Source organism: Zea mays, chromosome 1 (assembly GCF_902167145.1).
Source record: "Zea mays cultivar B73 chromosome 1, Zm-B73-REFERENCE-NAM-5.0, whole genome shotgun sequence".
NCBI classification, from domain to species: domain Eukaryota; kingdom Viridiplantae; phylum Streptophyta; class Magnoliopsida; order Poales; family Poaceae; genus Zea; species Zea mays.
In genome coordinates this window covers 139,230,273-139,302,361 of record NC_050096.1, presented here as the reverse complement: position 1 = coordinate 139,302,361, position 72,089 = coordinate 139,230,273, and the positions used below count along the sequence as shown (strand labels likewise).

At 46.8% G+C, this 72,089-nt stretch overlaps 1 protein-coding gene across 2 annotated transcripts; it reads right to left on the bottom strand.

Moving 5' to 3' along the window:
* Positions 1-40,451: 40,451 nt before the first annotated feature.
* Positions 40,452-42,415, bottom strand: LOC100274114 (Omega-hydroxypalmitate O-feruloyl transferase). 2 transcript variants are annotated; one of them, XM_008670010.2, is made up of 2 exons: positions 42,341-42,412; positions 40,978-42,241 (listed from the first exon to the last, which is right to left on the bottom strand). In XM_008670010.2, the coding sequence occupies exons 1-2, from the start codon at positions 42,400-42,402 to the stop codon at positions 41,128-41,130; spliced, it is 1,176 nt and encodes a 391-aa protein (XP_008668232.1). In that variant the 5' UTR covers positions 42,403-42,412; the 3' UTR covers positions 40,978-41,127. The 2 variants fall into 2 exon arrangements, with proteins under 2 accessions (NP_001141965.1, XP_008668232.1); NM_001148493.1 differs by having other exon boundaries at positions 40,452-42,415.
* Between the last annotated feature and the right edge of the window lie 29,674 nt (positions 42,416-72,089).

Sequence of the window (72,089 nt, the reverse complement as noted above, 5' to 3'; positions counted from 1 at the left end):
TGTTATTTGCGCTACACTAAAAACTATTGTTACTGCTTTTGAACTCCGATAATGTAATTACTACTAATACTTCTTAAATTTGTGGTATTATGCTTTATTATATTTCTTTGTGCCTCACCTTCGAGTGAGCTAGTGGTATTCGGTCCTATGTAAGTGGCTTTAGCGGACTAGATCCGAGGGACTGACGGGTTATTCCGATTTAAGTGTGTTGCTACCTCCAAGGCGTGAGTCAGGCGCTTAAGCTGGAATAATCTGGGTGGTTCCGCCACACTGAGGCTGGACAGTCTGCGGTCCAGACGGTCCGCGTCAGTAGCGCGGACGGTCCGCGCACATAGAGCCAATTAGGGTTCCGAGTTTCTTGCGACGGTTGTTAGCTAAATTCGTGGAATTAACTCGGGAGATTGGTATGTAAGGGTCCAGACCCCCTCCTCTATAAATATAGAGGAATACGGCCGATTGGAAGGATAAACAACCGAACCTACAATCAATACAATTCACATTTTATCTTGTACATGTAGGAGTAGCTCTATTTTAGTTCTAGTTTAGCCTCTCAATCCCCAAATTCTCCACTTCTCTTCGGCTCTACGTCGATTAGAGGTGTCTAGGTCGGCCTACCGACCATAGACAAAGCCTAGGACCTTTCCTCCCCGACGGGGTCCCTCTCGGGAGTGAGATCCAGGCGCTGCCGGTGAACTCCACCGCCCCTGCACACGCGTGGACCGTCCGACTTATAGCGCGGACCGTCTGGCTTGTCAGGCAGGAACACTAGCCTCTGTGCTAAGTCATGGACCGTCCGACCCCTGGCCTCGGACCGTCCACGCCTACGCAAAGCGCACAGCCGCTGGTTCTCAACATAGTGATTGGCGCTCGGATCAGTGCCAACACACTATGCCTCCTGCCTTTTGGTGGAGGTTGACGAACCAAAAGCATATGAACTAAGCCTGATGCAAGTCACCAGCTTTTCCAATCCAATATGGTGATCATTAAATAGTGCCCCAATGCATAAAGGCCATTCAGGATTGCATCTTTCTCGGCCATGACCATTTGATCAATGGATCAAAAGGAATAAAATGGAGGTGACCCCAGCTTGGATAGACAAAGGGAGTACGCATATACCATGGGTTCATCGTCGTACCATTCCATATTTGAACAGGACAACACATCAACGATGAGTAGGTGGGTGGAAAGCATCCTTGCATGACACGACGAATAGGCGATGCTTGTTGCATCGTCTTTTGGGCCGTTTTACTCGGTCGTTTTGTTTTAGTGGGTGACCGAGGTTTCTTTGTTGGCCGATTGTGTAGGACGGCCTTCTTGCCAGCATATTTGGCTAGCAACTAATCGAAAGTAGGGCCAACTTTACCAGCCGACCATGTGTGCCATGTTGACTTTGCCCTTGTGTCTCTTTCCTTGCTTTGTGTGGAGGCTGACGCTTATGGCCATGGGCGGACTACCTGGGTGAGTCAGCTGGACCGTCCGCATGAGCACCGGATCGTCCGCACCTAGGTGCCGGACAGTCTACGATGCTCGAGTCCAGGAGTTTTGCTCGGCTGCTTGGTTTAGCCTGCCCCCTGGTGCCTTCGGACTTGTTAGTCTTTCTGTCCGGAGCTTTCCGAGCAATCCCTTCTTGTGATATATTTGACGTGCGAAGATCGGTAATGATGGTGTTTTCGTCTTTGCCTTTATCGGCCACTTCGGGCTGAACCAAGACCCTTTTGCATGTGGGTTCTATTGTATTGACAGGAAATTGTTGTGTGTCCACTTGCATCTCATGAAAAGTCAATCGGCCCTCATTTATGACCGATTGTATCTGTTGACGAAAAACGTTACAATCATTGGTGGCATGGGAAAAAGAATTATGTCACTTATAATAAGCATGTCTCTTTAATTCCTCCATAGGAGGAATAGTATGAGTTAATTTAATGTTGCCATTTTTTAATAACTCGTCAAATACTTTATCGCATTTGACAACATTAGAAGTAAACTTAACTTCTTCTTGTCGATTCTTTCGAATCAACTGTAAAGCAAAACATGCAGACGATTTAGCCTATGCTGGCCAAACAAGTTCGGCGGCATATACATCCGTGGATTCATCATCTGAATTATCGCACCCCACTAGATGCATCTTATGGCTAGCCGATTTGATGCTTCTTTATTTCGTCTTTCATAGGTCAAAGCCCGCTGGTGCAAGTGTACTAGCAAAAAGAATTGGGTGACATCTAATTTCTATTTTAAGTAAGGTCGCAACCCATTGAAGGCCAGCCCTGTTAGTTGTTTTTTTGCGACATGGATCTAAAAGCATAGGTTTCTAGTGTCTCGGAACCTCCGGATATAGTCATTAACTGATTCTTCAGGCCCCTGTCGGATTGAAGCTAAATCAGCTAATTCTAACTCATGTTCTCCTGAGAAGAAGTGTACATGAAATTTCCGCTCTAATTCTTCCCAAGATTTAATACGAGTCAACTTCGTTTGTCTACCAGCAGATGATGGTTGATTGGGTGCTTGTAGATTAAACAACTAATCCTAATTTATTTTTTCTATTTGGGTATAGAAAGGAAGGAGGGGATAAAAAAGATTGAGCAAAGATAAGGTACGGAGATTAGAGAAGAGCCAACTATCTAAGGTTTTACCTAGTAAAATGATGTCATTGTGGACAGAAGTCACACAATACACCAACAATCATTACAAAGAAGCAAATCAAACACGTACACAAAGACAACAAACATGAACTTAAGCACACCAACACAACACAACTTGATGCTACTTGATCAACCAAAAGAGGAACTTTTTTCTAAGGATAATGGTTTTATCACAATTTTTTTGAAAGGTGAGACAAGGTTAGGAGTAAAAAGAAAGAAAGATTATAAAATCAAGGAATCATAGTAGAATAGCAAGGTGTTAGATAAGAGCAAGACATTATTGTTGATGGTCAAGAGCGAAATAAGATAACCATGAACTGGTGAAGTGAGAATAGATGATACATCCAAGGATATGGAGTGAGTTAGGGGGAAATCTTTATCAAAGAGAAAAAATAGAGGCATTTCCAGTGAAGCTCGGGGCACAGGCAAGGGAGTCACAGCGCAACGACGGGGATCTCCAGTGAAGCTCGGTGGTGTGGAAGACGTTGAACAGAACGCCATCGATGGACAAATAGATACGGCAAGTCACTGGCGCATGGCACCAGGAGAGGACGAGCGGTGGCTGCGATGTCGTAGTCATACGGGAAGCACTGGAGGCATGCTCGGAATGACGATGATAAGCGACATCATTCAAGCAGCAACAAGGACGATGTAGACAACGATTGGGGGTACATATGTCAGGGCTCTGGCGTGGCAGAGACAATGACGTAGCTGTTGGCGCGACGATGGCACGACCACGAGCAGCGAGACAATGGTGGAGCGATACAACACGGAGCAGAACACCGACGACGTCGAGCAGCGTAGCAGCTCCGACGATGGCGTGCAGAGACGAGTAGTGGCGTAGTGCAGGTAACGGGCGAGGCACGAAGGTTGAGCAGCAAAGGCATCCACAAACTCAGACGACACGACAATAGCAATGGCATGATGACGTGCACCACGCAGCGACCAGCAACAAGCAGAGCAGACGCGGCGCGACACAATAAGTAGCAAGTACGGAGGAGAAATGAGCAAGGGAAGGGAAGAGGAAATCCGAACTGGCTCCATGACGATGTGGGGTGCATTTTATAGGGCGAGGGGGAGAGGAAGAGGCGCTAGGAGGGGAAAAAAGAGCTAAGAGGCCGCCAACTGGTTATGCGTGATAACTGATGGTGGATGTTACCACCTCGTCACCTGAGCAAGCGCAGAATCCTGATCAAACACAAACGGTCGTGCGTGGTGTTTGGAAGCGGCGCGCCAATGTCCGGGTCAGTGGTCCTGAGTGGGCGCTTGAGGGAGTCCGTCATGTGGGCGATCTGTCAGGTGGGCCTCGTGGCGGAGGTCGGTATTAAATAAGTCTCCCAGTTTGGTGTAAGGACTATGCATGTATTGAACATTATTCCAATTATCTAAGAACGCCTGGTTCCTCTGCCTATCTTCTTCTTCCCCAAGCTACTCTCTCTCGCCCTGTCTTCCTAGTAGCTAACAATCTGGTATCAGCTTCCTTCGATCCTCAGCAATCTATGGCGTCCCCTTCACCGATCGATTCTACCCTAACTCTTGCACTCGAATCCCAAACTCGCGCACTCCTGTCGGAGCTGGACAAACGGCTTCAGGTGCTCGACGCCAAATGAGAGTCTCGAGTAGGCACCTAGGAGTCGCGTGCGTCCGATGCAGCATGCTCCTTATCTGACTTCTCAACATCCTTCCACGCGGATGTGGAGGATCATCTCACCGCCGCGGACGCCGCAACCGACGCCAAGCTCGGTCAGATCGAGGCCGAATCGGGTAACCGGTTGGCGGCCCTCGAATCCAACATGAACCACTTCGAGATCTAGCGCCCCTGGGTTGATTCGTCCCTCGATGATCTCCACTCTTCCATGGTGTGGGTCCGATCTAAATTGGCGAAGATGGTTATCCGATGGTTGCAGAATGCGCGCGTCGACGGCTCCCACATGCCGGGTGTGCTGGGTTCCCGCGAGTCGGCACTGGTACGCCCATTGTCACCAGAGATGGCGCCGACGGCCCCAGATTTGGGCACTACGACGACTTCTATCACCGGGATAGCGGGCCTTGGCATCCTGGTGCCAATGTCCGCTACCCAGTCAAGGGTATGTACAACCCCCACTCGTCCCAGCCATTCTCCTTTCATCATCCAGGTAGTGGGGGTTTCCATGAAGTATCTCGCCAGATGGGGAATTTGCCTAAACTTAATTTTCCATCGTTTGATGGTACCAATCCCAAATTATGGCAGTCCAAATCTGAAAAGTACTTCAATATGTATGCTACTGAGGTCAATATGTGGGTTCAAGTTGCCACAATGCACTTCGAGGGAGTCGCTGATCGTTGGTTACAATCTGTAGAACCACAAATTGCTTCCATGTCTTGGTGCCAATTTTGCCAGTCTATCCAGGATAGGTTTGGTCGTGACCAACATGAGCTAGTTATACGCTAACTTTTTCACATCACGCAAATCTCCACTATCCAAGATTATGTAGATCGTTTTTGTGAACTAGTCGATCTACTGGTCACATATGAACACACCACTAATCCCCTCTATTATATGATGAAGTTCATTGATGGTCTCCATGATAATATTAAATCTGTTGTCCTTGTTCAATGCCCTGGCAACCTCGATACTGCCTGTGCTTTGGCATTGCTGCAGGAAGAGGTGGAATCCTCTCGCCACCGAGAGTCTGGTCGTGGTGATCCTCACTATCCTGCCTGGGGACCTTCTAAATAAGCAGCTGTTGTTAATCAACGTTTGGGGAAGGCACCGATTGACAGTTCCAAGTGGATAGCTCCTACTCCTACATCATCCATCGACAGTAAGGTTGCTTCTCTAAGAGCATATCTTCGTGCCAGGGGCCTTTGTCAGTTTTGTGCCGAGAAGTGGAGCAAGGGACACAAATGTGTTGAAACCGTGTAGTTGCATGTTGTTCAAGAGCTATGGGAAATGTTGTCGTCGGATCAACCTAAATCTGAGGCAGAATTTGTAGATTTTGCTGAACAATTCATGATATTGCTATCAATTGAAGCAGCTTCTACCAAGACTACCTCTAAATCATTTTGACTTCGCGGTCAACTTCAAGGCATTGATGTGCTAATTTTATTAGACTCTAGTAGCTCTCATTGCTTCCTGAGTGCTAATCATACTTCTGTCTTGTCCGGGTTGGTGCGTCTGGATACTCCCCTATCTGTTACTGTGGCTAATGGTGAAGTTGTGCAATGTACAGTGGAGCTACCACAAGCTAGATGGTCTGTCCATGGTCTCGAATTCTGCTGCTCCTTTAAAGTTATCCCTGTTCCATATTATGATGTTATATTGGGCATGGATTGGCTGGAGATGTTTAGCCCAATGATAGTTGACTGGAAACATAAATGGCTCTCCTTACCACATTCAGGTTCCACAGTGGTGTTACAAGGTTGTCAACCATTGGTTCCTGTCGGCACTATACTGGAGCTCTGGCCGGTGATGGTAACGGAACCTGCATCAGCCAAACTGCGTTCTATTGAGGAGTTGTTTTTGCCTGCTCCAGTTGTGCAGCTGCTCCGCAATTATGTGAGCCTGTTCCAGCAACCCGCTACATTGTCGCCCAGTCGATTTTGTGACCATTCTATCCCCTTATTGAAGGTGCCAGACTAGTCAGCATCTAACCCTATCGGTTCTCTCTGACAATGGAGGATGAAATTGAATCTCAAGTGGCTGAAATGTTGCAGACCAGGCTAATTCAGCATAGCACCAGTGCCTTTTCCTCGCATGTGCTTCTGGTCAAGAAGAAAGACAACTCATGGCGTTTTTGTGTTGATTACAGACACCTTAACGCTCTAACTGTTAAATCCAAGTATTCGGTGACAATCATCGATGAGTTGTCGGATGAGTTGTTTGGCACTTCTTGGTTTTCCATCCTAGACCTCCAAGCCGGTTTTCCACCAAATTCTGTTGAAAAAAGGAGAGGCTCACAAAACTGCATTTCAAACCCACATGGGCCACTACGAGTTTCGGGTAATGGCATTTGGCCTGACTGGGGGCCCAGGTACATTCAAGAAAGCCATGAACCATACCTTGTCACCATTAATGAGGAAGTGTGCCTTGGTGTTCTTTGACGACATCCTGGTGTACAGTGGATCCCTGGATGGCCATATCAATCATTTACAACAAGTATTTCAATTACTAGCTCAAGATATGTGGAAAGTCAAACTCTCCAAGTGCAAGTTTGCCCAACAGCAAGTGTCTTATTTGGGGCATGTGGTTAGTGCTCAAGGAGTATGCACCGACCCAAAGAAAATCTAGGTATTGCAACTTGGCCAGAGCCCTCCTTTCTCAAAGAGTTACGTAGTTTTTTGGGCCTAGCAGGTTATTATCGCAAATTATCATGCATTTTGGAGTAATCTGCCAGCCACTCAAAGCGCTCCTGAAAAAGCGGCTCTATTTGTTTGGACCAGTGACCATGTTATCGCATTCCGTACGTTGCAAAATGCACTTTCTCAGGCACCAGTGTTAGCGCTGCCAGATTTTACTCCCACCTTTTTCATTGAAACTGATGCTAGTGTTTTTGGTGTGGGCGTCGTACTCTTGCAGAAAGGCCATCCCCTCGCATTTCTTAGTAAAGCCTTGGCCCCTAAATCGTGTGGAGTGTCAACCTATGAAAAAGAATACCTTATTGTTATCTTGGTTGTCTAGCAATGGAGATCCTATTTACAGCACCATGAATTTGTTATCCTGACCAACCATAAAAGCCTCACACAGTTGAATGAACAACGTCTTCATACACCTTGACAGCATAAGGTGTTCACCAAATTGCTGGGATTACAATACCGGATTCAATACCGCCCAGGTACCAAAAATCGTGTTGCTAATGCTCTGTCTCGCCGTATGGATCCTGAATGTCACGCTGTTTCAGTGGTGGTTCCTCAGTGGTTGTCGGATGTCCAGAGCAGTTATAGTCAAGACACCGAGGCTCCTAGTGTTGTGCCTCATTTCACTCTGGTAGATGGACTCCTGAAGTACAAAGGACGCATCTGGGTTGGTGCTGATGACCAACTTAAAACTCAGATCCTGACAGCCTTACATTGCTCTTCAGTTGATGGTCACTCTGGGGCACCTATTACATATCGTCGAGTTAAGAGTATGTTTGCTTGGGCCAAACTGCGACAAACAGTCCATGAATTTGTGAAACGGTGCCAGATTTATTTGCAAGCGAAACCAGAGAGGTTTGCATATCTGAGCAAGCTCCAACCCTTGCCGGTCCCACACACAGCTTGGCACAAGTTTCATTGGACTTCGTAGAAGGCCTCCCTCGTTCCGGCACTTCTGATTGCATCCTAGTGGTGGTCGACAAATTTACTATGTTTGCCCATTTCCTTCCATTATCCCATCCCTACACTGTTGCTTCTGTCGCACAGTTGTTCCTGTCTCAGGTGTACCGTCTTTATGGGTTCCCTATGGCTGTTATATCAGATCGCGACCCAGTCTTTACTAACCAGTTTTTGCAGTCCCTGTTCAAGTTAGCAGGTGCTGAACATCGCATGAGTTCATCTTATCACCCCCAATCTAATGGTCAAACTGAAAGAGTCAATCAGTGCCTCGAAACATTCCTACACATAGAAATATGAGAGAGGAAAGAAGAGAGTGACGTGGGAGACATACGCCATACAAGGAGATGGGTCGAACGACCATGTGTTTTGTTTTTCTTTTTTCTTTTCTTCTTTTTCTTCTGTTTTTAATTAAGAAGATATATACAATTATATATTTAAATATTTCAAAAACTATAATAAATATAAAAATAATATTAACATAAATAAAACACTCAATCTAAAAAATAATTTATTTCAGGATTAATCCACTAATCAAATAAAATGGACTTCAATTAAATCAATAAAAAGGAAACTTTTGCAAATACTTAAACAAATGATTAATTTTGTAAAAATACATATTTTATTAATTATATATTTTGATAATTCATTATTATTTTATAAAATGAACATTTCTCATAAAATTAAATCTAAAATTTGGATTTGCGAAATCAAGTCAAATAAAATTTGTGCTTCAACATGACTGCATCAAACACTTGGTAAAATTTTATCTATCGAAAAAACTGTTCAATTCATTTATATCAATGTTTCCTTATTTAAAAACATAAATATGTTAATTTCTAATGAAAATTAATAATGTAAATTGGTTACTTTTAGGTGATGGATTTAGGGTGTTCATATGTTCGTGCGTTCTTTTCCCACCTTCACCGAAAAATTTAAAGAAGTCTGGTATCCTAATCTCCTGTGGATATGGCACAGTGTCGAATCGGTGGCTATAAGGCTTCTGATACGATTGCCCTCTACCTGACACACTAACACAGAGTTTGTCCCTGAACATCCCGGTTACCTTGTCTCTGATCCTCTCCGCCATGTCTTGCGACCATCCATTAAGTTTGTGGGTGGAAATCTCAGGTTGCCTGACATCACTCTATCGCTTTCCTCCTAGGGACGTCTGAGGTGTGTGTTAGTTGTCCTATTAATGTCACCAGCTCCTGCCCTATACCTCTCAGGCCCTCTAGTGGTCGAACAGTATTCAGCCATGTGTCCATGAGGTGGTATGGCATGGTTATAATGTGTTGCTGGTGGGGCACCATAATGTTGCTGCGATGAGTGTGGGAACTGTGTGTATTGTGTAGCTCTCGGTTCAGCATACGCATACCCGGACGGTCCGCGACCGGGCCAAACAGTCCGAAGGTATATCCGGACTGTCCATCGTATATGGTGCTGCCTAGGTAGTCTCGTACTCGGACCGTCCGTCGTAAAGGGCTGGATGGTCCGCGATCGGGCCGAAGGGTCCAGGGCTATACCCGGACGGTTTAGTCATATATGGCGCGACTTGGGCGGTCTACGCGTGGATTCGTGTAGATTCGGACGGTCCGGTATAATACACCAGTCGGTTCATGCCATATCCGGACAGTCCGGCGTAAGGTATCGGATGGTCCGCGACATATATGGATGGTCCGGTATAAGGTCATGGAAGGTCCGCGACATATCCAGATGGTCCGACATAAGGTACCTGTAACACCCCTTGTGTTAAGAGAACTAAAACTTTGGCATGACATCATATGCATTGGCATTTCATTATGTATGATACACATAGGATGCATCCACTAGGAAAAAATTTCAATACAAACATGTGATGTGATGCTCTGACTCGGTAAATGGGATTCATGACCCTAGGTTAGAGTATCTCTCTTTAAGGATTAGAGACCTATGGCCTTGGAAAATGGGCACTAAGGAATGATCTCAACAAGTTAGTCGAAATGTTCAAGGAAGGTTAAGTTTAGAGAGCTTAAGTGTCACATGTACCTTAGAACCCTCAAAACCCCAATTTGGAACCGTAAAACCCTAATTAGTGCCCTATTGGGTGATTTCAAATTCCATGCACTTTTAGTCAAAAGGGTATGTATCAAAGTGATGAAGTAACAAAAGTTAAGCAACTTTCATGTTTGGGGATTTCCATGTTTTGTGGTGCAAACTGGGGTAAATTGCAAAAGAGCCAAGGGCACCCATATGCTTAACTCTAAAAAACAGTGTTAACAGGCCAACTTCAAGCCTCTGTATCTCTTGATCTATGAGGATTTTTTCATGAGTCACCACAACAAAGTTGTAGAGATATTATAGTAGTTTAAGTTTGATTAAGTGACCTTGCCCAAGAATGGTACAGAAATTGGAGTAAAATGCCCTAGATGTCAGGCTGTCAGTCGAGTTCTAATCTGAAATCAGATTGTCAGTTGTATTGGATCCACTTTGAAGCCAGATTATGATCAATTTAGTGAGCAACTGACTCGGATCCTTATGACCGAATTGAAGCTGGTATATAGGGGAACAATTTTGATATAGTTGACTTGATGGTTTGCTGAATAAAAATCGAAGTAAAAGTGACCCAAACTTGCTCTATCAGATAGTTTCGAAGGGAAATTCAGAATGAACAGTATCTGAAGAAGATCTCAAGTGTAGTGCACCCATCACCGGTGAACCCGTGCGGTGATCCACGCTCTCCGGTAAGATTTGTGCGCGGGGTGAAGTGGATAACACCAGAGGGTAAAAGATCTCGGCATAGAGATGAGCTCGAGCCCTGTCAACGGTCGGTTCATCGTACCCACTTGCCTAAGTAGATGTCATCGCAGAGCTCTCCGTCGTTCTCTGTAAATGCCACGTAGTTGCTTGATTCACCATAGTATCGTGACCGTGGCACTCTCTGGGTCGTGCTTGTAGACTAGTGAATGCATGAGCTCCACGGTAAGTCTCTGTAAGGGCCCCTTTGGCAGGGCTCTGGCTTCTCCAAAAACGACTTTAGCTCTGGCTCACGAGGTGAAACCACTTCTTTAGATGAGCCAAAGCTATTCTAAAAATCATTTGGCAAAACGGCTTATAGGTTGTTTTCAGAAAGACCCTTGTATATGTATATCTCTCTTGTACGTGGCTAGAGATTGAGGGGAGGACCAAAAAATAATGATTTGGACTGGTGGGAGGGCTATTATGCAAAAATGACGTGAGCTGAAGCCGGGTGAGCCACTTTTTTTGGCTCATGCCCTCTAGTTCATTTTGGAAAAGCACTTCACTGGTGAAGCCATTTGAAAAAGAGGTGTTTGGCACAACTTTTGTATGAGCCAGAGCCGAAGCTGAAAAATAAGTCCTACCAAAGGGGCCCTAAGTCTTTCCGTCGTGGCGATAGGATTCGCTCTCATCCAAAGTTGGATCAAGTCACGCCCCATCTCTTTAAATTGAGTACTTCCCTTGCTCCGCCTCTCTGTTGTGCATCTAGTCCACCTGCAAACACCTCCCCTCGTTCACCATAGCTCATAGTCATCGAATTTCCCCGAGAGCCATCACCGGTGTCGCCGTGAAGAGCCCAACTGTGGCCAGCCTTCCTTGGGTCAGTTCATACCCATCTAATCCTTGTTTCGGCATGCCTTTAGTCTCTGGTTGCTCACTGTGGCGGCCGATTGAACGCTACCACCGCAGAGCTCCATGAACACTGCATCGTCGCCCGGGAACGCCGTCGTGGACACCTTGCATGCCAACCCACTCTCCCACGCCTACTCTATCCAAATCCGCGCGCGTACCACACCTGTGTTGAGTTAGTGTTACTCATCCTACCCTCAATTTAAATGCTAACGAGTTCTGTTGCTTGGAACAGACTCTCCAGAGCTCTGGCTCTGCCATCGTTGCGGGCAGATAAGGTCTGAGGGCGGGATCGTCGAGTTAGTCTTGGTAACCTACTTAGGGAGCCTCTGGGGTGATGCCAGTGCGCTTGCTACCAATGATGGGGGTTGCCGGCGGTGAACCTCAAGACCGGAGCCAAGTGTTCGACCGGAGTCGAGCGTGGGGGCGTGACATTGTAAAAGAGATAGAAGGGAGGGGTCTAAGTGAAGATATCGTTGACACATTAGAACAGTACTAGAGGGCGCTTCGCAATTGTTTAAAACCCTAGGGACCCCAACGCAAACTGAACAACGTGGGCGCGGGCACGCTCGGTTTCAGCGCGGGTTTGGGTCGCACGGACTGAACTGAACCCGATACTATTCATGCTTTTATCCTTTTCTTTTTTACTATCAACTTGGGAAATTTGTAGAAAATAGTAGAAAAATGATAAAATTATGAGACCAATTTTGTTAGACTTCTAAAATCAGGTAGTATTTAATAAAAATAATTCTAAGATTTTTAGTTCAATCCTGGAATTATGTAGCATTTAAGGATACTTAAATAAAGTCTTTTAAAACTTTAGAAATAGTTTAGTAATTCCAAAAACCATAAAACTTTTGTGGTAGACTTAATATGATGATCAAAAAGCTTGAGTGAAGTTTGAAATAGTTTGAACACTGTTTGACCAGAAACCCAATAACTAGCTTCATAGGATTAATTACTTAATACTCATCCTAAAGGAATACCAAATTAGAAAACCTTAGTGATTAATTTGTATCGTGAAGGAAAGTTGTATTCAAGATGCAACTTACTATATTTATATTGTGTAACTGCATATTCATGACATAACATAAGCATTCATGTACATGTGTTATCATGTATAGAACACGAGGAAGAAACCGTAGTAGAGGAAGAAGTTGTCTCCCAGACTAAGAATCCTCCAGCGAAGAACAACTTTTACTTCGACATCTGCGGTGTGGAAACAGAAACTCCTGCAACACAAGGCAAGCCCTAGTGCATTATCCCTTTTCCTTGTTGTTTTGAAATCTTTATCACCTTATATGATGCATTAGGTCATAGGAATCGTGTGATAAACATTTGATGCGTTTCCTCCCTTGGAAAAAATTGGTTACCCATCCTTGTTTACCTATTTTATTTAAACAAGTTTTCTAATGCTTAGTCTTGCTATAGAAAACAAAAATGTTTTGTTTTGAAGAAGGTAATGCTTCACATGGGATGGGAATTTTAACAAAGAATAGACTGATGATGGTGGATCCATCACAACCGTGATGGGTTCAACATCTGAAAAGAAGTACCTCTGTCAGGTACCAAACTTTGGGGTTTATGTAATAAAGATGAGACCGGGCGGGTGACTTGCACGGGAAGGAAGTCTCGGTGTAGTGTCTCCATCTAAGTCGGTTAAGGACCCAACCAATGTAGGCTTGATGATCGAGGACCTTTTTAACTGGCCACATGCCTCGTCATGAGTAAGCTTTGCCTTGGTCGGATCAATACCAGAAAGGCCACCACACAATTGGAGTGGAGAGATGGCGAGAGTAGCATGTACCCTCCGTGGCAAGAGGCTGGACAGTGGAGTATCTGTGCTCTCGGTTGGCGTGAACCCATTCTTGTCTTGAGAAACTCGGGTGCGAGTTGACATATGCCAGGGTTAAGTGCTACATATGTCGTGTGGCAAGAGATCCCCAGCTAGGTATTAATCGATTCGGATCGCTGTTACTTCTCAGACATGAAGACTTGGTCACTGACCTACACATAGCAATAAGTGAACTCAAGGGTGATAAAAAGATGGCTAGTATATGCCAAGTGCTTGATCTAGAATAGAAAGAGATCTAAATGCAGGTAACTACTTAACCTGATAAGTAAAAATGAATTCTTAAGGATCCACTCATAGTAAGCTTTTCTGCAAAAGAGTCTTTGAATCTTGATAAGCTTTACCTTGATTCCTAAAGGCCAGCATATCCTTCAGAATCTTTTTCCTTTGACGGGTAAGACTTGCGAAAGTACACACCGTACTTAGGGTTTTCAACCCATGTTGTTGTAAGTGATGAAACTACTGAGTTCTGTTGTTTCTGTTCCAAGGTGGCTCCAAAGCAGGAGGAAGAAAACTAAGACCTACCTGGGGAAGGTGTTTTGCCTTCCTATGATGTAATAATAAGTTTAAGCACTCAGTACCCGTTATGTAATAATCAACTCTTTCTATATTATACTTATAAATGTAAATTATGTTATTGTAATCCTTTCCGCTTATTCCAATGATGTGTATTGTCTGCGTTATGGGATAAGCGCTCTTGGGCGATGTGATGGAGATACAGATAACCGGACCTGTCGAGCTATTGTGCGCACCTGCATGACTGTCTGAGGTCCTCAGGACAAGGACATCTGTAGGTGGGCCTAATACCTTAGGAGGTTCTGTGACAGTACCGGACGGTCCGCGACATATCCGGACCGTCCGATGTAATGTACCGGACGGTCCGCGATAGGACCGAATTGTCCGGCGTTGTACCCGGATGATCCGGCCATGCATGGTGCGACCTGAGAGATCTGTGTGCAGGCCTATGTCAGGTCGGACGATCCAGCGAAATACACCGAACAGTCCACAAAATAGCCGGACTGTCTGAGATGATGCTCAGATGGTCCGGCCGTGTCCAGAACCTGTCGCGTGCCTAGTGGCGGCGGCTGTGATGGTGACACGAACACATGCATCGGCATACCATATGATGGCTGGGCCAAGGGTGACCCATTTGTAGCCGATGTGCTTGGTGTAGGTGGCTCTATATTAGACTCACACGAAGGAAAACTAGGAGCAGTTGATTTCTCATATGAACGTTATGCATTTTAATAGATTCATCTACATATTGCTTTAACTGATCTCCTCGTTGATCCATGAAAGTCGTAAGAGATAGATCTGGAGCACTTACAGCAGGACCCTGAAGCGGAGGTAGGAGAGATTTTCCCATTGACGGATGATCTTCTGGTGGCGATCCACCGTGAAGTGTGACAAGTACTTTTCCGCTGCCTCTTTGCGTCGTTCGGAGAGTTTATGCAGCAGTTCCACCTCCTCCTTGTTGCATTGTTCGTTCCATTGCCACGTCACCTCCTTCTCATCGCGCATCATGAGGTCCTCAAAGAGTCTTGGGTCATGGCCGGGAGTGCCTCCATGGCCGGCTTTATGATGTTGGTGGTGGAGATCTTGGTGTGATCCTTAGAACCGGCCATCTATGGGTCAATTTTTAGCAGATCTAGACACCTAGTCCCCAGTGGACTCGCCAAAAAGTGTGTTGGCACCGATCGGGTCGCCAAACACGGGAACTGACCGTCTGGCGGGGCTCTCTGCGGAGGCGCGGACGGTCCACGGCAAAGGGCCGAACGGTCCGTGACCTGGTGCAGGAGCGGCTCCTCCTCTGCACACTTCCGGATGGTCCGTGCCTGAGGCCGGATGGTCCGCGATAGCGCAGAGGGTCTTCTTCTCCACGAAGAACCCTAGAACTCGCCTCAGGAGAGATCCCGTCGAGGGGGAGAGTTCCAAGGGGTTGCTCCAGGTCGGCAGGCCGCTCGGTGCTCCTCTAATTGGCGTAGAACCGAGTAGAGATTGTTGTGGAAGACTAAACTAGATCTAATCCTAAGGCTAAGTTACTCCTACTCCTAGCAATTGGAAGAACGAAAAGGTAAAACTGATAGATAGATTTGATTTGATCGATTGTGGGGGGTTCAATCGGCCATAGCCCCTCATCTATATAAAGGGGAGGTCTAGATCCACTACAAGTCGTTTCCTGTGCTAATCTCGTGGTTTTAGACAACAAATCCCACGAGAAACTCGGAACCCTAATTGATTCTGCGCACGCGCGGACCGTCCGCGCCACCACAGCGGATCGTCCGCGAGGACATTTTGTGTGCTCAAGAAGGATGAACTAAATTTCATCAATTTTATTAAAATCTACTTATTTAGAGAGAATGATCAAATAAGATGTTGGGGACTTGTTCTCAAATGCTATGAATCAAGAACAAGGCAACACAGAGTATTAAATGTTAATGTCCTTCGTCCTTCGAAGCATTATTTCCCTTAGGATATAACGATCTTCGGACGAAGGTCATGAAGGACGTATCTTCATCATCATGGCATAAGAAAATGAACGGCAAAACATATGGAACATGAAAGATAAAATAAACATATAATATCATTCACATGTCTTCATTATATAAACTTGGATATTTAAATATGATATTTAATTATATTTATACCTTCGGCTTGACAGAAGGCAAAAATCCAAGTGTTGCGCACGAGCGAATACAAGATAGTGTGAACAGTACAGGGGTATTGTTCATCTATTTATAGGCACAGGACGCAGCCTGCGAGAAATTACATTCTGCCCTTTACAAAGGTTTACAATCATAATACAAGTTATCATGGGTCGATTGGTCATTTCATCTTTAACTCGGTGCATTTGGAAATGTACTCCGAAGCTCTCTGATTGATAGCTTCGGCTTTCTGTCAATCTTCCGAAGGTGTTTCTTCTTATGGGACCTTCGGCGACGAAGCAGACCCCCAACAGTAGCCCATTCACGGTGCTAGATCGTTTTTCGTAACGAGCTCGACCCGTGAAAAACTCTCTCAGGCTTTGGAATGCCGAAGGTCCGAAAAACACCTTCCCTTAGCTCGTTGCCGAGAAACGATTTAAATATTCTGAGTGAAGGGTGGTCCCCCCATACAACGGGTACACGCGATCTGGTGATTCAGCTTCTTGGGCACTATGGTCCACCGTTCAGCGAGTGCGGGTGACTGTACAGTGGGTGATATCATTCACATGTCTTCATTATATAAACTTGGATATTTAAATACGATATTTAATTACATTTATACCTTTAGCTTGACAGAAGGCAAAAATCCAAGTGTTGCGCACGAGCGAATACAGGATAGTGTGAACAGTACAGGGGTACTGTTCATCTATTTATAGGCACAGGACACAGCCTGCGAGAAATTACATTCATACCCTTTACAAAGGTTTACAATCATAATACAAGTTATCATGGGTCGATTGGTCATTTCATCTTTAAGTCGGTGCATTTGGAAATGTACTCCGAAGCTCTCTGATTGATAGCTTCGGCTTTGTGTCAATCTTCCAAAGGTGTTTCTTCTTATGGGACCTTCGGCGACGAAGCAGACCCCCAACAGTAGCCCCTTCACGGTGCCAGATCGTTTTTCGTAACGAGCTAGACCCGTGAAAAACTCTCTCAGGCTTCGGAATGTCGAAGGTCCGAAAAACACCTTCCCTTAGCTCGTTGCTGAGAAACGATTTAAATATTCCGATTGAAGGGTGGTCCCACCATACAACGGGTATGCGCGATCTGGTGATTCAGCTTCTTGGGCACTATGGTCCACCGTTCAGCGAGTGCGGGTGACTGTTCAGTGGGTGCGAGCGACTTGACGATTCACCTTCCCACCTGCAGCACTATATAAACAGACGGGTAGTTGTGAAGTTACCACAACATTTACTGCTATTGTACTGTTGTGTTGCCGAAAAATTTGACCACCGCCGAAGCTTGTTCACCGTATTCTCAGTCAAAGGATCACTTTGCTCTAGCTTCGTGAGAAGAGGGAGCTTCGTAAAAAATAATTAACTTCGTCAAAATGCAAGAAATTCAACATCAAATGGCCAGGCTGCGCTCAATAGCTAGGGTTACACACGACGGAGAGGAAACCGAAGCTACTGAAACCGCTTCGATCTCCGAAGTTATGAGGCGGTCGGGACTAGTTGTGACAGAGGGCGCTCCTCACGAAGGTGCCCCTGCTACTGAAGCCGAGCAGGCAAATATTGAAGAGGGCGATACTGGTGAAGAAGAGATTGATTATAACACCACTATGCCATCGAAGCCCAGCCATTTGGATTTTGGGAAGTCGACTGTGTCTGAAGCTGATATGGCTATGATGACGAAGCTAGGCTACTTCAGAGAAACCAATGAGGGGTTGATTCGCTTTGGAAGGAAAGAGACTATCCCGAAACCAGAAAATGAAGTGGTGGTTTTTAAGAGCTTCTTCAAAGCAGGGTTGAGATTTCCTCTGCACGGGATGGTTGTAGATGTCTTGGAAAATTTTGAGATTTACCTTCATCAGCTCACCCCTAACGCCATTGTTAGGCTCAACGTGTACATTTGGGCTCTCCGAAGTCAAGGGGTGGAGCCGCTCGCGAAAGCCTTCTACCGAGTACATGAACTTCACTATCAAACGAAGGCTAGAGAAGACGGACTGCATGAGAACTTCGACTGCTATAATTTTGCTTATCGCAAGGACATGAAGACACCGGTGGTTAGCTATCACTCTAAATGGCTGACTGGTTGGAAATCTAAATGGTTTTATGTTAAGATTGATGAGAAAAAGGAGAAGCTAGTACAGAGCCCGCTGGAGTTAACCTTCAGGCTGACTAGGCCTCAGCGCAACATGACGCCAGGGGGCACCATGCCCAGATGTTGTGTATGAGTTTAGAGTTGTGTCTGAAAATATTGGAACTAGGGATTTAGTCTAGGAATACATAGCCAACAGAGTATTCCCAACGCTAAGGGAATGGAGTATGCCGAAGCTTGAAGGAGAGAAGAAGAAGAAGAATGAACTCGTTCGGCTGCCCTATCATTTCAAATTCAAGAAACACTTCAAAGAACCCTACCAAGAATGGTTGGATATAATTGAAGTTATGTGCAATGAGATTCTAGGCAATTATACGAAAAAAGAAGATCAGTTGCTTACTGCAGCCTTCGGCGCCCGGCCGAAGCGAAGATTGAACCGGGTAATGGATGCACTGAATTTTGAATATCCTGACTATGAGCGATTGAAGAAAGGTGCCGAAGGGCAAAAAAGAAAAAGAATTGTTAATGTTGTGGGCACACAGGCTGCTAGAATGGTGAAAGAAGATGAAGAAATCCTGAAGAAAAGAAGATTGAGCCCTGAGTCGAAGGCAGTTGCTCCAAAGAAAAGGAAAGCTACGGCTCCGAAACAGAAGGCGACTGATATGGAAGAAGAGACTCCTTCAACACCTTCTGCTACAGATGTGGAAGAAATTCTAAAGGTAATGACTGAATCCTTGCCTATCGAGCTAAGCCCACTGGGGCCACATCTAGCGAAGCTTTTACAGAAGAAGAAGGAGCCCTCGGCAGCGAAGAAGTCTGCTCGCCGAAAAAACGAAGGATTATTACTGTGACAGAAGCTATTGAAGAAACACCACCACCAGCTTCGGCGTCAAAGGCACCAGCTGTCGAGAGCGCTACAGCTACCGAAGCTGCACCTGTTGAAGATGCAACTGCCGAAGATGGAAATCTAGAAAGCACACTCTCTGATATTGATAAAGTACTTCTGGACATGGTCGCAGAAGAAGCTGCTACAGCCATCGAAGAAACAATGGCCACAATGCCTAGGAGAGAGAAGGAAATAGCCGAAAATACTTCAGAAGAAGAAAATTTCAACTTTCAAAACTTAATTGGACAAGAATTGTCAAAGGCTGAGAAAGAAGAATTGAGAGACTATGCCATATCCTGCGGGTACCAACCAGGGGCGCTACTCTTCGGCAGTATTGACGATGAAAGCTTAGGTTGTCTCCGAGACCGAACTGGAGCGAAGGTCGTCGGTACTCTGTTAAAGAGTATTGGTTTCCCAAAGCTTGAGACCGATATCCGCCGCTACCGACGACAGCATATCGTCGGTAGTTTATTCTATTCTAACTTCAAGGTAAAAACTTTTATTCGACTTTTCATTGTTTTTAACAACGAAGGTGTTTTCTAACGAAGGTTGCTTCTGGACAGAGTATGTTATTGTGTAAAACTTTGAGGATGCAACAGGACCTTGAAGATAAAAAGCATGAAGTTATAATTGAAGGTTTAGAAAGCAAAATAAAAGATCAAGCAGCTGCTCTTGAAAAGAAAGATTTTGAACTTCAGACAATGGAAGGTTTACTCGTAGAAGCTGAAGCCAAAATTGCAAAGTTGGATAAGGAGCTTCTCTCAAAATCAGAAAGCTTTGAACAAGAAAAGCAGAAATTTGATACGAAGTTTGAGGCTGAGGTCGAAAAAAGTTCAAATTTGCAAAAATCATTGAAAGAGCTTCAAGATAAATGTCTAGAGTTCAGCAACCGATGCGTGCAGTGGCTAAAGCAGGTCTTCAATCAGTTGGAGCCAGCTCTAAGAAATTCAGTCCTTCAGTTGAAGACCTGCCAGGGACCTTCGAATACATTGAGGGCGAAGTTGATGCTCTTGATGAAGTTATAGCCGGACACGGTGATTTCTCAGCCCTGCTAGCTTCTCGGGGCACAGCTGTTGCCTTCATGAAGTCTGGTTGCACGCATGGAAAGATTGTTAATAGACCAAACTTTAGCTTATCACCAGTAGATCTGATTGATATCCCCAGCCTATCTCGAAGCATAGGAAACAGATTTATAAAGAAAATATGGACGAAGGGTGGGCGAAGCCTAGCTGGTGACGAAGCTCGAAGTCACCTCAAGCCGGTAATAAAATCATACCTCATGCTTACCTTTTCCTTGAAACTTGAATTTTCCTTATAATGCTTTGATATGTACAGGATGACGAAGTTGAAGAACACAGTGTAACACCCCAGGTGTTACCCAAGGCCTCACTCCCTACTTACACTTATGAGTTATTATCACATGTGTTTAAGTAAAGGGGGAAGAGCACCAAAACCTTGGAGATCATGGGTTAGCTAAGGAATGTTAATGACAAAAGCATTTCCCAAACATTTTGAGCAAATATCACCTTGGGCAAAAGAGGTTCAAACCCTAGACCCTTCTTGAGCCCTTAGCTCCCAAAATCCTGGATTAAGGGAAAGGTTAAGCAAATGCACAAGTAATGAGTTAACCCTTAATCAAAGTTTAAGTAGACATTAAAATCTACAAAATGCAGAAGGGAAACATTACAAAAAGGCCCCTTAAAGACCCCAAATACATTCATTAAGTGGAGAGCACACTAGAGCTCTCCAATTTTCTCTAAGTAAAAAATGAACCCTAACCTAAAGATCAGAGGTGTTCACCTAGTTAATGGCGCCAAAACCACTTGGTCTGAATATCAAAAAGGAGCCAAGCAACCTAAGGAACCCACTAGAAAAATTTGAACCCGAGCCAAAACCATTTGACATGATTTGACATCACTTTTGTCTCGGGGTGAACAGTGTGACAACCCCGATTTGGCGTCCACATATCTCCTGATCTAGGGCGTATCTTCCATTGGAACTCACATATAAGAGATAGCCATAGGTGCCAGGAAGAGGTCTGCGCTGGATTCATGGCAAGATTCGCACGCTTGCGATCTCTGTAGACGTTTGAACAAGGGCAGAAATAAACCTCCACGTGTTCGACGCGCCCTGGCATCGCCAGAGCACGCCCCGGCGCTCGACCCCGCGCGCACCGCGCTGCGCCAAGCCAAGCTCGTGCCCCTACTTGCGCCCGCGCCTATAAAGCCAGCCAAGGCTTCAACCGTATGCCCCCGCTCGCTCTCAACCTCACTGGAGCGCCAGATCACCGGCGTTTGCTCTGTGCACGGCGTGCCAGCGGCCATCCGAGAACCCACCGTCGTAAACCGGCCAACCTAGCCATTCCCCGCCCCGTCCGACCCTCGAGGGAGTCTCCACGTGTCTCGGTGAAGCTCCCAGAGCCGGGAATCAAACTCTACCTCGCTGGAGACACCGGATCAGCGTCGCCGGACTTCACCAGATCGCCGGCGTACATAGACCGAGCTCCATGGTGAGTTTTTCTTCAATTCCTTGCACGGGTAGAATCCTTAGCACCCCATGAAGCTTCCCATGCCCTTGGATTGAACCCTACCGCCGTGAGCAGACCGGAGCACACGCCGCCGACGAGCCCGACCGCCTGCGCACGTGGCCCGACCGATTCCGGCCATCACAGCCGACGAGCCATACCTTGGCGTGGCCGCAGGGACTTCCCGGAGCTAACCCCGCCCTTCGCCGGACCTCCCTCGCCGCCGGTAAGCCGAGCCGCCCTGTTTACTTCCGCGGGTACTGTTTGAAAGGGGGGAGGGACCTCGGGGAGGAAGGAAAAGAAGTCAGGGGTGTTTTTGAATGGTCAGAGACTCAGGTGAATAGTTGTGCAGGGGTATAAGTTAAAGGATTGTTTTAGAAAAAGCCGAGGGTCCTCGGTGTAAACTGGTTTTTCAGAAAACCTTTAAAACATTATTCTTTTAAATACAAACAGAGCTTGTAAAATCCATACCTTCAGTTTTATTCAACCAAATTTAGTCAAACCAATTTTGCTAAGTTCTAAATAATGTAAACTACTTAGGAAAAATACAAAACCCTCTAAGTATTGCAGGAGATTTTAAAGTTTTGAATTAAATAGTATTCTGGCCAAAGGCTAAATAAAAGAGGGAAAAATAGCTACACTGTTAGACTGGGTTAAGAAAAATTAGAGAAGTACTTAACCACTCCCTAATCTGTTTAAAAATAGTACACCACTCAGTACACCAAATTAAGGAAGGGTTTACCATTTAAGCTCTTTTTAGCCCAAAGTTAAAAAAATAGAAAAGGTAGTTTAAAATGAGAACCAGGGAGCAACAACATTTTTGCTAGCTCACTTATTCAACATAGCACACTAGAAAATTTTGTTAAACCCTTTGTTAGTACAAAAGAAATGCATTACCTTTTATTTTATGGAAACAATGAAAACTTAGAAAAACCTTAGAAAAATAATCCTGAGGGGAAACCACCCCAAACCTTGGGATAACTCATAATATGTTATTAAGAATCTAGGAAAAATGTAAGTTCTGTTGTTTGACATTTTTCAAATAGCAAGTTAGTTATAAGTACCTTTTTGGCATTAAACTTTAGAAATTTCAACTCAATATCCAGTAGGCCTTTTTCTGTGATATTTAACACAAAGACCTATTATTCCCTAGGAATCTTGGCAAAAATAAATGTTGAACCAGAAACCCCACAAAAACTAGAGCTATAGTGTAAAGTGCCCTTTTCCCCTTACTTTTGTTAATTTTGCAAAAGTATTATGTGAATTAATTTCAACCTAAAACTTCTAGAATAACCCATAGAGGTAAATGTTTACTCCCTATAATTTTTATAACATGTTTGTAAAATATTAACTGACCATAATAGTTCAAAAATGCTTAATAAGAGGCACAATAGCAAGAAAAGGGAAATTTTGGGAGAATTCGATAATGTACAACCAAAACTTTCCAAGGATCTCATGAAACACAAAAATATAATCAAAGGGTGCAAGTTCATTCAAAGTCCCCAAAGGTGAAGGTATAAACCCTTAAGTATACCCAAAAAAACCCTCGAGTCCCACTAAACTTAATACTATTTTACTGTGCATAGTCTTTACAAATTACCATGTCATTAATATGCATCTATCTCATTCATTGCATTCGACAGACTGTAATCTCGCTGATGGGGGGTACATCCTCGTTCCGGAGCAAGGAGTTGCTCAGGAGGTAGCCCAGGAGCCAGCCCCAGAGCCTGCCATCGAGGATCTGCCTGCCCCAGCTTTGGAAGGCAAGCCCCGGTTTTATGCATAACCAATTCTATATGCTATTTTAATGCACTTAATGGTTGTAGGCTTGCATTATGCACTTAAGTGTAGGAGTTGACTGAAACCTTAGTTGCATGAACTCAGGCTTTTCCCTTGTGATGGATACTAGTATGCTAGGTCGAGTAGCTTCTTGCTAACTAGGGATCTCGGTAGAAGTCGAGTGATTTTTCTAGCACTCGCGCGAGGTCATGAATTGGTTGTATCCACTTTGATAACAGAATAATGATGGTCTGTGGACACGGATCCATGGGGATGTGTTGTCTACGAGATGAGAAATTGGAATAAGGATTAACGTGCGGATACCTGAGTCAAGCGTTTGAACGCACTAAGCACATGCCGAGAAATATGGTAAATCGGTAAGCCTAGTACCTGAGTGAACCTGCAGCAGATTGCCCTCCTCACGCGACCTAAGACGTGGTCTCCCATTCCGGTTATGGTGGGTACAAGTGTGGTCACTGCACGACGACAGTCGGGGTCAGTGAGGCATTGTACGCCAAGGCGGTGAGCCCCTCTCTGCTGACGGGGAATCGATGGGGACGGTTGATGTGTGCGGGGACGGAGTGCCTCACCACGTCGTGTGTTTAGGTTTACCTTGCAAGGATAAAAACTCGATTCGAATTGTCTGCTTCTCGCAGCTAATGAGACTGCTTGATCCATTGTACTGCATTGAGTAACAAGTGAAAATGTGTTGATTGGCAAGAGATGTTGGTTGATAAAATGTTTGATACCATGTATGATTAGATAGCTTCACATTTAGTCTTAAGAAAGTCACACTAAAACTTGAAAAGCTCTTGATTTTAGACTCAGCTAGTGCTTTTTGGCAAACCAAACCCCTCAGCCAAACAGCTGCATGTCTAGAGGTAGAGGAGTAGACTCCTCACATCGGGTAAGTCTAGCTGAGTATTAGTATACTCAGCCTTGCTTGTGGCATAATTTTTACAGGTTCTTTGGAGGACATGGTTGCTGGAGTGACTTGGCCGTCCATCCTGCCACCGGGTTGGACAGTCGAGTGGGACCCTACCTCGGCCAAGGAGGAGCATGAGGAGTGATGGGCCAGGCTTCCCCATCTCTCTGTTTATTTACCGTTAGTTATATTCCGCTGCAATCCGAACAATGATCCCTACTTTTGATAAACTCCGATGATGTTGTAATAAATTAAAGTACTCCTTAATGTATGGTTTTATGCTTTATTGTATTTGCTCTGTGCCTCACCTTCGAGTGAGTATGTGGTACTTGATCCTGTTAGTGGCCTCGTCGGACTAGATCCGAGGAACTGACGTTTTATTCCTATTTAATTGTGGTCTAACCTTTAAGGTGGGACTTAGGCACTTAAGTTGGAATAATTCGGGCGGTTCCGCCACAGCTGGTATCGGAGCTTGTACCACCACAAAGGAATCAATAAACTGTAATTACCATCCTTTTTGAAAAGTAAAACATGTTAGAAACCCATGTTGGATAGATCGGTAAGGCGATAACGATGAACATAGAGCGCGAAGCCTTAGGATAATAGAAGGGTAGCTAGGTGGCTAATTGAGTGAGCCCTACCGGCTACTGTAAGGGATGGGGATTTTCCCTATTCTCTCTAAGTTTATGTGAAGTCGTTTAGGACAAGCATGCATGCATAGTTTATTCAAACTACTTGGTAATTGGTTAAGAACTTTAAATGCTATGAGGCATGATAACGAAAGATTAAGTACACCCCGTGACCTTATCGTAACCTTCGAAAGGCCGAGCGTAAATCCCCTTTTATTTTTATAATTCTTTTTCTTTTTCACTTACGCTTACCCTTACACAGATGACTTCTCACGATTCCTCGGAAGGAGGGAACGCACATTCCCACACGGACGGACTTGCACGAGAGGGCTTTCCCCGCATCTTGTGGGAAGTGCTTCAGGGAGCCTGTTATACGACGCCTCCCCAGTACGCGGTGTAGCTATTCGAGGAGCACCGGGTACCCCGTTGTAGGGTGAGGATGACCTTGGAGCCTCATCCTCTATAGCCAGGCTGGCGTTTGTTGGACGCTGAGTCTTTCGGATACCGGGCTAAGGACACTATCGAGGCCATTGCTCTCCATGGGCTGACGACCTTTTGTGGCTTTCACCCCTTGGAGATGTCTACTCATCCCATTGGCTTGTTCCCCGCGGAAAAGGAGGATGACCCAATGTGGAAAGATCGAGTAGAGCATGCCAAGGATGTGTGGGCTCTTTACCCAGGGCAGACTGCTCACTTGACGGTGCGATGCATGAATGCCCTGTATCGCCTGCAAGCGGTGCGAGGAGAGGCAATGTCTCGGCTAATGGGCTTGTTGGAGGCTACCAAGATCACCCTGGATAACAAGGAGGAACTTGTGGTAGACCTATCCAGTGAGATGATGGAAAAGGACCTCCAGGTGGAGAAGATGGCCACCTAGATCCAAGAGCTTGAGGAGCTAGTGGGAGCCAGGGAGAACACCATCGAAGTTCTCGAGGATCAGCTTATAAACACTCAGCAGCAACTTGATGAAGCCAACCAGCACTTGGATATGCACCATCAGGAGATTCAGGACATGGAGGCCGACGAAGATGTTGACATCAAGGGAGGAGTGGAGCCGGAGCCTACATCCAGTCTGGACACTGCTGGCTCAGGGAGACCCCCTTCCCCCGAGTCATGTGTTGCCTCGTTTGCTCATTAGGTTGCAGGGATAGGGTTAGAAGTGTGTGGCGGTAGAACTCCTCGAAGCTAGCTTAGCTTTTGCACCCTTGGGGTACTAGGCTAGACAGAGTTGAGTCTTTTGATCACTGATGTAATCGTAACAAACTCTTTTGGAATTATGGATGGGGGGTGATGTCAACTTTTAATTATGAAGAAAGTTTTATGTCATGTGGTATCTTTTCTGAAATATGCAAGGAAATGTTGGCATTTTGCACACTTTGTCCTTTTGAATCTTTCATCACGTATGAACCCTGACATCAGAAGTATGATATTAAGAGCATCCTAAATTTTTAGATGGCAGGAAGAGCGCGCTGTGGACAGAATGAGCGCTTTCCTCCACCACCGCCACCGCCTCCTACCATGCAAGAACTGATGGCTCAGCAGAATGAGATTCTGCGACAGTTGGCTCAGCGTCAGCCACCACCTCAGCACTATGGTGGTGGTGATCACCATCAGCATCCCCCGGTAGCGACCACTTATCAGGAGTTCCTCAGCACTCAGCCATCGTTGTTCACTCGGGCAGAGGATCCACTTGATGCTGATGTATGGCTCAGGGTAGTGGAATCCAAATTCCCACTGCTTAATGGAGTTTGTTCAGATGTGGCTAAGGTCCGGTTAGCCACCCAGAAGCTTCGCGGACCGGCGCAGACATGGTGGGATCACTTCCTCGCTATGCAGCCAGTTGACCACGTGGTGGAATGGAGAGAGTTCAAGGCAGCATTCAGAGGGCATCACATACCGGCGGGCATCATAGACCGCAAACTCAATGAGTTTCTGGCACTCACTCAGGGGAATCGTACTGTGTTGCAGTACGCTTAGGCCTTCAACGACCTGTGTCAGTATGTAGGCTATCATGCAGACACTAATGAGAAGAAGAGGGACAGGTTCAGGAGGGGCCTCAGTACTAAGCTCCGCGACCGTCTCAACATAGTCACGGCCAAAAGCTACAATGAGTTAGTCAACATGGCCCTTTCCCAGGAAGACTGCATCACAGCCCGCCAGGCAGAAAAGAAAAGGAAGACTCATGTGGAAGGGCCTTCAGCTAAGCCTCAGTGCTTTAGGATTGTAGCTGACACTCAGAATAGGGGACCTCAGCAGCTGTAAGGACGTTGGGTAATCCGGCCACAACAACAGCAGCAGCAGGCACCCAACCGCTCTCAGCCCCCAGTCTAGAGGAACAATCAGCCACAACAGCAGTACCATCAGGCCAATGACAACAGATGTTTCACTTGTGGTAACACTGGGCACTATGCCAAGAATTGTCCCAGGAACCAGCAGAGGCAGGGACAGAATTCCAATCAGAACTAAGGCAAGAGGTAGAAGGTGCAGGTGAGACAAGGCAGGCAGAACTTCACCACCATGGCTGACATTCCTGAGGGAGCACCCGTCATGACTGGTATCTTTTCCGTTTTGAATAATCCTGCAATCATTCTTTTTTATTCTGGTGCATCACACAGTTTTATCAGTACCAAATTTAGTGCCAAATGCCAGTTACCTTTCCATCACACAAATGGGGGCATTATAATTTCAACACCAGGAGGCAGGGTTGCCACCTATCAAATCAACAAGCAAGTGCCTATAAAATTTGGTAGTCTTGTGATTAGAACCACCCTCCTTATCTTGGGATTGGATAGTGTGGATATCATATTAGGGACTGACTGGTTATCGAGGCATCAGGCAGTGAGCCATTGAGATACACTCACCTACTTGTGGTGAAACTACATTATATTTGCCTAACCAGGGTTTTACCCGTTCCTGTGCCTTCGCTATGATAGAAACACTTGTTGAGAGAATCCCAGTGGTCTGTGAGTACCTAGATGTTTTCCCAGACGAATTGCCAGGGATGCCACCCGACAGAGACATAGAGTTTGCAATTGAGTTGCAACCCGGAACTGCACCTATATCCAAGAGACCCTATAGGATGCCTCCAGCAAAATTGGCAGAATTGAAAAAGCAGTTACAAGAATTGCTGGACAAGGGATTCATTCACCCAAGTACTTCACCATGGGGATGTCCAGCCTTGTTTGTGAAGAAGAAAGACGAGAGTCTGAGATTGTGTGTTGATTACCGCCCTCTCAATGCGGCGACCATCAAGAATAAGTATCCATTGCCCCGCATTGATGTATTGTTTGATCAGTTGGTGGGAGCCAAGGTATTTTCTAAGATAGACCTTCGCTCTGGCTACCATCAGATCAAGATTAGGGCCAGTGATATTCCGAAGATAACTTTTTCTACCAGATATGGGCTTTATGTGTACTTGGTGATGTCTTTCGGGCTGACCAATGCCCCAGCTTATTTCATGTATTTGATGAACTCAGTATTTATGCCAGAGTTGGACAAATTTGTGGTGGTCTTCATTGATGATATTCTGGTTTATTCCAAGAATGAAGACGAGCATATTGAGCATCTACATATCGTACTTCAGCGATTGCGCGATCATCACTTATATGCTAAGTTGTCCAAATGTGATTTCTGGCTGAGGGAAATTAAATTTTTGGGTCACACCATTTCTCAGGATGGGATATCAGTTGATCCTGAAAAAGTTCAAGAAGTGATGAACTGGAAGCCCCCTACCACTGTACGGCAGATTCGGAGTTTGCTGGGATTGGCAGGGTATTATCGGCGATTTATTCCGGATTTCTCCAGGATTGCAAAGCTAATGACTGAATTGTTGAAGAAAGGAGTAAAGTATGAATGGAGTCAGAAATGTGAAGATGCCTTTCATACCTTGAGGCAGCATCTGACCACCGCACCCGTGCTAGCACAACATGACAACACCAAATCTTTTGAGGTTTATTGCGATGCTTCAGGCACTGGATTGGGATGTGTCTTGATGCAAAACAACAGAGTTATTGCCTATGCATCCAGAGCAGTCAGGCCTCACGAGCAGAACTACCCCACTCATGATCTGGAGTTAGCAGCTGTGGTTCATGCTCTGAAGATATGGAGACATTACTTGATGGGAGCTCATTGTAATATCTATACTGATCACAAGAGTCTCAAGTATATTATTACTCAGGCGGATCTTAATATGAGGCAGAGAAGATGGTTGGAGTTAATCAAGGACTACGATTTGGAAGTGCATTACCATCCTGGCAAAGCTAATGTTGTGGCAGATGCCTTAAGCCGGAAGGCCCAGTGCAACTGTGTGAGTATGGACTCCAAGATCGCCACTCTGTGTGACGAGTTATGCAAGCTGAACATAGAAGTTGTTTCCTCAGGTGCCTTGAGTTATATTTCAGTGGAGCCCACTTTACATGAGCAGATAGTCATGGCACAGATTGGTGACAAGGGTGTACAAGTCATTAAGGAAATGATCGAACAGGACGTGGACAAATACAAATGCTTTCGTCAGGACAACAAGGGAATCCTATGGTTTGGAGACCGATTGGTTGTTCCTAAAAATCCCGAGCTCAGAAAGAAAATATTGGATGAAGCTCACCTTTCCAAATTTTCCATGCACCCCGGCAGTAACAAGATGTATCATGATCTCAAATCTTTGTATTGGTGGACCAGAATGAAAAGGGAAATTGCTAAGTATGTATCTGAATGTGACACTTGCCAAAGAGTCAAGGTCAGTCATTTGAAGTCAGCAGGCACCTTACAGCCCCTTCCCATACCATCTTGGAAATGGGAGGACATTTGCATGGATTTCATAATGGGTTTACCCAACACATCCCGACACCACGATTCTATTTGGGTCATTGTGGATAGATTAACCAAGATAGCTCGTTTCTTGCCAGTGCATACCACTCACAAGATAGAGAAATATGCAGAGACCTATATTGATCAAATAGTGCGTTTGCGTGGAATTCTGAAGACTATTGTATCTGATAGAGGGGCACTGTTTGTAGCACGCTTTTGGGAGCAGCACCAAAAGTTACTTGGAACCACAGTGATTAGAAGCTCAGCGTACCATCCTCAGACAGATGGTCAGACAGAGAGAGTAAATCAAATTCTTGAGGACATGTTGCGAGCCTGTGTGCTACACTATGGTAAGAATTGGGATAAGTTCCTTTCCTTGGCAGAGTTCTCATATAACAACAGCTACCAATCCAGCCTAAAGATGGCACCTTTTGAGGCCTTGTATGGGAGAAGGTGTAGGACACCGCTAAATTGGTCACAAGCTGGGGAGAGGGAAATATTTGGACCTGACCTGGTACTCGAAGCCGAGGAGAAAGTCAGAGTCATTAAGAAGAACCTAGAAGCTGCTTAGACCAGACAAAAGAGTTATCATGACAAGAAGAGGAAGCCTCTACAATTTGAAGTGGGAGATCATGTTTATCTTAAGGTGTCACCCACAAAAGGTGTTCAGAGATTTGGAATCAAGGGCAAGTTATCTCCTCGTTACATTGGGCCCTATGAGATCAAAGAGACTTGTGGACCTGTAGCATATCAATTGAAGTTGCCACCTCATCTGTCAGTAGTTCATGATGTATTCCACGTATCTCAGCTACGGAAGTATGTCCGCTTACCCACAGAAGTGCTACCGGAACCAGAATTGGAGATAGAACTAGACTTGTCTTATCAAGAGCACCTCGTCAAGGTATTGGACCAAAAGGAGAGATCAACTCGGGCAAGGTCGATCAAGATGTATAAGGTTCAGTGGAGCCACCATTCAGTAGAAGAGGCTACGTGGGAGACTGAGGATTTTCTACGTTCTCGCTTCCCCGACTTTCTGCCCAAAGGAGTCGGTATGTAATCCAAGACCCCACCCCCACCTGCCCTTTTGAATCTAAATATGAGAAAAACTTAGTAGTTAAGGGTAAAGTAAGCTTTGACAATAACTTTAAAAGGGCTTCCTTCTGAAGTTGCAAAGAGAATGACATTCGAAGAGCAGTTAACTAGAAAACCTTGGCTAAAGGAAAATGCAACACACCAACACACATTCTTGGTACCCCTCTAAGGGATCCCTACCCAAATCTCGGGACGAGATTCCTTTAAGGGGGGCGGGCTGTAACACCCCAGGTGTTACCCAAGGCCTGACTCCCTACTTACACTTATGAGTTATTATCACATGTGTTTAAGTAAAGGGGGAAGAGCACCAAAACCTTGGAGATCATGGGTTAGCTAAGGAATGTTAATGTCAAAAGCATTTCCCAAACATTTTGAGCAAATATCACCTTGGGCAAAAGATGTTCAAACCCTAGACCCTTCTTAAGCCCTTAGCTCCCAAAACCCTGGATTAAGGGAAAGGTTAAGCAAATGCACAAGTCATGAGTTAACCCTTAACCAAAGTTTAAGTACACATTAAAATCTACAAAATGCAGAAGGGAAACATTACAAAAAGGCCCCTTAAAGACCCCAAATCCATTCATTAAGTGGAGAGCACACTAGAGCTCTCCAATTTTCTCTAAGTCAAAAATGAACCCTAACCTAAAGATCAGAGGTGTTCACCTTGTTAATGGCGCCAAAACCACTTGGTCTGAATATAAAAAAGGAGCCAAACTACCTAAGGAACCCACTGGAAAATTTTGAACCCAAGCCAAAACCATTTGACATGATTTGACATCACTTTTGTCTCGGGGTGAACAGTGTGACAACCCCGATTTGGCGTCCGCATATCTCCTGATCTAGGGCGTATCTTCCATTGGAACTCACATATAAGAGATAGCCATAGGTGCCAGGAAGAGGTCTGCACCGGATTCATGGCAAGATTCGCACGATTGCGATCTCTGCAGACGTTTGAACAAGGGCAGAAACAAACCTCCACGTGTTCGACGCGCCCTGGCATCGCCAGAGCACGCCCCGGCGCTCGACCCCGCGCGCACCATGCCGCGCCAAGCCAAGCCCATGCCCCCGCCCGCACCTATAAAGCCAGCCAAGGCTTCGACCGTAAGCCCCCGCTCGCTATCAACCTCACCGGAGCGCCAGATCATCGGCGTTTGCTCTATGCACGGCGTGTCAGCGTCCATCCGAGAACCCACCGCCGTAGACCGGCCATCCTAGCCATTCCCCGCCCCTTCAGACCCTCTATGCACGGCGTGTCTCGGTGAAGCTCACAGAGCCGGGAATCAAACTCTACCTCGCCGGAGACACCGGATCAGCGTCGCCGGACTTCACCAGATCACCGGCGTACCTAGACCGAGCTCCACAGTGAGTTTTTCTTCGATTCCTTGCACGGGTAGAATCCTTAGCACCCCGTGAAGCTTCCCGTGCCCTTGGATTGAACCCTACCGTCGTGAGCAGGCCGGAGCACACGTCGCCGACGAGCCCGACCGCCTGCGCACGTGGCCCGACCGATTTCGGCCATCACCACCGACGAGTCGTACCTCGGCGTGACCGCAAGGACTTCCTGGAGCTAACCCCGCCCTTCGCCGGACCTTCCTCGCCGCCAGTAAGCCGCGCCGCCCTGTTTACTTCCGCGGGTACTGTTTGAAAGGGGGGAGGGACCTCGGGGAGGAAGGAAAAGAAGTCAGGGGGTTTTTTGAATGGTCAGAGACTCAGGTGAATAGTTGCGCAGGGGTATAAGTTAAAGGATTGTTTTAGGAAAAGCCCACGGTCCTCGGTGTAAACTGGTTTTTTAGAAAACCTTTAAAACATTATTCTTTTAAATACAAACAGAGCTTGTAAAATCCATAACTTCAGTTTGATTCAACCAAATTTAGTCAAACCAATTTTGCTAAGTTCTAAATAATGTAAACTACTTAGGAAAAATACAAAACCCCCTAAGTATTGCAGGAGATTTTAAAGTTTTGAATTAAATAGTATTCTGGCCAAAGGCTAAATAAAAGAGGGAAAAATAGCTACACTGTTAGACTGGGGTTAAGAAAAATCAGAGAAGTACTTAACCACTCCCTAATCTGTTTAAAAATAGTACATTCCTCAGTACACCAAATTAAGGAAGGGTTTACCATTTAAGCTCTTTTTAGCCCAAAGTTAAAAAAATAGAAAAGGTAGTTTAAAATGAGAACTAAGGAGCAACCACATTTTTGCTAGCTCACTTATTCAACATAGCTCACTGGAAAATTTTGTTAAACCCTCTGTTAGTAAAAAAGAAATGCATTACCTTTTATTTTATGGAAACAATGAAAACTTAGAAAAACCTTAGAAAAATAATCCTGAGGGGAAACCACCCCAAACCTTGGGATAACTCATAATATGTTATTAAGAATCTAGGAAAAATGTAAGTTCTGTTGTTTGACATTTTTCAAATAGCAAGTTAGTTATAAGTACCTTTTTGGCATTAAACTTTAGAAAATTTCAACTCAATATCCAATAGGCCTTTTTATGTGATATTTAACACAAAGACCTATTATTCCCTACGAATCTTGGCAAAAATAAATGTTGAACCAGAAACCCCACAGAAACTAGAGCTATAGTGTAAAGTGCCCTTGTTTCCTTACTTTTGTTAATTTTGCACAAGTAGTATCTGAATTAATTTCAACCTCAAACTTCTAGAATAAACCATAGAGGTAAATGTTTACTCCCTGTAATTTTTATAACATTTTTGGAAAATATTAACTGACCATGATAGTTCATAAATGCTTAATAAGAGGCACAATAACAAGAAAAGGGAAATTTTGGGAGAATTAGATAATGTACAACCAAAACTTTCCAAGGATCTCATGAAACACAAAAAATATAATCAAAAGGTGTAAGTTCATTCAAAGTCCCCAAAGGTGAAGGTATAAACCCTTAAGTATGCCAAAAAAACCCTCGAATCCCACTAAACTTAATACTATTTTACTGTGCATAGTCTTTACAAATTACCATGTCATTAATATGCATCTATCTCATTCATTTCATTCGATAGACTATAATCTCGCTGACGGGGAGTACATCCTTGTTCCGGAGCAAGGAGTTGCTCAGGAGGTAGCCCAGGAGCCAGCCCCAGAGCCTGCCATCGAGGATCTGCCTGCCCCAGCTTTGGAAGGCAAGCCTCAGTTTTATGCATAACCAATTATATATGTTGTTTTAATGCACTTAATGGTTGTAGGCTTGTATTGTGCACTTAAGTGTAGGAGTTGACTGAAACGTTAGTTGCATGAACTCAGGCTTTTCCCTTGTGATGGATACTAGTATGCTAGGTCGAGTAGCTGCTTGCTAACTAGGGATCTCGGTAGAAGTCGAGTGATTTTTCTAGCACTCGCGCGAGGTCAAGAATTGGTTGTATCCACTTTGATAACAGAATAATGATGGTCTATGGACACGAATCCATGGGGATGCGTTGTCTACGAGATAAGAAATTAGAATAAGGATTAACGTGCGGATACCTATGTCAAGCGTTTCAACGTACTAAGCACATGCCTAGAAATATGGTAAATTGGTAAGCCTAGTACCTGAGTGAACCTGGCAGCAGATTGCCCACCTCACGCGACCTGAGACGTGGTCTCCCAGTTCGGTTATGGTGGGTACAAGTGCGGTCACTGCACGACGGCAGTTGGGGTCAGTGAGGCATTATACGCCAAGGCGGTGAGCCCCTCTCTGCCGACGGGGAATCGATGGGGACGGTTGATGTGTGTGGAGACGGAGAGCCTCGCCACGTCGTGTGTTTAGGTTTACCTTGCAAGGATAAAAACTCGATTCGAATCGTCTGCTTCTCGCAGCTAATGAGACTGCTTGATCCATTGTACTGCATTGAGTAACAAGTGAAAATGTGTAGGTTGGCAAGAGATGTTGGTTGATAAAATGTTTGATACCATGTATGATTAGATAGCTTCACATTTAGTCTTAAGAGAGTCACACTAAAACTTGAAAAGCTAAACTTGATTTTAGACTCAGCTAGTGCTCTTTGGCAAACCAAACCCCTCAGCCAAACAGCTGCATGTCTAGAGGTAGAGGAGTAGACTCCTCACACCGGTAAGTCTAGCTAAGTATTAGTATACTCAGCCTTGCTTGTGGCATAATTTTTGCAGGTTCTTTGGAGGACATGGTTGTTGGAGTGACTTGGTCGTCCATCCTGCCACCGGGTTGGACAGTCGAGTGGGACCCTACCTCGGCCGAGGAGGAGCATGAGGAGTGATGGGCCAGGCTTCCCCATCTCTCCGTTTATTTACCGTTAGTTATATTCCGCTGTAATCCGAACAATGATCCCTACTTTTGATAAACTCCGATGATGTTGTAATAAATTAAAGTACTCCTTAATGTATGGTTTTATGCTTTATTGTATTTTCTCTGTGCCTCACCTTCGAGTGAGTATGTGGTACTTGATCCTGTTAGTGGCCTCGTCGGACTAGATCCGAGGGACTGACGTTTTATTCCTATTTAAGTGTGGTCTAACCTTTAAGGTGGGACTTAGGCACTTAAGTTGGAATAATTCGGGCGGTTCCGCCACACACAGAGCCGAAGCTTAGCAGACAATCCGAAGCTCAACAGATAGTGATGAAGCTCGAATACCTAGCTGTCGAAAAATTCTAAGAAAACTCTTGTATTAACCTTTATAAAGAATATTGTAACTTAAGTATCAGATTCTACTCTGTAAATTTGTCCATGCCTTGTAATATATTTTTACCTTTTCCATCGATGTATGAAATGGTTTGATGTGGTCGAAACCTGTATTTTTTGAGCCGAAGGCGAAAAACACGTTCCCTTCTTTTCGTACACGAAGCATGAATCTGCTTTTAAAGCTATATGCTTAGAGCCGAAGCAACTGTCTGTATCTGTATGATATGGTGATGATGATCCTATGTATGTCTAAATGAATGTTTATGAATGCAATGTATGATGTAATGTATCGTGCAAATGAATACCCAAACACACACATTTGAAGCTTCATCCACAACCTTCATTCGCTTAGGAATAACTAAAATCTCTTTGCCGTTTATTTTTCGGCTGCACCGCTTATTTTTCGGTGTAAGTTCTGCATCCCCTTAGGAACATCTTTTGAACTTCTTCGCCTTCTATTTCGGCGGTATTCATGTTCACTTTTCGCGCTTCGCCTTATATTTCGACGGTATTTGGCTCTGCATTCCCTTAGAAACGACTTTTGAGCAGAAAACTTACGCTGCGCTCCCTTAGGAACGGCTTTTTGTAGCTTCATCATGCTCTGCATCCCCTTAGGGACGACTTTCGAGCTTCTCTCTGTTTTTTCTTTTTCTCTTCACTCGATGGTGCATGCTCAGATTTTACATTTACATATTTTGGGGGATTTTGCTCTCATGGAGCTGAATAAGAAAAGAAAAATTACAAACTATGGCCCCATTAAAAACCTTTCTCCCCCTTTGGAAAGGAAAAGGATGCCATAGAAAAATGAAAAAGATTACATCAATCTATACATAATACCGTCGAAGCTCATCCGTGTTCCAAGATCTAGGAATGTCATTGCCATCCATATCCTTTAATCTATAAGAACCGGGCCTTGACGAAGATACTACCAGAAATGGTCCTTCCCACTTCAGCTGTAGTTTGCCTACTATGTCCGGATTAGCCACTCTCCGAAGCACCAAATGCCCTGGCTTGATATTTTTCAGTCGGACTTTTCTGTCGCGCCATTTTATTGTTTCGGCTTGATATTTATTTATATTTTCCACAGCCTGAAGTCTGACCCCTTCTATAGTGTCTTTTGCCACATGATAATCAGCTTCGTCTTCAGTCGAAGCTGTTGTTCTTATTGACCCCGCTTTAGCATCTTCTGGGGTTATAGATTCGTCACCAAATAATAACTTGAATGGCGTAAAACCTGTTGATCTTGATACAGTTGTATTGTGGCTCCACACCACTTTAATCAACTCTTCTGGCCACTTTCCTCTGGGTTGATTAAAAATTAACTTCATTATTCCTGTCATTATAATACCATTTGCTCTTTCGACAAGTCTATTTGACTCTGGATGTCTGACTGACGCAAAATGAATCTTCGTGCTGATTTGATCACAAAATTCCTTGAAAACTTCGGCATCAAACTGTGTTCCGTTGTCCATAGTTATAGCCTTTGGTACGCCGAAGCGACAAACAATGTTTTGCCAAAAGAATTTCTGGACTGTGACCGAAGTTATTGTGGCCAAAGGTTTTGCTTCAATCCATTTGGAAAAATATTCTACAGCCACCACAACATATCTTAAATTGCCTTATGCTGGTGGAAGTGGACCTAACAAATCCAGGCCCCATCTTTGCATTGGCCAGGTTGGTTGTATTAGCTGGGTTAGCGATGAAGGTTGCTTCTAGTCTCTTGCACATTTTTGACAATTTTTGCACTTTTGAACCAGATCCGTTGCATCCGAAGCTACCTTCGGCCAATAAAATCCTTGTCTGAAAACCTTCCCCAGCAAAGGTCTAGATCCAATGTGAGATCCACACAAGCCTGCATGTATTTCCTTCATCAGCTCTATACCCTCGGTTCTGGATAGACACTTGAGAAATGGAGAGCAGACTCCATGTTTGTATAACTCGCCTTCTTTTATTACATATGGTCTTGTTCTTGCCTCCATTCTCTTATTATAAGCTTCTTCATCTGAAACGCAGTTACCTTGGAGGAAAGATATAATCTCAGTCCTCCAATCTTTACTATGAACAGGAGATATAGTGAGCACTGCTCTTTCGAGAAGTTCCACCGAAGGTGCTCTTATTGTCTCAAAAAATACTTCCGAAGGTAGAGGCATCCCCTGTGCTGCTGACTTGGCTAACAGATCAGCGTGCTCATTTTCTCCTCGTGGAATATTCTTAACAGAAAACAATTCGGATGAAGCTTCAAGCCTTCGAACTGTGTCCAGGTATTTCTCAAGCTTTGGATCTCTTGCCTTACAACTCTTGTCAATATGACCAGAAATAACTTGGGAGTCGGTTTTAAGGACCGCCCTTCTTATCCCCATTGCTTTTAACTTCCGAAGCCCCAAAAGTAAAGCTTCGTATTCAGCAATATTATTTGTACAGCTGAAATCAAGCCTTATTGCATAGCATGTTCTGACTTTGGAAGGTGCAACTAAAACAGCAGCCGCACCTGCCCTGAAGGTTCCCCAGGAACCGTCGCAGAACACTATCCAAGGTTCGACATCTTTATTTGCTTCTTCTTCCTGAGCCCCTGACGTCCAGTCAGCGATGATGTCTGCTAACGCTTGGGACTGAATTGAGGATCTATGCACATAATCAATGCTGAATTCGTTGAGTTCCGCAGCCCACTTTCCAATCCTTCCAGTAGCTTCTCTGTTCCTCATGATATCCTTCAGAGGCTGTGATGAAGGAACAATTATATGGAGTGCTTGAAAATAATGTCGAAGCTTCATGGAGGCCATTAAGACAGCATACAACACCTTCTCCGATTCTGTATAATTTTTATTTGATAAGCTTAAAACTTCGGAGACAAAGTATACTGGGGCTTGCTTTTTGATTTGTCATTCCAATTTCTCCTGCACAAGCGCCGCACTCACTGCAGAGTGCGAAGCTGCCACATACAATAGTAACGGAGCCCCTGGCGCAGGTGGAGTTAATGTTGTTATATCAATCTAGTATTGCTTCAGCTCTTTGAAGGCTTTCTGTTGAGCTGGGCCCCATTGAAAGACTTCGGCTGACTTTAGTATTTTAAAGAATGGCAAGTTTCTTTCTGCTGATCTAGATATAAATCTATTCAATGAAGCCAGTCTTCCTGCCAACCGTTGGACCCCCTTCTTTGTGCTCGGCGGTTCCATTTGAAGGATGGCTTCGATCTTGCTTGAGTTAGCTTCAATCCCCTTCGTTGAAACCAGACAGCCAAGGAACTTACCCTTCTTCACTCCAAAGACACACTTTTCAGGATTTAATTTCAGGCCAGCTTGTCTGAAATTAGCAAATGTTTCTTGCAGATCAGTGATATGATTTTCTTGCTTCGTGCTTTTTACTATGATATCATCAACGTATGTTAGCACATTTCTGCCTATCTGGGAATGAAGGACCTTAGCCGTCATCCTGCTGAAACTGCCTCCAGCATTCTTGAGCCCCTCAGACATCCGAAGATAATAATAGGTGCCACTGGGAGTTATGAAGCTAGTCTTCGACTCATCCTCCTTCTTCATCCATATTTTATGATATCCTGAGTAGCAATCCAGCAGACTCATAAGTTCTGAAGAAGCTGCTGCATCCACAAGAGAGTCTATCCTTGGTAATGGAAATTCGTCCTTCGAACAGGCCTTGTTGAGATCCGTGAAATCAATACACATTCTCCATTTGCCATTGGCCTTCTTCACCATAACAGTATTGGCTAGCCACTCTGGATATTTTACCTCTCTAATAACACCAGCGCTGAGAAGTCTTTTTACTTCATTCCGAGCACCTTCGGCTTTCATCATCAGACATTTTCTGAAGCCTTTGTTTCCTGGGCCTGAAGGACGGATTGACATTGAGTGAATGTTCAATGACGTCCCTGTTGACACCACATAGATCATTGGCCGGCCATGCAAAAACATCTTTGTTGTTGAATAAAAACCTTATCAAAGTTTTTTCCTGCTCTTCAGATAATTGAGACCCCAACAGCACCTTCTGCTCTGCTATATCTTCATATAGAAGCATGGGCTTCGGCTGATCAGCCGAAGCAGCCTTCTCTCTTCTGTACTTGTACTGCTCACAAGCTTCAGCTCCATCTATATTGTGGATGGCTTTTGAGTCTGTCCAATTTCCCTCAGCCTTTCTGGCAGCTTCCTGACTTCCATGAATTGCAATAGACCCTTGTTCCGAAGGTATCTTCATGCATAGGTATGCTGGATGAAGAATTGCTTCGAAAGCATTAAGTGTCCCACGACCAATGATTGCATTGTAAGGGTATTCCATGTCAACAATATCAAACACAACCTGTTCAGTCCTTGTGTTGTGGACAAATCCTAACGTCACTGGCATTGTGATATTGCCAAGTGCTACGATCTGCCTTTCTCCGAAGCCACAAATAGGGTGTGTAGCATTATGAATCTTGTCCTCTGGCTCTTGCATCTGTCTGAAGGCCTTAGCAAATATGATATCTGCCGCACTGCCTGTATCAACCAGAACATTATGGACCAGAAATCCCTTGATGACACAAGATATAACCATAGCATCATTGTGAGGGTAATCCTTGAGCTGAAGGTCCTCCTGTGAGAAGGTGATTGGGATGTGGGACCATTTTGACTTGATGAAGGGTCCCTGCACCCCAACATGTTGCACCCTTCTCTGGGCCTCCTTCTTCTGCTTCTTGTTGGCCGGTTCTGAACATGAACCGCCCGTTATCGGGAGCACCATCTTCGTAGCCGAAGCTACTTCAGCTTCATTGTTGAACGAAGCCATCAGCTCGTCAATGGAAGTGAGTTCACCGGAGGTGGGCGCCAATGTTGGGTACTTGTTCTCAAATGCTATGAATAAAGAACAAGGCAACATAGAGCATTAAATGTTAATGTCCTTCGTCCTTCGAAGCATTATTTCTCTTAAGATATAACGATCTTCGGACGAAGGTCATAAAGGACGTACCTTCATCATCATGGCATAAGAAAATGAAAGGCGAAACATATGGAACATGAAAGATAACATGAATAAACATATAATATCATTCACATGTCTTCATTATATAAACTTGGATATTTAAATACAATATTTAATTACATTTATACCTTCGGCTTGACAGAAGGCAAAAATCCAAGTGTTACGCACGAGCGAATACAGGATAACGTGAACAGTGCAGGACTATGTATAGGCACAGGACGCAGCCTGCGAGAAATTACATTCATGCCCTTTAAAAATGTTTACAATCATAATATAAGTTATCATGGGTCGATTGGTGATTTCATCTTTAAGTCGGTGCATTTGGAAATGTACTCTAAAGCTCTCTGATTGATAGCTTCGACTTTGTGTCAATCTTTCGAAGGTGTTTTTTCTTATGGGACCTTCGGCGACGAAGGAGACCACTAACATAAGACTTCGTCCAACCAGAGTGTTGCAGAGAAGTTAGACGTACAAATAGTCCACCTTGCGTCCAGTCTGGCCGAAGCCAAATATTTTTATCGAATGCTTTTGTTTACCCAACGTTTGATCAGATCTTGGGGGCATAATCCTGATCGAGTGAATGTAAATCATATTGTTTGTAAACATGAGCCACTGGTCATGCGTACAATAGATCACTGCAGAATATAAATCACCAAATTTTCCTCCCTCATACAGTCAGAAGGCTTCTGTTTTTTTTAACTTGTGAAGACACACACATTTCACAGCAGATCTACCGTTTCTTGGAATGCTTGCATACATGACACAGGCATCCCAATAACCAGCACTGTGCTCTGGCTGTCACTCACGCCGCGCAGAAACATGGCCACCTCCTTCTGCGGCAGCTCCGCCGGCCCCGAGTAGATTGCTTCACCCCATCCGAAGTCCGCCGCGCGAAACCTGAGTCGATTCCAAGCAGTGACCAGGGTGGTTGCCATTAGCGACGGGCGAGCACCGCTGTTCAACTCGATGTAGTCAACGGCGGAACGGATGAACGCGTCGTCGGTGCGGACGATGGCTTCTCTGATGGAACGGGCAGCCGCGGACAGTGGTTTGCTGAGGAGATCCCTGGCAGTGGAGATGCAGCAGGCGAAGATGATGGCGTTACCCCAGAAGCCGGGCGGCAAGGGCGGGTCGACGCGCAGACGGGCGTCCACCGCGAACAGCAGCTTGCTCTTCTGATCGGGGAGCATCCGCAGGGCCCGCGTCCTTGATACCCACACGAAAGCCGTGAGCGCGACGAAGACGGAGCTCTTGGTGCCTCCTTGCCCTTGCTCGCTTGCGGCTTGCTTCAGCCTGTGCAGCTTGCCTGCGTCGAAAGTGAAGGAGCGGTAAACGCACGGCTCCTTGCCGAATGTGCCGGCGAGGCCGGAGACGTCCTCGATCTCTGCGAACTCGTCATGTGCGAAGTCAACCGTCGGGATCGGCCTGGCGCGCTGCACCGTGCGGTCGAGGTACGGCGGCGTCGACATGGCCACACCACGCGCGGTCTCCGCCCAGGAGCAGATGAACTCGGCGGCGGACTGGCCGTCTGCCAAGCAGTGGTTCATGGCGAGCCCGAGGACAAAGCCGCCGCACTTGAACGTGGTCACCTGCACGGTCAGCATCGGCGCTTCCAGGGCGTTCTCGTGCTGCATGCTGACGTAGACGAGGTCACCGAGAAGCTCAGAACCCGGGGCCGTTGCGTCACAGACCACCTGCAGCTCGTAATCGGACACCGCGTCAACGAAGGGGACACCGCGGCGGTCGTTCCGCACGGCGAGCCTCCCGTCCTCGCGTACGGCCAGCCGACCCTCGAAGGGGTAGTACTGCGAGAGCACCCTGCTCAGGGAATCCCTGAGCAGCGTTGCCACATCGTCACATGACACGCTGAAGATGTGGACTGTTTTCATGAGCACGGCGACATTCCTATCCAGGTTCGAGAGGAAGTAGTACTCTTGGGTGGTCGCGGCTCCGGTCGCATGGACTAGAACTGGTTCCGATCTCCTCACCTTCATAGTCTCTTCTATTTCCTACTGCTATACTATACGATCCATCGCCGTGCTTTCTTATGACTATATATATATACACTAGCAGTGTCAAATAGTTAGCTGTAAGGTTTAACTGCTCTCCTTATCCATTACTTTCATTCGATAAATAATAATGCCATGACTGTTGTTGACTGTTGCCCTCGTTTCTTCATAAATACATCACCTAATTTATTGACCAAATCACCCTACTCAAATGTGCAAGAGTATTCCAAACAAATGATTTTTATTTCGTAATAGCTACTCCATTTTTTATATATCGGGTTAGATTTGTCATAAATCAAATATCACTGCACCTATTCAACTTCCCATCAGCGCCATGTCGTGGGTGTTGTGCAAGTTACGGATGGATCGTCATTTAAATTATATGATAAATTTATAGGATGTTTGTTTTGATTAATAAGCTATTCTATCATCTTCTCATCCCTCGCCATTTTGGTTTGGTTTATGGAATGGAATGAATTAATCTATCACCATCTTGTTCCTTATTGTTAGTTAGATAGGAATGATGTCATATCACCAAATTCGAGGAACAGACTCATGATACATCATCTCATCTTAGATTGAGTGATTTCTAAAACCAAATACCCATTAATACTTTAACATAGATATGCATAAAATTTGATGCTAATTTTTAGTCAAGTTGTTAAACATATTATTGAGGACGAGAATATTTTTTTGCATTATTTTCTCCCTACAACGAAAAAGTGAAAAATATCTGAATCCGTATTATATCGGTATCCAAATTTTATATCAGTTATTTAAAAAGTTATAGGACGAATTTAAGATTTACTCTTTATGAATCTTAACAAGCTTAATTCTAAAACAAGAATATAAATTTAAATAACAAATTATATATCATATTTGTTCCTAATTAAAGAAAGAAGACTAAAAATTAACATCCGTAAGTATCTGGAGCCATCTCTAGTGCAAGTATATATCGAATCAACTATCAATCGTACTACCTATTTATTATCAACGTGTGCCATTTTTTATCTATTGGGGCGCTCTAATGCACAACTTTTACGATGGTGGTTTCAATGCAGCCACCGTTTACCAACCGCCACATTGGCTATCGATCGTACTATCAATCATACTATTGACCATCGTTAGGCCTTATCTACCACAACACTTCAGTGTACCGTCTTTACCATCAATATACAGCCACCTCATCGTCACATCAAATTTTTTTTACATTTTTATTTGAAGCAAAAAAACATAATTCAAAGAAAACAAATAAATTATAAAAATAGCGAACACAAGGTTGACTTGTCTCTTGCGGTTCGGGCTGATGATGAGTGATTGTTAATATGCGTAATACTTTGGTAGTCGGCGGGATAACCAGGGTATGATATTATGTTTTGTGAAACCATGCCTGTCGGCTTGTGGTGTGTAGGTGTGGAGCACAAGGATGGTGGCCGACAGCGAAGGTGAAGGTCATGCGGGTTCGTGCCGATGAACCCGGAGCGGCGAAGAGCATTGGACTTGACCGAGGGAATGGAAAAGTCGGGTGACTATCCATGGTGGCTAACACCTATGCCACAGGCTCGAGGACTGTCGGATACCATAATTAGGGGTACCCCCAACACTCCTAAACACGGCTGGTAACCACCATCAGCACAAGCTGCAGAGACTGATGGGCACGGATCAGGTCAAGACCTCGCCAACCAAGGGACGCAATCTCGCCTCACTCGACCCCGGCCTCGGGCCGGAACAGTAGTCCCGGATGAATTCACGCCTCGCCCGAGGGTCTCCTCAGGCAGCGAGCACTCCCTCGGCTCGCCTGAGGCCCAGCTTGGGCAGGCTTCGTCGAGAAGCAACCTTGGCCAAATCGCCTCACCAACCGACTATATCGCAGGCGCATTCAATGCGAGGATCGCCTGACACCTTATCCTGACACGCGCGCCTCAGTCGGCGAGGTCGAACTGACCGCAGTCACTTTGCCCTTTCACTGACCGATCTGACAGGAAAACAACGCCGCTCAACCCGCTCCGACTGCTGTGCCAGCCACCCGGGCAAGGCTGACAACAGCAAGTTCAGCCTCGGGCGCAACAGGAAGCTCCGCCTCGCCCGACCTTAGGCCTCGGCCTCGGGAGGAGATCTCCGCCTCGCCCGACCATGGCCTCGGCCTCAGGAGAAGTCTCCGCCTCGCCCGACCTTGAGCTCGAACCGACCGCGCCATAGGGGATACATCATTACCCTACCCCCTAGCTAGCTCAGGCTACGAGGGAATAAGACCGGCGTCCCATCTGGCTCGTCCCGGTAACAGGCAATGATGGCTCCCCGCGTGCGTCCATGACGACGGTGGTTCTTAGCCCCCTACGGAAGCAAGGAGACGTCAGCAGGATCCCAGCAGCGCCGTCAGCTGCACTTCTACAGGGCTCAGGCACTTCTCCGACGACCACGTTATCGCATACACAGGGCTCTAGCACTCTTCGACAGCCACGTTGGCATGTACACAGGGTGATAAACCCAACGGGTAGAAGGGTGCCCGATCTTTCGATGAGAGATGATGGTGGTGGAAAACTTGTTGGAGAACGACGTTGGCTGCCCGACTACCACAACCAAGATGGTGTGGCGCCTTGAGCGACAGGTACACCGTCTCCTGATAACTACGATTTGGGGTGGAGGTCGACGTTGTGCTATCCGACTACAACAACCACAAGGATGATGCGCCTTAGCGATAGTTACACCGGCTCCTATTGTTGCTGCTCTTGCCGTGCCAAGAACAGCCTTGAACCTGCAAGCAATCGAGAACAAGCAAGAACAAGATAAAAAGCAGACGCTCACGGATCTGATAGAGTTGGGGTTCTGTTTCAAGTATCCGGGTGGTCTAGCCGACACACGCGTTTACAAGGAAGTAGCAAAGGCTAAACTTACATCAAACAAAAACCCAAGTTCTTTGGTGGCTGCTAGTTGCTTAAATAGAGGAATAGAAAGGATTTCTAATGGAGAACGAAACTCTCTCGGCAGTTTCTGGACGCCTCGTTTGGTTTCTGTCATTGATTCTTGATGCACATGAAAGTAGACGAAGAAAGCTTTCCAACAAGTAGTTATTTGCACTAAACAACCTTGGGAGTGGAAAGTTATGCTCCATTTAATTTGGTGCATGCTGCAGTTACGAAATTGACTTGGGTAGAGCAGGAGTTCACTCGGCAGTTTCTGGACGCTTAGTGTCTGATCTCTCGTTGATTCTTGATCCACTAGAAAGTAGACAAAGAGACCTTTCCAACAAGTGCTTATTTGCATTAAACAACCTTGGAAGCTGAAAGATATGCCCTCTTAAACATGCACTTGTTGTAGTTTCGAAATCCCCTCAAGTGGAGCAGCTTTTATTGCCTTGTTGCCTTCTCAAATTCTAGATGGTTCACCTCCCAAACACCTTAGAATAATAAAGTAATCACAAGGTATTAGTACCTCATTTAAGGAATGATTAGCTTCAACAACAAGGAACGAGTTCACCTGATAATTAAATTTACGTGCACGGACTCGTTTCACTGTCCATGATTAAATGGTGAAGGAGGTCGCTGGTGTGGTGTATTGATGGCAGTGATGTCCTCATCATCCTCCCCTTCTTGTAATAGAGTCGTCCTCGACTCTAGTGTATGCTCCTCACCCAAGTATATCTTTAAATTTGATGATGTGCTTGCTTTTGTTGGAAATGTTGGAAATATCATTACTTGGTCCCCAATCAACTTCTTTGTTCCTCAATGTCTTTGTAGCAGGAGCCATTAACATGGTCATATCTGTGCGGGTTATGTTCTCATCATTCTCCCCTTCTTGATAGCAAACCGTCCTCGGTTTTGCATCATGATTGATGTTGATGACTAAGCTTTTATTAATGTCTTTCAAATATAAACCTGAAACTTCAACTAAAGTACATGGAAACAAGAGATTCTTTTCTTCTTGAGAACATACCAATATCTTATTTACACAAAGTGAAGAAACAACATATCTAGATGAAATAGAAATTCTATGCACAAGAAATTGTCCTATGTTGTTGTACTTGCCAGCAATATAAAATATATCATGAGAAGGACATGGTATAGTTGATCTAGCAAATAAAATATTTTCCAAATTACCGAGCTCAAAAAGATCATCAAATTCAATATAGCCCCAAATATTTAAAGAAGAGAGCAAATTTATTTCTTCAGTTTCGTTTGCAATACAAATTACATGTTCCTTTTTAGCCAAAATGTTTGGTTCAATAATAGATGTAACATGTTCATTTACTAGTTGTTGTCTTAGTACATGTGAATCATTATCCCACAAATCTTCACTATCACAAGTGTCAGCAATCAATTCTTCTTGTGATGATGGAAAAACAACAGCTGGTTTCATTATTTTGTGTTCTTGATTAGCATGTAGAGCAGATGCAAAAGAGGAACTATGGCTCACATGTTCAGTGCTTGTATAATTGTATAATAGAATCTCATTTTCAGCTTTACATGCAAGCAAAAACAAGTGAGAAATGTGTTTGTATGCTTCATGCATGACTATAGTCTGAATTTCAGAATTGAGTCCTTTCATGAACCTAGTCATGACATCTTCCATGCATTCATCTAAACGAGCAAACATGGTACAAATTTTAAAATCATAATAATAATCTTTCACAGTCCTAGCACCCTGCTTTAAGGTGTCTAATTTAGAAAGCAAATGATCAGCATAGTATGCAGGAATGAATGCATCTCTAAAATGAAGTTTGAAGTCTTCCCAAGATTGTGGAACTTTGTTGTGCCTACAAATGTATTTCCATTCCATCAATGCGTGCTCAGTTAACAAATTAGAGGCAATATAAATCTTTTGTTTTTGAGATAGATCATGCTTATCAAATTCCTTATCTACCTTTAGCTCCCAATCAATGTATGCATGAGGATCGAATTTACCGGCATATAAAGGCAAGTGTTGAATGATGCCTCCAATATAACGTTCGGTTGGGTCAAAAATGCCCATATCACCTGCCATGTTTAGTAAAGACAAGAAACAATAAAAAATATCTTTGATTCTATAAACTACTAGGAATCATTGTTGTAATCTCTCACTCTCAAACTGGTTAAACAAGTTCTTACAAGTTCTCACCACGCAAAGCAGGAGGCGCTGGCAAACAGCACGAACAACAACAACAGTGGCTGCTAGCACAACCTGGTGGTGTTGTAGAAAAATTTGTGGATTTATAGGTAGCTGCAATTTCAATAGTTCCAAGGAATAGCTAGTACCACGTTAGCCACAACAAGTTGAATAAACGTTCCACAATGGTGTTGTGCTGGTCCTAGTCCAAACCGTAATAGAGACGCGAGCCGTTACACAAATATTATCACCAAAAGCTCAGAACAGCAATCTAATTTCTGAAACTATAAAAAGAAGGTACACAAAATGCCTTTTGTTTTGTTGCACTTATAAATTTTATCTGCCAAAATTCAGAACTGGTTTTTTTCTCTCTTTTTTTGCACGTGTCTTTTTTTTGTTTTGCTGATTAGTGTGGCTTTTTTTAGGCACTCGCCTTTTGCTTTCTCTTCTTTTTGGTTGACTTGCAGCAAGAGGTCTAAACTGGTGATTGAAACAAGGTGGCGCGAACTCGAAACTCTAGCGGTAAGAAAACTTTAGACCAGCAACTCGACCCAAATGCAGCAACAGTTAATTCAACAAGTCGAAAACTAAGTAGTAAAGCAAAGGCTCAAACTGTTTTTAGGTGAATTTCTGATCTAAATATATCTTTGGGCAAAATTGGACTGTAGGTAAATAAAGCAAGGAAGATTGAGTTCTCTCACCGAGCAACCTGAAATTTGATACCACTTGATAAACCCAACGCGTAGAAGGGTGCCCGATCTTTCAATGAGAGATGATGGTGGTGGAAAACTTGTTGGAGAACGACGTTGGCTGCCCGACTACCACAACCAAGATGGTGTGGCGCCTTGAGCGACAGGTACACCGTCTCCTGATAACTACGATTTGGGGTGGAGGTCGACGTTGTGCTATCCGACTACAACAACCACAAGGATGCTGCGCCTTAGCGATAGTTACACCGGCTCCTATTGTTGCTGCTCTTGCCGTGCCAAGAACAGCCTTGAACCTGCAAGCAATCGAGAACAAGCAAGAACAAGATAAAAAGCAGACGCTCACGGATCTGATAGAGTTGGGGTTCTGTTTCAAGTATCCGGGTGGTCTAGCCGACACACGCATTTACAAGGAAGTAGCAAAGGCTAAACTTACATCAAACAAAAACCCAAGTTCTTTGGTGGCTGCTAGTTGCTTAAATAGAGGAATAGAAAGGATTTCTAATGGAGAACGAAACTCTCTCGACAGTTTCTGGACGCCTCGTTTGGTTTCTGTCATTGATTCTTGATGCACATGAAAGTAGACGAAGAAAGCTTTCCAACAAGTAGTTATTTGCACTAAACAACCTTGGGAGTGGAAAGTTATGCTCCATTTAATTTGGTGCATGCTGCAGTTACGAAATTGACTTGGGTAGAGCAGGAGTTCACTCGGCAGTTTCTGGACGCTTAGTGTCTGATCTCTCGTTGATTCTTGATCCACTAGAAAGTAGACAAAGAGACCTTTCCAACAAGTGCTTATTTGCATTAAACAACCTTGGAAGCTGAAAGATATGCCCTCTTAAACATGCACTTGTTGTAGTTTCGAAATCCCCTCAAGTGGAGCAGCTTTTATTGCCTTGTTGCCTTCTCAAATTCTAGATGGTTCACCTCCCAAACACCTTAGAATAATAAAGTAATCACAAGGTATTAGTACCTCATTTAAGGAATGATTAGCTTCAACAACAAGGAACGAGTTCACCTGATAATTAAATTTACGTGCACGGACTCGTTTCACTGTCCATGATTAAATGGTGAAGGAGGTCGCTGGTGTGGTGTATTGATGGCAGTGATGTCCTCATCACAGGGCTCATGCACCTCTCTGCCAGACACGTTAGCGCATAAGCTACACCCCCCATTGTACACCTGGACCCTCTCCTTGCATCTATAAAAGGGAGGTCCAGGGCCTTCCTGCGCGGGGGGGGGGGGGGGGGGGGTCGCGCGGAGGGACGAGCAAATGAACAGGCTCACTCTCTCTCTCGCGAACGCTTGTAACCCCTACTACGAGCACACCCCCCTGGTGCGAGATAATACGAGCCGTGTTTTCCCATTGTGTTCCATCTCGCGTCAACCCATCTAGGCAGGGGCACGCAGCGACAAATTTACTGGTTGGCTTACGGACCCCCCGGGTCCGAAACGACGACAGTTGGCGCGCCAAGTAGGGGACTGCTGCGTGTTAACAAACAACTTCCCGTTGAGTTCCAGATGGGTAGTCTTCAGCAACTTCTTCAGCCCGGGACGGTGCTCTGCTTCGGGAGTCTCGAGTTCATGTCCCTCGACGGCGGCTACGACATGGTACTCCTCCCCCCGCAGCGCGACAGCAACAACGACGGTCGTCAACTCGCCCTACGGTGGCGAACTCGACGACGTCTTCCCCCCGTGGCGGAAGAGCAGCATCCGGGTTTGCCTCGCCACCCTCCTCGCCGCAGAAGGAGGAGACGGCGGGGCAACCGTGGCCATGCAGGAGGCGGCGCCTCGTCGGCTGTCGAGCGAGTCGACGATGCCGGCACCCCAATGGGGGACGTGTCGGGCGTTGTCCTCGCACATGAGACAACGACGGATGTCGTTTCCCCGCAACGTGCCAACCCCAAGCGGACTGATGACGCCAGCACTCTCGCGAAGGACTTGCTGGGCATTAGCCTCGTACCTGAGATGATGGTGCAGTCCATCCCCGACGCGACTTCCTCACCGTCCATCGACCAAGTGGTACCATCCGTTTTCCACCCTGTGCCTTTTAGATTCAGCTTCGATCCACCAAGCGACCCCGCTTCGGTGAGCGCTTTCGTAAAGGCATACCCTAACCTTTCGGGGTACCATATGTGGTCATCTTGGGACCGACTGACGGCGTCTCAACCTACGGGCCCTCGGGTTCCGAGGAAGAAGACAAGCCCGACTCTGGTTGGGATTTCTCCGGGCTCCGTGATCCTAGTGCCATGCGAGACCTCATGACCGCATGTGACTACTGCCTCTCTGGTTGCTCTGATGATGGCCACAGCCTTGACGACGAGGGTTGTGGCCCAAGTCGCGAATGTTTCCACATCGATCTACGGGGTCACGACGAAGGCAACCACCTTGGTATGCCGGAGGATGACGATCCCCATGTGCCTGTTTCTCGCGTCGACTTCCCGCGGGAGCTAGCTGTGGTCCCAATCCCTGCGGGGGGGTCAGGACACACAGCTCGAGCAAACCCGCGAGATGCAGGCCAAGCTCGACGAGGAAGCAGGGCAACTTGTGCAGCTCCGGCAAAACATCGAGCAGGAGTGGGCAGGCCAAGCACTCGCCGGAGAAGCGTGTCATCGGGCCCAGGACGTCCAACGCCATATCGTTGACGATGCCAGGGCAAGGCTGCCCCCGGCCTCCAGCGGGGTCGGCCAGAATCTAGTTGCAGTGGCAATACTACTCCGAGCAATGCCAAAGCCATCCACCACCGAGGGGCGGCGTATCCAAGGAGAACTCAAGAATCTCCTGGAGGATGCTGCGGTCCGACGGGCCGAAAGCTCTGCCTCCCGAAGGCAAGGGTGCCCCCCAGAGCATCGCGCAACAATTTCCCGACTCATGCGGGAGGCCTCGGTCCACACCGGGCGCACGCGGGACGGGACGCCTGCAGCCCCGGGTCGCCTCGGCGACGAGCCACACCATCGCAACCGTCAAGCCCGCCTCGACGAGAGGGTGCGCCGAGGCTACCACCCCAGGCGCGGAGGACGCCACGACAGCGAGGAGGATCGGAGTCCCTCGCCTGAACCACCAGGTCCACAAGCCTTCAGCCGGGCCATACGACGGGCGCCGTTCCCGGCTCGGTTCCAGGCCCCAACTACCATCACCAAGTACTCGGGGGAGACAAGGCCGGAGTTGTGGCTTGCGGACTATCGGCTGGTATGCCAGCTGGGAGGGATGGACGACGACAACCTCATCATCCGCAACCTCCCCCTGTTCCTCTTCGACACTGCCCGGGCCTGGCTGGAGCATCTGCCTCCCGCGCAGATCTCCAACTGGGACGACCTGGTCAGGGCCTTCGCTGGAAACTTCTAGGGCACGTACGTGCGCCCTGGGAACTCATGGGATCTCCGAAGCTGCCGCCAGCAGACAGGGGAATCCCTGCGAGAGTACATCCGACGGTTTTCAAAGCAGCGCACCGAGCTGCCCAACATCACCGACTCGGATGTCATCGGGGCGTTCCTCGTCGACACCACCTACCGAGACCTGGTGAGCAAACTGGGGCGCAAGACTCCCACCAAGGCGAGCGAGTTGATGGACATCGCCACCAAGTTTGCCTCTGGCCAGGAGGCGGTCGAAGCCATCTTCCAGAAGGACAAGCAGCCTTAGGGACGGCAGCAGGAAGACGTCCCCGAGGCGTCCGCCCAGCGTGGCACGAAGAAGAAGGCAAAGAAGAAGGCGCAAGCAAAGCGCGACGCCGCTGACGCGGATCTCGTCGCTGCTGTCGAACACAGGAACCCTTGGAAGCCTCCCGGAGGGGCCAACCTGTTCGACAAGATGCTCAAGGAGTCGTGCCCCTATCACCAGGGTCCCGTCAAGCACACCCTTGAGGAATGCGTCATGCTTCGGCGCTACTTCCATAAGACCGGGCCCCCGGCGGGAGATGGCAAAGGCCAAGACAACAACAAGAAAGAGGGCGACAGGGAAGAGGAGTTCCCTGAGGTCCATGGCTGCTTCATGATCTACGGTGGGCAAGTGGCAAACGCCTCGGCTCGGCACCGCAAGAAGGAGCGCCGGGAGGTCTGCTCGGTGAAGGTGGCGGCGCCAGTCTACCTAGACTGGTCCGACAAGCCCATCACCTTCGACCAAGGCGACCACCCCGACTGCGTGCCAAGCCCAGGAAGGTACTCGCTCGTTGTCGATCCTGTCATCAGCAACGCCACGCTCACCAAGGTCCTCATGGACGGAGGCAGCAGCCTCAACATCATCTACGCCGAGACCTTCGGGCTCTTGGGGATCGATCTATCCACAATCCGGGCCGGTGCGGCGCCCTTTCACGGGATCGTCCCCGGAAAGCGCGTCCTCCCCCTTGGACAACTCGATTTGCCCGTCTGCTTCGGAACTCCCTCCAACTTCCGCAGGGAAACCCTCACGTTCGAGGTGGTCGGGTTCCGAGGGACCTACCACGCGGTGCTAGGGAGACCGTGCTACGCCAAGTTCATGGCCGTCCCCAACTACACGTACCTCAAGCTCAAGATGCCAGGCCCCAACGGGGTCATCACCGTCGGATCCACGTACTGACTCGCGTACGAATGCGACGTGGAGTGCGTGGAGTACGCTGAGGCCCTCGCCGAGTCTGAGGCCCTCATCGCCGACCTGGAGTGCCTCTCCAAGGAGGTGCCTGATGCGAAGCGCCACGCCGGCAACTTCGAACCGGCTGAGGCAGTTAAGTCCGTCGCCCTCGACCCCAGCAACGACGCCTGCAAGCAAGTCCGGATCGGCTCTGAGCTCGACCCCAAATAGGAAGCAGTGCTCATCGACTTTCTCTGCGCAAACGCCAAAGTTTTTGCGTGGAGTCCCTCAGACATGCCCGGCATACCGAGGGATGTCGCCGAGCACTCACTGAATATCCGAGTCGGTGCCCGACCCGTAAAGCAGCCTCTGCGCCGTTTCGACGAAGAAAAGCGCAGAGCCATAGGCGAGGAGATCCACAAGCTGATGGCTGCAGGGTTCATCAAAGAGGTTCCCTACCCTCTGCCTCGCATCGATCAAATTGTGGACTCCACTGCTGGGTGCGAAATCCAGTCATTCCTCGACGCCTATTCAGGTTATCACCAAATCAAGATGAAAGAGTCCGACCAGCTCGCGAGTTCTTTCATCACACCTTTTGGCATGTACTGTTATACTACTATGCCATTTGGCTTGAGGAATGCAGGTGCAACATACCAAAGGTGCATGAACCACGTGTTCGGAGAGCACATCGGCCGAACGGTCGAGGCTTACGTCGATGACATCATTGTCAAGACGAGGAAAGCCTCCGACCTTGAAACGACATTCAAGTGTCTGAGAGAGAAAGGCGTGAAACTCAATCCCGAGAAGTGTGTCTTCGGAGTCCCCCGAGGCAAGCTCCTGGGGTTCATCGTCTCCGAGCGGGGCATCGAGGCCAACCCGGAGAAAATCGCGGCCATCAACAACATGGGGCCTATCAAAGATTTGAAAGAAGTATAAAGGGTCATGGGATGCCTTGCGGCTCTGAGCCGCTTCATCTCGTGGCTCGACGAAAAAGGCCTACCCTTGTACCGCCTCTTAAGGAAGGTCGAGCGCTTCACTTGGACCTCCGAGGCCGAGGAAGCTCTCGGAATCTTAAAGGTGCTCCTTACAAATGCGCCCATCTTGGTGCCCCCCCCCCGCTGCGGGAGAAGCCCTCTTGATCTACGTAGCCGCAACCACTCAAGTGGTCAGCGCCGCGATCATAGTCGAGAGACGAGAAGAAGGGCATGCACTGCTCGTCCAGAGGCCGGTCTATTCATCAGTGAGGTGCTATCCGAGACCAAGATCCGCTACCCACAAATCCAGAAGCTACTATATGCAGTAATTCTGACGCTGCGAAAATTGCAACACTACTTCGAGTCTCATCCGGTGACTGTGGTGTCATCCTTCCCCCTGGGGGAGATCATCCAGTGCCGAGAGTCCTCGGGTAGGATAGCAAAGTGGGCGGTGGAACTCATGGGCGAGACAATCTCGTTCGCTCCTCGGAAGGCCATAAAATCCCAAGTCTTGGCGGACTTCGTGGCTGAATGGGTCGACACCTAATTGCCAACAGCTCCGATCCAACCCGAGCTTTGGACCATGTACTTCGATGGGTCGCTGATGAAAACAGGAGCCGGTGCAGGCCTGCTCTTCATCTCACCCCTCGGGAAACATGTGCGCTACGTGCTGCGCCTCCATTTTCCGGCATCAAACAACGTGGCCGAGTACGAGGCTTTGGTTAACGGGTTGCGCATCACCGTCAAGCTAGGGGTTCGGTGCCTCGACGCTCGTGGCGACTCGCAGCTTGTTATCGACCAAGTCATGAAGAACTCCCACTGCCGCGACCTGAAGATGGAGGCCTACTGCGACGAAGTTTGGTGCCTGGAAGACAAGTTCTATGGGCTGGAGCTCAACCACATCGCTCGACGGTATAACGAGATTGCGGACAAGCTGGCAAAAATAGCCTCGGGGAGAACAACGGTTCCCCCGAATATCTTCTCCAGAGACATACATCAACCCTCCGTCAAGATCAACGACACGCCCGAGCCCGAGGAGGCCTCGGCCTAGCCCGAGGTACCCTCGGGCACCGAGGGTGAGGCCCTGCGCGTCGAGGGGGAGCGGAATGGGGTCACGCCAAACCCGAACTGGCAGACCCCGTACCTGTAATATCTCCACTGAGGAGAGCTACCCCTCGACAAGGTCGAAGCTCGACGACTGGCGCGACGCGCCAAGTCGTTCGTCTTACTGGGGGATGAAAAGGATCTCTACCACCGCAGCCCCTCGGGCATTCTCCAACGATGCATATCCGTCGTCGAAGGACAAGAGCTGTTGCAAGAGATACACTCGGGGGCTTGTGGTCACCACGCAGCACCTCGAGCCCTCGTGGGAAATGCTTTCCGACAAGGTTTCTACTGGCCGACCGCGGTGGCCAACGCCACTAGGATTGTACGCTCTTGCCAAGGGTGTCAATTCTACGCAAGACAGACGCACCTACCCGCTCAGGCCCTGCAGACAATACCCATCACCTGGTCGTTTGCCGTGTGGGGTCTGGACCTCGTCGGTCCCTTGCAGAAGGCACCCGGGGGCTTCTCGCACCTGCTGATCTCCATCGACAAATTCTCCAAGTGGATCGAGGTCCGACCCATAACCAGCATCAGGTCCGAGCAGGCCGTGGCATTCTTCACAAACATCATCCATCGTTTTGGGGTCCCGAACTCCATCATCACCGACAACGGCACGTAGTTCACTGGGAAGAAGTTCCTAGACTTCTGCGAGGACCACCACATCCGTGTGGACTGGGCCGCCGTAGCTCACCCCATGACGAATGGGCAGGTGGAGCGTGCCAACGGTATGATTCTGCAGGGACTTAAACCGAGGATCTACAACGACCTCAACAAGTTTGGCAAGCGGTGGATGAAAGAGCTACCCTCGGTGGTCTGGAGTCTGAGGACGACGCCGAGCCGAGCCACGGGTTTCTCGCCGTTCTTTCTAGTCTATGGGGCCGAGGCTATCTTACCCACACACTTAGAATACGGTTCCCTGAGGACAAGGGCGTACGATGACCGAAGCAACCAGACCAGCCGAGAAGACTCACTGGACCAGCTCGAAGAAGCTCGGGACGTGGCCTTACTACACTCGGCACGGTATCAGTAGTCTCTACGATGCTACCACGCCCGAAGGTTCCGGTCCCGAGACTTCCAGGTGGGAGACCTGGTACTTCGACTGCGACAAGACGCCCGAGGGCGCCATAAGCTTACTCCTCCCTAGGAAGGGCCGTTCATCATCGCCAAGATTTTGAAGCCCGGAACATACAAGCTGGCCAACGATCAAGGCGAGGTCTACAACAACGCCTGGAACATCCAACAGCTACGTCGCTTCTACCCTTAAGATGTTTTCGAGTCGTTCATATACCTCGCTTTCTTTACATACATAAATAAAGTCTAACCGTCAAGGAAGGATCAGCCTTGCCTCGGCAAAGCCCGACCCTCCCTCGGGGGCTAGAAGGGGGGACCCCCCTCTGCGTCAAAGTTTTCCTCGAAAAAGTCTTTTGCCAGAACGTCTTTCGCGCTTTTCGACTGCTTCGATAGCGGGGTCCTAAAAACGACAAGAGTTCACGTAAACGGCAAGGCCGACCGAGCCGAGGGACTCCTACGCCTCCGGGAAACGGATACCTCACTCATCACCTTCCGCGATAAGTAACTCACGCTCGGATAAGCGATTCTGCTACCGAACAAGTCCTAACGCTTGAAGACTTTTCTGCCAGAACGACTTTCATGCCGTTTCGACTGCTTCGATAGCAGAACCCTAAAAACGACGAGAGTACACGTAAGTGGCAAGGCCGACCGAGCCGAGGGACTCCTACACCTCCGGGATACGGATACCTCACTCATCACCTTTCGTGAAAAGTAACTCACGCTCGAACGAGGAATTCTGCTACCAAGCAAGTCCTAACACATGAAACGAGAGGAAAGAAAACACAACTTTATAATTCGGCGTTAAAATGTTTAGGCCTCAACGGCCGAGAAAAACATACTCATACTACAGACAAACTGTTCTTGCAGATTCAGACATCGGCAGGGGGAGCAGCAGTACCCTCAGCGATGTTTCCACCCTCGGCGGAACCTGGCCTAGCCTCGAACGGCGACACGGGCGGAGGGATCTCCACCACGAAGGAGGATGCCAACACCGCGCTTGGGCCCTCATGGTCAGGTTCTGTGCAAGGGTTCCGGCCCGAGCGGACGCCTCGGCTGGCCGCTTCGTAGCCTCAGCCAGCTATCCCCCGAGGACCTCAGCCCGGCTCACGGCCTCGGCAGCGTGACTCCAGGGTTGGTCCCGCTAGCGGACGACCTGGCCAAGCTCCAGCCGCCGCTGCTGCACCTCCTCGGCCAGGGAAGCCACGTGCTCCCGGGCCCAGCTTCCCTAAGGACGCTCCCTTTGGTGTATAAGTATGGTTGTGGTCCCTCCACGGACAGGGGATCGACATCAACACACACACGACACTCGTAGACGAACGCTCGCTCTCCCATTCTGTCTTAGATATTGGCACTTGCCTCAATCATCTCTAGGGACTTGGGGACTTCCCCTTTCCCGTTGTGCTTGTAAACCCCTACTACAAGCACCACGGTGCGAGTATAATAAGCATCATCCTCTCTACTGGAAGTAGGGCCTTGAGTAGCCCGAACCAGGATAATTGCTTGTGTCTCCTCGCACACCATCTAGAGTCGGCCACACGACACATTTATTGGTTGGTTAAGGACCCATGGTCCAAACACTGATAGTTGGCATGCCAGGTAGGGGCTGGTCGCGTGAAACACTCCCCGTTCTCACCGGCGCTCTAGGTGGCAGGTTTCCACCACCCGCTCAGGCTTGGGATGACAATTAGGTTCGGGAGTCTTGAGTTCATCTCTCTGGGCATTGAGTATGATATGATACTCCTCCCACCTGTCCCTCTTGAGCGTCTAAGCTCTCGTAAGCACCCTTCTCGTCGCAGGAGGCAAAGAGGGAGCAACCGCGATCGTGCCCCACCGGGCACTCTGTGCGCTGGAGGCACCGCTGGGACTGATGACGGCATTAAGTCCCTCTCAAGGGACTTGGCCAGCGTCAACATTTTACCTGGAGGGCCGCCAACCGCACCAACACCAACATTCCTAGCACCACCTCATGTGACGTGGGAGACACCATTCCCCCACGACATCGAGCGAAGGGTGTCAGCTGCACCGGCCCTCCCACCCATGGGTCGGGAGGAGCCGGACACTCCCTAGAGAGACATGGCAGTGGATGGGGGAGAACCATCTGTGTTTAACCCCATCCCCTTCCAACTGAGTTTCGACACTAGCTCCGTCACCTAGATGTACGCCGGGCTACCGTTCCCCTCAGGCAACCTGGACTCTGAGGAGGAAGACGGCCCAGGCTTGCCCTGGATTTCTCTGAGCTAAGGGATCCTGAGACCATGTTGCAGTTTCTATATGCACGCGACAAGATGCTCTCCGAAAGCTCGGAGGGTTACAGCTCCGATCGTGAGAGTTATGATCCGACTCGGGAATGGTTCCACGTCGACCCAGAGCCTCCCTAGGAATGATATCACCTTGGCATGCCGCAGGAAGGTGACCAACCTCCACCACACAACCCAGATGGGGCCCAGACTCCTCTAGGGAGTCATGAGGCTCACCTCGGGTAGCTCCAGTAGTTGCACGATAAGCTTGGGGAAGAACAGCAACGCTTGTAGCAGTTGCGACAAGCATTGGAGGGAGAGGCTGCGAGCAAGGCCCTCGATGGAGGCACGCAGGCGAAGGCACACAACGTCATGTGTCGCATTGAGGAAGACGCCGATGTCGCCGAGCCCCCCGTCCTAACCCAGGCAACCCAAAGCCTAGCAGCGGCTGCGCTCTTACTCTGCACCATACCAGAGCCCTCTACCACCGAGGGATGCCGCATCCACGGTGAACTTCGGGGGCTTCTGGAATGCGCTGCGGTCCAGCAGGCCGAGAGATTGGCCTCTCGGCTCCGAGAACTCGCCTCGAGCCATCAGCCGAGGGCCTCTATCTTCGAGAGAGAAGCCTCGGTGCATCCCGCGTATACCGGGCAAAAGGCTCCCACTGTGCACGACCGTCTCCAAGATAACCGCCAACCCCAGGCAGTCCACGACTGTCTCGGCAGACACACCCAACAGTGGGAAACATTCTGCTACCGCCACTGTGGGCGCGGACGCTATGACAGCAGGAAAGACCAAAGTCCTTCCCCCCGAGCCACCGGGCCCGTAAGTCTTCAGCAAGACCATCCGAAGGGCGCCATTCCTACCTCAGTTCCGGGCCCCGACTACTATCACCAAGTACTCGGGGGAAACGAAGCCAGAGCTATGGCTTGCTGATTATCGGCTCGCTTGCCAGCTCGGGGGAACGAACGATGACAACCTCATCATTCGAAACCTCCCCCTCTTTCTCTGTGACTCTGCCCAAGCCTGGCTCGAGCACCTTCTATCGGCACAGATCCACGACTAGGAAGACCTGGTCTGTGACTCCGACCCGAATCTCGGGACGAGATTCCTTTAAGGGGGGAAGGTTGTGACACCCTAGTGTCACCTAGGGTTTCTTCCTTGAGCTAACCCAAACTATTATCACATGTAAACCTAATGAAGGGATAAACGTCAAAAGATGAGAACAAAGAATTATAATGAGTCTTCTCAAACCCTCCTTAGTCTTGTCATGAATCTTAAGGAAGGAAAAATCGCAAACCCTAATTAATCCTAAGTGAACCAATTATGCATAAAGGGTAATTGGGAGAAATCTTGGGGGAAAAATACAAATTTTGGTAAATACCAAAATACAAAGTTTTAGTTCACCAAATAACCAACAAATCATAGTAAGAAAGTTTTGCCATTTGGTTTTTCCAAAATCCCCAAATCAGCCCGTGAACCAAGGTCCTATGGGGAAATTCAGAATTCAGAATTCTGAATTTCAGAACCCTTTTCCAAAGATCAAATGCGTTCTCTATTTTTCAAAACTCAAAACCAAGAATTCCAAATATCAAAGTAGTGCTAAATTTCCTTAACACGCTCTGGAAAAATTTGAACTCAAACCAAATTCATGTGGCACGGTTTTGGCACCGTTTGACCTCGGGACCAGGCAATCTAACATTGGCACCTTGGTGACGCTACAACTCTCTGTCACTAGCCTAAAACCGCGCGACGTCCACACACAAAAGACAAAGCACTTTCAGGGGAACAAATCCTTCACAGCGATATTGCCCAAATTTGTGAAGATTTGCACCCAATCGGCGTTAGAACTCGGGCAGAAGCAACGGTTCCACGTGTTCGACCGTGGCTGACACCCCCGGTTCACGCCCATTCGCGCACCCGCGCTCCCCAATGCACGCCCGCGTGCGCTCGCCGGTCCACGGCCACCCGTGCACCACGTCGTGCCTATAAAGTAGCCCCGAGCCTCGGCCATACCTCCCTGTGCGCTCACAAGTCCTGCCCGAGCCAAAGATCACCGGAATTCGCCCCGAGCAAGCCGCGCCACCGCCCGCAAAGCTTTCCGAGCCTCGGCCACCGTGGCCAGCTCCCTCCAGTCGCTTCCAAGCCGCGCTAACCACTCAGTTAGCTTCACCATTAGCCCGTGAAGCTTTCCAAGTCCTCGGACCCGGCAGAACTTCACCGGAAGCCCGAGATCGCCCTCACCGGACTTCGGTCGCCCGCCTCCACTCGTGGACCGAGCATTCCGGTAAGCCATTTTCAAATTCCTTACATCCACGTCTTCCCTAGCACCCAGTGAAGCTCTCTGACCTGTTTGATTGAACTATTGCGTCATGAGTAGGCCGGATTCCTCGCCGCCGACGAGCATCTCCGCCTACGCACATGAACCGGCCGACTCCGACCATCCCCGAAGGCGACCCGCACATCGTCGTGATCCTCGAGACCTCCCCTACGTCCTCAACCACCTCACAGGAGCAGCCTCGCCGCCGGTAAGCCCCTCCGCCCTTTTCTCCGCCACGAGTACTGTTTAATTGGGGAAAGGACCGCACGTTCGATTTCCAGAAACCCTAGGGGGTTTTCTGCAGAGCCGTAGACTCAAATGAATAGTGCCCCAGGGACCTGTCTGTAATTCCTTTAAGAACTTTCGCCAGGGACCCCAGCGCAAAACTACTTTTCTCTAAACCATTTCTAATTAATCTTTTATTATTTATCAGAAGACTTAGGAAATTCATACCTCGAGAAATATTTAACCAAAATTTGTCAAACCAATTTTGCTGGATTCTAAATATTATGTACTAGCAATTAAAAATACTGAACCTCATGTTTTCTGTTCTAAATTTTAGAGCTTGGAATTAAATACAGAAACTCACCAAACCCTATTTGATTAAAGAAAAATGGTTATGCTTCTGTGCTAGGCTTGAGAAAATTTGTAGATGTTCAAACCCCAATTAGACACTATTTAAAAATACTAGACACCCCAATATTGGTAGTTTAAGTATAGTTATCCAATAAAAGCCATTTTTGCCCAAAACTTAAGAAACAATTAAGTAACAGAGAATCTACCCTACCCTACTTAAGTAACAGAGAATCTAGGAAAATAAGGAGCAGTAAATGAAATTATTTTTCCTACCCTACTTAAGTAACAGAGAATCTAGAAAAAATAAAGGGACCCCTAGTCCAGAACAGAATCAAGGTGAAATGTTTTATTTAGCGTTATTCCAACTAGAAAACAATTATTAGAACTATGAAAACAAATCCAAAATTATTAATAAAAATCTAGTGGACTTATAACCACTAGAACCCCATTACAAAAATGATAACTACCTCAGCCCATCATTTTAAGTAGGGTAAACAAATAAAACTTGATATTGGGACCTATTCAAAATAAATCATGAGCAACCCTAAAATAATGCAATAATGGGCAAATAAAATTATACTAGATCAATGATGAGATAAGACACCAGAGAAAAATGCAAAACCCAAATGAAGGCTGCAAATTAATACCATTGCCAATACTTCATGAAAAAGGCCATTTAATCCAAATAATTCCTACCACCTGTCCCTTAAGCAAAAAGAGGCCAAACTTTAGAATGATTGCTATTGCACAAAGAAGAAGCTAGGAAAAATCAGAAATATGTTGTTTGATATTTTTCAAATATAGTGGTAGTAGAAAGCACCTCTTTGGCTAGAAACTTTAGAAAATCATAGCAAAATAACTAATAAGTATAAATGACTAGAAATTTGTGCAAGGTCATGTTATAACATCTAGATGCCAGCAAAAATATGTCTTAAGAGGAGCCATAGTTCAAAACACCCATCCTGCCCTAATACTTGATAATTTTATCCAGAAAGAACTACTTACTTTTTAAACACCAAATTTTGAGACAGAGAATTATACACCAGTAAGAAGCTATTGTATTGTTTTCAGAATTTTTGAAAATTTATTAATATAACTTGTAGTTCAAACCCACCCTAAAAGCATAAAGGAAATAAGAAGAAGAAAGGAAAATAATAAACCTCGCTCCAATAAGTTCAACTGGAAATCTAATTAAGTTCTCACTAAGACATTAAAAGGAAATCAGTGGAACACCAAAATAGACTTACCACTTAAATTAACTAAGCTTGACCCTAAATTGCTAAATTTACCACAAGAATCTATTGTAGCAAGATTAAACTCTACTTGATTTAAATAGATTAGTCACCATCAAAGTTAATTGCTAAATTACATATCATATCATGCATGTATCTTACTCATTGCATTCTTTAGACCGCAATCTAGCTGACGGAGAGTACGTGCTCATCCCCGAGCAAGGAGTTGTCCACGAGGAAGACCAGGAGCAAGATCCCGAGACTGCCACTGAGGATCTCCCCGCAGCCCCAGCTATTGAAGGCAAGCCCCAGTTTTATGCATAACCGTATTTAAATATGCTACTTTACTACACTTAATGTTTGTAGGCTTGTAATGTGCACTTAAGTGTAGGAATTGCTTGAAACCTGTAGTTGCATGAACTTAGGATTCCTTTTGAAATGAATACTAGTATGCTAGGTCGAGTAGCTGCTTGCTGAACAGGATCTCGGTAGAAGTCGAGTGATTTTTCTAGCACTCGCGCGAGGTCAGGAATTGAATGCATTCATCTTGATAACGGGATCTATGAGGGTCTATGGACTTGGATCCAGGGAGGATGCCTTGTCCATGAGACGGGAAAAGAATTAAGGATTAATGTGTGGATACCCGAGTCAAGCGTTTGAACGTACTAAGCACCTGTCGGGAAATATGGTAACCGGTAAACCTAGTACCTGAGTGAAGCCGGGCGCGGACTTTATCCCTCACTCGTCCTGAGACTGGGTCTCCCATGCTAGCTATGGTGGGTACAATTGCGGTCACTGCACGGCGGCAGCCGGGGTCAGTGGAGCATTGTATGCCAAGGCGGTGAGCCCTGGCCGCGAACGGGGAATCGATGGGGACGGTTGACATGTGTGGGGATGGAGTGCCCTGACATGTCGTGTGTTTAGGTTTACCTTGCAAGGATAAAAACTTGATTCGAATCGTCTGCTTCTCGCAGCTAATGAGACTACTTGACCCCTTGTACTACATTGAGTAAGAAGTGAAATGAGGTTTACATGAGATAACTTGTTGATTGTACTAAATGCTTGTTACCATATATGCTTGGAAAGAGCAAACTTAGCTAATCTAATGAGGCTAGAAATTGAAAAGCTAAAACTTGATTTTAGATACAGCTAGTGCTTTTGGCAAACTAAACCCCTCAGCCAAACGACTGCATGGTCTAGAGGCAGAGGAGTAGTTTCCTCAGACCGGCTAAGTCTAGCTGAGTATTAGTATACTCAGCCTTGCTTGTGGCATAATTTTGCAAGTACGCTTCTGGACATGGTTGATAGGACTTGGCCTACCACCCTGCCACCGGGTTGGACGGTCGAGTGGGATGCTGCTCCAGCAGGAGAGGAGCAAGAGGAGTAGTGGGCTAGGCCTTGCCCGATTCCTCGTTACCGACGATATCGATTATCCGCTGCATTTTATTTTGGGAACTTTTATTTGCTACTTGAAAAACTCCGATCTATGTAATAATTCAGTAATTTAAATTGAGTTCTTCCTGTTTTATTGTATTTCTTCTGTGACTTACCTTCGTGTGAGATTGTGGTATTTGATCCTGGTTAAGTGGCTTTATCAGACTAGATCTGAGGGACTGACGGGTTATTCTGATTTAAGTGTGTTACGGCCCCTGAGGCATGACTTAGGCACATAAGCTGGAATAATTCAGGCGATTCTGCCACGGCTGGTATCGGAGGAAATACCGCCACAGAGAAGGACAATAAACCATGAATACCAATTTTTCAAAATCCAAAACTTGCTTAGAAACTGATAAGAATCGTCAGGACTAGAACGCTAGACCTAGGACGAAAGGCCTTAGGGATAGTGGGAGAAATAGGTGCCTAAGTAAGTAGGCCCTGTGGGCCAGTATTTAGATTTTTAAAGGATGCCCTAGGAGCACCCTTTATTTCGGAGAGGAGCCGTTATATTTTAGCATGCATGCATTATAAAAATTGAAGGATTAAGAATTAAAGAAGTAAAAATTCGAGCTAACCCGCTTCTTTTTTCAAACCATCCAGGCTCTTTATTTTTCTTCCTTCCCCCATAATCTTTACATCTGATACCCTTCCGCAGATGAATTCACCCACCCCCGCCAGCGGAGGAGACACTCGTTTCAGCTCTGACTTCCTCTCTCACGATGGCTTTCCTTCCATCTTGTGGGAAGTGCTTAAGTCCACCGGTTACCCTATGCCCCCTTTGTACACAGTGCAGTTATATGAGGAGCATCGGGTACCTCATTGCCGAGTCTGGCTGACTTTGGAGGCTCATCCCCTTCAGCTGGGTTGGCGTTCTCTTGACTCCGAGACGATTGGATTCAGGGCGGACGACACCACTAAAGCGGCAGCCATGAAGACTCTGACGACTTTCTGTGGCTACCATCCCCTGGAGATGGTAATGCACCCCTTGGGACTTTTCCCTGCTGAGAAGAAGGATGACCCCATGTGGTGTAACCGTGTGAGCCACGTGAAGGATGTGTGGGCAATGTATCCTAACTTGGTTGGGAGGGTCACTGTTCAGTGCATGAGTGCGTTGTACCACCTCCAGGCCCTTCAAAGCGACGCTATGGCACATCTTGCTAACATCGCTCAAACCACCAAGCTCACCCTCTACAGCCAAGAAGATTTTGTGGTCGACTTGTCCTCCGAGTTGGTGGAGAAGGATCTACAGGTGGAAAGGCTGAGCCAGCGCATTACCACCTTGGAGCAGCAGGTGGAGATCCGAGACAACACTATTGATGTCTTGGAGAACCAGCTCCATGATGTGCAGCAGGAACTCGAAGAAGCTAATGACCACTTGGACATGCACCACTTGGAGATGGAGGCCAATGAAGCCATAAGCGAGGGAGAAGAGGCTCCTGAGGAGTTAGGACTAGCCCCTAGTGCCAATGGGACAACCTCCGCGATGCCCCCTTCACCCGCATCTAGTGTCGCTTCCACCACTCAGGGTTGACGAGTCGTTTTGACATCTTAGAGGATAGAAACCTACGCGAGCTTAGTTACTGGCAGATTTTGGACTAGGCTTACGAGTACTTTCCCCTAATTGATTTAACCCTTGAGAACTTTTGAGATCTGTGGGATGTTGTAACCATGATATCTTCATTTCGAACTTAATGTTATGATTATGGCAATTTTCTTTCCATATAAGATGATAGCATGTCGTTCGAAATTGCGAGTTGGGATAACAATGGCGACAATCTCTGTTTTCAGATGGCAGCTAGGTAGCGTCACAGGCATAACGAGCAAGTTCCCCCGCCACCTCCCCAGCTCCCACAGTGCAGGAGCTGATGGCCCAGCAGAATGAGATTCTGCGATAGCTCTTGCAGCGCCAGCCCCACCCCCAGCAGCATGGTGGAGGCCAGCATCAGCGACCTCCAGCAGCGGCAACCTACCAGGAGTTCCTGAGCACGCAGCCACCCTTGTTCACCAAGGCAGAGGATCCGTTGGACGCCGACGTGTGGCTTCGCGTCGTTGAGTCCAAGTTTCCCCTCCTCACGGGAGACTGCCCTGATGATGCCAAGGCTCGCTTCGCCGCGTAGCAGCTTCGTGGCCCTGCTCGGACATGGTGGGACCACTTCTATGCTATGCTACCAGCTGATCGCGAAGTGTCTTGGGAGGAATTCAAGACTGCTTTCATAGGGCACCACATCCTAGCTAGAATTCTTGATCGCAAGTTGAATGAATTTCTGGCACTCAATCAAGGAACCCGCACGGTCTTGCAGTATGCTCAGGCCTTTAACGACCTATGCCAGTATGCAGGTTACCATGTTGATTCTGATGAGAAGAAGAGAGACCGCTTCCGCAGGGGTCTCAACACCAAGCTGCAGGAACGTCTCAACACTGTCTGTGCTGATAGCTTCAATGAGTTGGTCAACCTGGCCATCTCCCAGGAGGATTGTATTGTAGCTCACCGGTCAGAGAAGAAGAGGAAGGCGCCAATGGCAGCACCATCCGCTCAAGCCCAGAGGTTCAGGATTGTTTCTCATAATCAGAGCCGGGAATTTCAGCAGCAGCAGCAGCAGCCGACACCCAACCGCTTTCTAGCTCCCGCCCCAAGGAACAATCAGCCTCCGCAGCAGCAGCAGTTCCGCCAGGGCAATGGGAACAAGTGCTTCACTTGTGGCAATGTGGGCCACTATGCCAAGAACTGCCCCAGAAATCAGCAGAGGCAGATGCCAGCACCAAGTCAAGACAAGGGGAGGAAGCAGAAGGTGCAAGTCAGACAAGGGAAGCTCAACTTCACTACTCTAGAGGAGTTACCTGAGGGAGCCCCATCATGACTGGTACCTTTTCAGTTTTTAATCAACCTGCTTGAATTCTATTTGATTCTGGTGCATCTCATAGTTTCATTAGCCAGAAGTTCAGTGCTAAATGCCAATTGTCCTTCTGTCATGCAAAAGGGTCATTTATTTTAGCCACACCTGGGGGTAAAACTGTAACCAACCAATTAATCCGATGTGTGCCTATTCAACTGGGAAGCCACAATATCAAAACCACCCTTCTTGTTTTGGGTTTGGAAAGTGTGGATATTATTTTGGGCACTAATTGGATGACCCTGCACCAAGTAGTGCTTGATGTAGCCAGCCGCATCGTGGAAGTCAATTCCCCGATATGTGGAAGTTTCACCTTGTTTTTGCCCAGTCAAGACTCTATTGAGTCATGTGCCTTTGCTATGACGGAGTTACCTTTGAAGAAGATTCCAGTGGTCTGTGAGTATGCAGATGTCTTTCCTGATGAATTGCCAGGAATGCCACCAGACCAGGACATTGAATTTGCCATCGAGTTGCAACCGGGAACGGCACCCATTTCCAAGAGGCCTTACCGGATGCCACCCGCTGAGTTGGCAGAATTGAAAAGCAATTGCAAGAGTTGCTGGACAAGGGATTTATTCGCCCAAGTACTTCGCCTTGGGGATGTCCAGCCTTGTTTGTGAAGAAGAAGGATGAAAGCTTGAGGCTGTGTATAGATTACCGCCCCCTTAATGCGGTGACTATCAAGAACAAGTATCCTTTGCCTCATATTGATGTCCTTTTTGATCAGTTGGTCGGGGCCAAAGTTTTTTTTCAAGATAGACCTTTGCTCCGGCTATCATCAGATCAAGATACGGGCTTGTGATATTCCGAAGACGGCTTTCTCAACCAGATATGGGCTATATGAATTCTTGGTGATGTCTTTCGGGCTGACGAATGCACCAGCATATTTTATGTATCTGATGAATTCTGTTTTCATGCCTGAATTGGACAAATTCATAGTGGTTTTCATCGATGATATCTTGGTGTACTCAAAGAACGAAGAAGAACATGCCAGACATTTGCATGTAGTGCTTCAACGTCTACGAGAGCACCACCTTTATGCCAAGTTGTCAAAATGTGATTTTTGGCTAAAGGAGATCAAATTCTTGGGTCACACTATCTCTTAGGCAGGTATAGCTGTTGATCCAGATAAAGTGCAGGAGGTGATGAACTGGAAGCCACCCACAACTGTCCGTCAGATTCGGAGTTTTCTGGGATTAGCTGGTTATTACCGAAGATTCATTCTGGATTTCTCTCGAATTGCGAAGCCCATAACTGAGCTATTGAAGACGGAAGCCAAGTTTGTTTGGGGTCAGAAGTGCGAAGATGCCTTCCATGCATTGAGGCAACATCTGACCACAGCACCAGTATTAGCGCAACCCGATAGCAGCAAGCCATTTGATGTGTACTGTGATGCCTCTAGCACTGGACTAGGTTGTGTCTTAATGCAAGACAACCGAGTCATTGCTTATGCCTCAAGAGCACTCAGGCCTCATGAGCAGAATTATCCTACTCATGACCTGGAGTTAGCAGCGGCGGTTCATGCATTAAAAATGTGGAGACACTATTTGATGGGAACCCACTGCAACATCTTCACTGATCATAAGAGCCTTAAGTATATCTTTACTCAGGCTGATCTCAACATGAGGCAGAGAAGATGGTTAGAGCTAATCAAGGATTATGACCTGGAGGTACATTATCACCCAGGAAAGGCCAATGTGGTAGCAGATGCCTTGAGTCGGAAGTTGCAATGTAACTGTGTTATGATGGATTCTCGTATTGACACTTTGTGTGATGAGTTGAGCAAGATGAAAATTGAAGTAATTCCTTCTGGTGCTTTGTCTCACATTTCTGTTGAGCCAGCTTTGCAAGACCAGATCATAATGGCCCAGCTCAGTGACAAGGGAGTGTAGATTATCAAGGAGAATCTCCATCAGAAGACTGAGAAGTATAAATGTTTCTGCCAAGATGGAAAGGGTATATTGTGGTTTGAAAGAAGATTGGTGGTTCCTAAAAACGAGGATCTCAAGAAGAAAATCTTGGATGAGGCCCACCTCTCCAAATTCTCCATGCATCCAGGGAGCACCAAAATGTACCATGATCTGAAGCCCTTGTATTGGTGGACCAGAATGAAGAGGGAGATAGCCCGATATGTATCGGAATGTGACACCTGTCAGAGGATAAAGGCAAGCCACTTGAAATCAGCTAGAGCTTTGCAACCCCTGTCTATACCTTCGTGGAAATGGGATGACATCAGCATGGATTTCATTGTGGGTCTGCCCAACACCTCTCGTCATCATGATTCAATTTGGGTTATTGTGGACCGACTGACGAAAGTGGCACATTTTCTCCCTGTGCACACCACTAATAAGGCTCAAAAGTATGCAGAGTTGTACATTGACCGGATCGTGTGTTTGCACGGATTTCCTAGGACAAATGTTTCTGACCAAGGAGCCTCGTTTGTTGCTAGATTTTGGGAACAACTGCAAGAGTCTTTGGGAACCAAGCTAATCAGAAGTTCAGCTTACCACCCACAGACTGATGGTCAGACCGAGAGGGTAAATCAAATTCTTGAAGATATACTGAGAGCTTGTGCAATCGATTGTGGCAAGAACTGGGATAAACACCTCTCCTTGGCAGAGTTTGCTTATAACAACAGTTATCAATCCAGCCTAAAGATGGCACCCTTCGAAGCTCTCTATGGGAGAAGATGCAGAACACCACTCAATTGGTCTCAGCCTAGAGAAAGAGAAGTTTTTGGACCTGACTTAGTGACTGAACCCGAAAGGAAGGTCAAACTAATCAGGAAGAATCTAGAAGCTGCCGAGGCCAGGCAAAAGAGTTACCATGATAAGAGGAGGAAACCTCTCCAATTCGAGGTGGGAGATTTCGTTTATCTAAAAGTATCACCGACCAAGGGAGTGCAGAGGTTTGGGATCAAAGGCAAGTTAGCCCCTCGCTACATTAGACCTTATGAGATCATAGAGGCATGTGGACCCGTGGCATACAAGTTGAAGTTACCTCCAAAAATGTGTGCCATCCACAATGTGTTCCATGTATCTCAACTGAAGAAGTGTGTTCGATTACCGACTGAGATCATAGTAGAACCAGAATTGGAGATAGAGCCAGATCTATCATACCAAGAGTACTCTTTCAAGATCATGGATTGCAAAAAAAGATCAACTCGGGCAAAATCGATCAAGATGTATAAGATCCAATGGATTAAGCACTCAGAGGAAGATGCTACTTGGGAGACTGAAGAATTTCTACATTCCAACTTTCCTTATTATCTGCCTAAGGAAATTGGTACGTATTCATGCCCAACCCCTCCTCCTGCCCTTCGAATCTAAAATTTCAGTAATATAATCTTAAATTGGGAAGAATAAGTTACAAAACAAAATTCAAAAGGACTTCCTTCTGAAGTTGCAAAGAGAATGACATTCGAAGAGCAGTTTGCCTTAATAAAGAAAACATCCACTTCGGGTAAGTCTCACCCTTCGCTTCACCCCGGTAGGACTCTGACCCGAATCTCGGGACGAGATTCCTCTAACGGGGGAAGGATGTGACACCCCAATGTCACCTAAGGTTTCTTCCTTGAGCTAACCCAAACTATTATCACATGTAAACCTAATGAAGTGATAAACCTCAAAAGATGAGAACAAAGAATTATAATGAGTCTTCTCGAACTCTCCTTAATCTTGTCATGAATCTTAAGGAAGGAAAAATCTCAAACCCTAATTAATCCTAAGTGAACCAATTAAGCATAAAGGGTAATTGGGAGAAATCTTGGGGGAAAATACAAATTTTGGTAAAGACCAAATTACAAAGTTTTAGTTCACCAAATAACCAACAAATCATAGTAATAAAGTTTGGCCATTTGGTTTTTCCAAAATCCCCAAATCAGCCCTTGAACCAAGGTCCTATGGGGAAATTCAGAATTCAGAATTCAGAATTTCAGAACCCTTTTCCAAAGATCAAATGCATTCTCTATTTTAAAAACTCAAAACCAAGAAGTCCAAATATCAAAGTAGTGCTAAATTTCCTTGAACATGCTCTAGAAAAATTTGAACTCAAACCAAATTCATTTGGCACGGTTTTGGCACCGTTTGACCTCGGGACCAGGCAATCTGACACTAGCACCTTGGTGATGCTACAACTCTCTGTCCCTAGCCTAAAATCGCGTGACGTCCACACACAAAAGACAAAGCACTGTCAGGGGAACAAATCCTTCACAGCGATCTTGCCCAAATTCGCGAAGATTTGCGCCCAATCGGCGTTAGAACTCGGGCACAGCAACGGTTCCACGTGTTCGACCGTGGCTAACACCCCCGGTTCACGCCCGTTCGCACCCGCGCTCCCCAGTGCACGCCCACGCGCGCTCGCCGGTCCACGGCCGCCCGTGCACCGCGCCGTGCCTATAAAGCAGCCCCGAGCCTCGGCCATACCTCCCCGCGCGCTCACAAGTCCTGCCCGAGCCAAAGATCACCAGAATTCGCCTCGAGCACGCCGCACCACTGCCCGCCAAGCTTTCCGAGCCTCGGCCACCGTGGCCAGCTCCCTCTAGTCACTTCCAAGCCACGCCAACCACTCGGTTAGCTTCACCATTAGCCTGTGAAGCTTTCCAAGTCCTCGGACCCGGTAGAACTTCACCGGAAGCTCGAGATCGCCCTCACCGGAGTTCGGTCGCCCGCAGCCGCGCATGGACCGAGCATTCCGATAAGCCATTTTCAAATTCATTGCACCCACGTCTTCCCTAGCACCCAGTGAAGCTCTCTGACCCGTTTGATTGAACTATCGCGCCGTGAGTAGGCCGGATTCCTCGCCGCCGATGAGCATCTCCGCCTGCGCACGTGAACCGGCCGACTCCGACCATCCCGACGGCGACCCACACATCGCCGTGATCCTCGAGACCTCCCCTACGTCCTCAACCACCTCACCGGAGCAGCCTCGCCGCCGGTAAGCCCCTCCACCCTTTTTTCCGTCGTGGGTACTGTTTAATTGGGGAAAGGACCGCGGGTTCGATTTCCAGAAACCCTAGGGGGTTTTCTGCAGAGCCGTAGACTCAAATGAATAGTGCCCCAGGGACCTGTCTGTAATTCCTTTAAGAACTTTCACCAGGGACCCCAGCGCAAAACTGCTTTTCTCTAAACCATTTCTAATTAATCTTTTATTATTCAGCAGAAGACTTAGGAAATTCATAACTCGAGAAATATTTAACCAAAATTTGTCAAACCAATTTTGCTGGATTCTAAATATTATGGACTATCAATTAAAAATACTGAACTCCATGCTTTCTGTTCTAAATTTTAGAGTTTGAAATTAAATATAGAAATTGACCAAACCCTATTTAATTAAAGAAAAATGGTTATGCTTCTGTGCTAGGCTTGAGAAAATTTGTAGATGTTCAAACCCCAGTTAGACACTATTTAAAAATACTAGACACTTGTATTGGAAGTTTAACTATAGTTATCCAATAAAAGCCATTTTTGCCCAAAACTTAAGAAAATCATAAAAGTA

What these genes read in the sequence shown, in the direction of transcription:
- LOC100274114 (NM_001148493.1), bottom strand. Translation starts at nt 42,402, where the DNA reads ATGAAGGTGAGGAGATCGGAACCAGTTCTAGTCCATGCGACCGGAGCC.